This window comes from Amaranthus tricolor, chromosome 13 (assembly GCF_026212465.1).
Source record: "Amaranthus tricolor cultivar Red isolate AtriRed21 chromosome 13, ASM2621246v1, whole genome shotgun sequence".
In the NCBI taxonomy this organism is placed as follows: domain Eukaryota; kingdom Viridiplantae; phylum Streptophyta; class Magnoliopsida; order Caryophyllales; family Amaranthaceae; genus Amaranthus; species Amaranthus tricolor.
In genome coordinates this window covers 13,664,404-13,736,492 of record NC_080059.1, presented here as the reverse complement: position 1 = coordinate 13,736,492, position 72,089 = coordinate 13,664,404, and the positions used below count along the sequence as shown (strand labels likewise).

At 34.5% G+C, this 72,089-nt stretch overlaps 2 protein-coding genes and 1 long non-coding RNA gene across 5 annotated transcripts; 1 reads left to right on the top strand and 2 right to left on the bottom strand.

The window, feature by feature from the left end:
* Positions 1-13,128: 13,128 nt before the first annotated feature.
* Positions 13,129-23,412, bottom strand: LOC130798107 (uncharacterized). Its single transcript, XR_009039019.1, has 2 exons — positions 23,018-23,412; positions 13,129-15,787 (listed from the first exon to the last, which is right to left on the bottom strand). It is a non-coding gene; the product is annotated as an uncharacterized LOC130798107 (long non-coding RNA).
* Positions 23,413-37,603: 14,191 nt separating this feature from the next.
* On the top strand, positions 37,604-47,793 carry LOC130798105 (amino acid transporter AVT6A-like). Its single transcript, XM_057660972.1, has 5 exons — positions 37,604-38,107; positions 38,366-38,521; positions 43,837-44,040; positions 45,313-45,778; positions 46,974-47,793. The coding sequence occupies exons 1-5, from the start codon at positions 37,678-37,680 to the stop codon at positions 47,110-47,112; spliced, it is 1,395 nt and encodes a 464-aa protein (XP_057516955.1). The 5' UTR covers positions 37,604-37,677; the 3' UTR covers positions 47,113-47,793.
* An 8,742-nt stretch (positions 47,794-56,535) lies between these two features.
* LOC130798104 (GLABROUS1 enhancer-binding protein-like) lies at positions 56,536-60,450 on the bottom strand. Of its 3 annotated transcripts, XR_009039018.1 has the most exons (3): positions 59,185-60,450; positions 57,290-57,651; positions 56,536-56,953 (listed from the first exon to the last, which is right to left on the bottom strand). XR_009039018.1 is itself a non-coding variant. In XM_057660970.1 (2 exons), the coding sequence occupies exon 1, from the start codon at positions 60,269-60,271 to the stop codon at positions 59,216-59,218; it is 1,056 nt and encodes a 351-aa protein (XP_057516953.1). In that variant the 5' UTR covers positions 60,272-60,450; the 3' UTR covers positions 56,536-57,651; positions 59,185-59,215. The 3 variants fall into 3 exon arrangements, 2 of the variants coding, with proteins under 2 accessions (XP_057516953.1, XP_057516954.1); XM_057660970.1 differs by having other exon boundaries at positions 56,536-57,651; XM_057660971.1 differs by lacking the exon at positions 57,290-57,651.
* Positions 60,451-72,089: the final 11,639 nt, after the last annotated feature.

The window sequence follows — 72,089 nt, the reverse complement described above, 5'->3', positions numbered from 1 at the left end:
TAATTTCTCTATTAATCTATCAACATGGTCCAATAATCATATGATCATAGATCCTATGTTTTTTTCGAGACTTTGTTTAGTTCACATTAAAATATAAATAATCAATCAGTTACAATCTATTATAATTTGTTACATTTTATTTTTTACGGAATTAAATATATTGTTTTGATCAAGAGTATCTTAAATCATGAATAGGCGAATAGCTGTTGTGAATAATTTCCAATATTGATTATTTTTAAATAATTGAAATTTTGAATATTTTTTGTTAAAAACACCTCTTGCCACATTTTTACCAACTATTGTAAGTAACTACCACTAAAGAGAAGTATGAATAGACCAATGAAGAAGTGTGTTGGGGATTAAAAAATACCACATATTCGAAATACCCAAAATACCCTTGTTCAATGGATCAAGGGTCAAAAGTACAAGTCAATATCAATCCTAAAAGTCAATAACAGTCAAAGTCACATAATCAGGACATCATACAGCAGTTTCTCACTTTCACTTCAACTAAAGACACTTCCATGGATAACCGCCCACCATCTCAAGATAATCGCTATCACTACGTCACTTCTATGGTCATATTCTCCATGAGGCAGCACTATAGAAATAACCAATGGCAGTTACAACTTCTCTACATAGACTCTAATAAATATTTCATCCTTCTACAGAAATAGGGTTACACAATTCTACTCTCTCATACTCATACTTACACTTACTACTTACATTTCACGGTCTGACTTAGATATCGGAGGGCTTTTCGAGACATCAACCCTCGGTTTAGTCTTTCTTTGTGGTCGTAGGTGCATCATTCGCGGCGGTCAGATCATCTCACTTTCCTTAATTCAAAGGTACTTCTCTTAAAGTCTCCTTTACAAATTCGATCGTTTCTCAACAAAAACAAAGTATAAGAAGGAAGAATGAAAATAATAAATAAATTTATCAAAATGAATTAAATTACACTATAATAACCTAACTCCTTGATTTGATTGGTGAATGTTGATTAAATTTTTAGCTAATGCTTGTTTTTATTTTTTTTTAAATCTTCTTTAAAAAGTTAAATTATGTGTGATTAGTAGGGGTGTGCACTAGTCCGAATCGAGATCGATTTGGTTGGAACCTATTAGACCGGAAGGCCGGAATTTTAAATATGCTAAGATTGGAGACCAGACTGGTTACATCCGGTTCAGTCTCGGTCTTATCCGGTTTCCTCCCCATCCGGTCCGGGTTTAGAGTGGTTAGACCGGAAGCAATTTTTCATACCAGAATTAAATTTAAAAATAGAAGATATTAAAATAATTTAGCAAATTAATTATTATAAAATTAAAATATTTGAGTTAAAAAATTATTTTGTGTTAGAAATAAAAAATATAAAGCCTTTTAAATAAGTATATACATAAAAATCGCAAATATTATTCCTCTTCAAAATTACTTTTATACATATCTGGTCTATTCCGGTCTAACTTGGATTTTTCCGGGTTCAGACCAAACCGGATCGAAAACCCAAAATAAAGAATAAGTAAGACCCAGAAGCCCGAATCAGATGCAACCGGTTAGATCAGGTTTAGGTTTCGTCTCAACCAGTTTCGTTTTGAACCGCCGATCTGGTCTCATTTTGCACACCCTAGTGGTGAGTTGTAAATAAAAAATAACAGAGGATTTGTATTTTTGATCTAAGTTAGAGAAAGATATTAATGCAAAATTATTTCTTTGATTTTACCATAGTAAATTGCTTACACCATACTTTTAATATATCATCTTGATTGAAGATTAGGTGAAAATCACTTAGGTTTGTTGGGATGGTTAGTTTAGATCGACAAATTAAAGATGATGTTCACATTTTATAAGTTATTGGACCCCTTCTCCCCATTGCCATATGTTTTTGGAATAATATATATCTCTTTGGCTTATAGAGTGTGGACATCTCATGTTTCCTCAATTATTTGCTGACATTCACAATAAATCCAGCTTAATTTTATATGATATCAGAGCCAGGTTCAATCAAAAATTAAAAATGATAGGCTCGAAAAGAATGACGTTCCTACCCTAATTGAGTACTCCCACATGCGAACTTGATGGGGGCTTACATGTGAAGGGTGTTGGGAAGATTTATCCCACATTGACAAATTAAAGATGATGTTCATACTTTATAAGTAATTGGAACCCTTATTCCCAATGCCATATTGTTTTTGGATAATATATATCTTCTTGGCTTATAAAGTGTATGCATTTCATGATTTCCCAATTATTTGTTGACATTCACAATAAGTCTAGCTCAATTTAATACAATGGTAATATTGACTAGTTTAAAACTTCTTTACATCCAACTGTTAGGTATCATGTTTTTAGCTATATGATTTATAAATATGGGTGTTTTATATATTGTTTTTTTTTTCTATAATTTTGACTTTTGCTTTTTGATTGTCAAAAAAAAAAAAAAGTAAATAACTATTAAGTCAAAATAAAATTATTACATTTGGTTTTACACCGTTTTTCTCTAGTAAACAACCAACAATCAACAACTAGGGCTCGTAAGATTATTGGGAAATTATCAATGGTACCCCTGTGTTTTTGCACTTTGTTTTTGGTACCTCTGTCCTTTTTCGATTATTAATTTTACCCCTAGCATTTCATGCTAATTACAACCGTAACATTATTCAAGTTTTTGCCGTTAAATCCTTTTTAAAAACAAACCATGGTCAGTTTGTTATTTATTTACCGTTAAACTGACTATGGTTTTTTTTAAAGGATTTAACGGCAAGATAACGGCAAAAACTTGAATAATGTCACGGTTATAATTAGTATGAAATATTAAGGTACTATTGATAATCGAAAAAACACAAAGGTGTCAAAAATAAGTGTAAAAACACAGAAATACTATTGATAATTTCCCTTTATTATTTGTTATACTATACTAATTGATCATTGAATGGTTAATTTAACTTTTCAACCGTTGCTTTCAAAGTTAACGACTGTTGGCCTTTTCAAACTTGAAGCTGTGATTTCCATATATATGTTGTATCAAACATTGGATGACTGCTGAGGCAATACATTTTAATAACTTTTGAGATTCATGTAATCTTTCTAATATTGGCTACACATTAGAATCGTACTTTTATATATATTGGATTCACATTCTCCCACGATAAGTGTAAGAATTTGACTTTCTAATTAAAAAAATACTAAATATATTGATTTTGATGATAATGGTGATTAATTAGGTAGATTTAATATGAGATCATCATATTCATATATATGATTGGTTGAAGAAGACCTGTTAAGTTGATGAAAACACGTCCTTTTACATTATTTTTAGGAGTTGACGAGTTATTTGCCTTTTTCCTTGGGATTTGCTAAACACAATGCTTAATTTATTAGGATCTTGTGAATATTTGGGAGCTAATTTGAAATCGTGACCAAAGTTTCAAGATGTATCTTATAGAAAGCTCTTCTAATCTGATTTCTTTTTGTATGCAGCAACTCTCTGAGGTACCGTCCTTATAAGACAAGATTCTCTCAGATCCACTTTAATATTTGAATAAAAAGAGAAAAAACCTAAGAACTCACACATGCGTTTGCATATTTTTAAAGTTGGTATTATAACTTATTGAAGTTGGTATTTTAACCTATTGAAGTTGGTATTTTAACTTATCGAAGTTGGTATTTGAAGTTGACGTTATAACCTATTAAATTATTGTTTTAACCTTAAGTTGTTAACCTATTGAAGTTGGTATTATAACCTATTACAATTGGTATTTTAACCTATTAAAGTTGGTGTTTTAACCTGTTGTAGTTGGTTAAAATTAACGCCAACTTTAAAAATCAACTTCAACAGGTTAACATACCAACTTCAACAAGTTTAAACACCAACTTTATTAGGTTAAAGTGCCAACTTTAATAGATTATAATACCAACTTCAATAGGTTAACAACTTAAGGTTAAAACAATTTAATTGGCTAAAATGCCAACTCTAAATACCAACTTTAATAGGTTATAATACCAACTCTAATAACTCATAATACCAATTTCAATAAGAATAACACCAAATCTAAATAGGTTATAATACCAATTCTAAAACCAACTTTAATTGGTTATAACCCCAACTTCAAATACCAACTTTAATAGGTTATAATATCAACTTTAGTAGTTTATAATACAACCAATAAGTTATAACACCAACTCTAAATAAAATTAGGTTATACAACACGTGTTTTTTTGATAATTTTTTTAGTAATCATGAGTAGTCCATTTGAGACACGTCTTTTATAAATAAAGAGGGTTGTGTTTCATATGATCTTTTTTATAAATTAAATACTTTGACTTCGCAAATTTTGCGATCTGAATCGAAATTAAATAGTTTTGACACCTACCACGAAATTTACACACCCTAAAATTAAAGGAGAATTGGGTCTAAATGGACTGTAATATGAATTCCACCATTTCTAATTTTGTCAACTATTCATTTTCTTGTCATCTTTTTTCAGTCGATTCACTGTATTTATAGTCATTTTTTATTTCAGTCAATGTTTTTTTTGAAGCCTTAAAATTGATATGTTAATCATTTTCTATAAAAAAATATTATTATTAGGAGTATTTAGTTAAGTTGGATAATTATTATTTAGTGTGTAATTTAGAATTATTATTCAGTAATTAACATATTAAACTAAGTGAACAGGCAGTTCTGCGGGTAAGTTTTTGGTGTCGCTATCCACTCATTTATCTTGGTGGGAGGGTATTACCCATCTAAATTTTATCTTTTCTGAAAATTGTTCTTCAAGCTTGCCCGTTTTCTGAGCCGGGTGAATCGAGTCTGTCGAGTAGCCCCCTACGAACAGCTCTAATATATATATATATATATATATATATATATATATATATATATATATATATATATATATATATATATATATATATATATATATATATATATATATATATATATATATATATATCGTTGTCCTCCTCCCCCGGACCCTGAGTTGTGCGGGATACAAGATTAATGAGCCATACTCTCTCACTTTATATAAAATAAACATAATATTATTTTCAATATTATGTAGCTTAGAATAAATCCTTATTTTTTGTAGCTTAAATTTATATATATCAATTATTGTATGATATTAAAAAATTAAATTAACTTTAAATGTACCATAAATATAGAATGATTGTAACCTAAAACTTAAATAAAACCATAAATATAGAATGATTGTAACATAAAACTTAAATAAAATAACTAATATTTTTCGAGATTACTTAGATTTGACTTGAGATAATAATTTCCAAATATATGTATCTTAGAATTATTTTTGATTTTATGCAGTTTAAAATAAAATAAAAAAAATATATATTGAGATTACTTTGATTTGACTTGAGATAATTATTTTATGTAGCTTAGAATCATTCCAATTTTATTAGCTTAAAATAAACAAGGTTGTAGCATAAAATTTAGTATATATCTAATTTTATATCTAATATTAAAACAGATATCATTTAATGACAAATGTCAAGCTCTCAGAAGTTTATTTCCTGCTCAAATACTACTCTCAAGTGCATCTTTTTTAAAAACAATTCTTTCTTAATTAATTACTACTCTAACGTCTATTTTTTGGAAACAAATTTGACAAAAAAAAGTGAAATTCGCAAAGATATCATAATTAGTCCTATTATTATTGCTATTCTATTGTCATTAATAACCGCTTTTAAGTAATGCTTGAAAAAATAATTATGTGTTATACAATCCATTTATTCTTAATTATAATCAACTATTGTATATTTTTGTACCAATTATCCTAATTTACATATCGTACAATACAATATCATCAAATCACTGACTTATTCTTTCTATTAATCTAAGTCTCACATGTTTGCAGCTTGTGGAGAAAGATTACTTTTATCTTTCTCATAAAAAATTCCTATTTTTTTCTATCTTCATATCTAAAAATTAGGCAAATACTAAAGATTTTAATATGTGATGATGATAATGATATTTATACTTCAACATACAATGTTGTATACAATAAAAAAGACGGTTAAATATTTATAGTTGATAATTATACTTCCACCATGAAGCTCACTTTCTCCCCTAGATTTCCCCAAGTCTGGTTACAAGTTTTCTCTCAAAAACCATTTACAATAACATAAAACCCAAGGATAAGATAATTAACTTGCACAAAAAAACTTACCAAGTTAATTGGCAATGAAACATAATTTAAGTTCCCTTAAAATGCGTAACCCTCTTTACTCCTTAATCCTAAAATAAGGAGGAAAGGGTAAATGCTTTATCCAAAATAGGCTACGATTTCTTTTCATAAAAATAAGACATTTTGAATTCGTCAAATTAAAACCTATTAAAACTAGCCTTATTAAGTGGAGAGAAAACAGAAGAATTTTTCTCCACTACTTTAGTTGTGGCGGTCACACTAGGTCATGTAATTTTAAACTATTAACTACTAATTTAAGTATGCAACTTACTAAATATACCCATACAATCAACTAGAAAAACAAGAACTCTTCTATCTTCAGAATTTCTCAGTTGACGTAAAACTTCCAAACTTGATTCCTAGGAACAATGCACTATCTCTAACTTATCAACAAGAACCAGTAGACTATCAGCTAGGATCAGCAGACCTTCTGTCTACACTTTAACATCCTACAACAGACCTTCTGACTATATTTCAATTTTTTGGATATCACAGATTCTTACAAAGTTCTTGGTTATTTCAACTTCAGACCGGATATTGACATGCATCAATCTTTTAAATAAAACCTGTTTATATTAGTTAAGTTTAGTCATCATTAAAACATAAAGAGTCAACACTTCCCATTTCTTTTAGAGTTTGCCATGTTCTTTCTTTTAGGTTGCTTTTGCATTTCTTGGGTCCATATATCCTACTTGGAACACCCTTTGTTCACCTTCTTTATATATGCTTTTGACACTCAATTTTTGTAAGCATCCATTTTGAGTGCAAGCTTCTCCTTAACTTAACCTATTAGTTCCTAATCCAATAGTCGTGATTCCTCATTTTCCTCCATGTTCCAATGTGAGCTTTGACTCCAATTTCTACTAGGAGGAGGGCCTCTAAACCATAAACCGACTTATAAAAGGTTTGGCATGTGGCCTCCTTTGGAGTTGTTCTCAGACACCATTGAGTATCATATATCTCTTCGACCCGGGGCGGAACTAGAAACTTAAATAAGGGATGTCGATAATTTTTTAAAAATACAATCAATTGCTTTAAAAAAATTACATTGAACAACGATTGATAAATGTAATTGACCACGCCGAGTTTTCACATTCTAAAAATGGCGCATAATGTCATTATTTAGATTATATAAATTTAATATCGTAATAAATTGAGTTTATTTTCAGCTGATCGAGCAAATATTAATTTAATTTTGACAATTTACCCTTTTTATTCGTATAGTAAATTTTATTATATTTTTTTTAGTATGACTCACACAATATTTAATTTTTTATTTACATATTTAATTTTTTATTTTATTTATATCTTTTTTTCACTTATCCATAAATTATACATTTCATATTTTAATTTAAATTAGTAAAGTACACATTTCATACTTAAATTCAAATAAAAAATTAATCAATTAAAATATTAAATATCGACAAAAACAGAAAATTATGATTCTATTTAAAAGATTATATTTTTTCTAGTTCTCTTTTACTCCATGAAAATATTTTTTACATGACAAACTACAGCTTATCAACCTCATTTCTCCATTTATTTCGACACAATCAAATCCAAAAAAAAAAAAAAATCAAAACATTATATTAAGATGATTATCTCATCATCATCCTACCCAGTGTATTCCGCTCATAGAAAAACTATGGACAGGGGTCTGAGGAGGGAAGGACGGCGGCAACTCATACCCATAAAGGAGAGCATGACCAAAAGAGTCCCACGACTCGAGAAAGATAATAAGACGTAGCTAACCCGGAAAAGATAATGATTGACATGATTATCTAAAAAGACTTAAAAGAAAATAAATAATAAGAATTAGGAGTACTTCCTAGAAAATTGGACAAGAATTAAAGAACACCACAAGATCAAAATTTTTTTTCCATTTCACCTTCCCTTAACTGAAACTGCTAACTACTGATTGTTCGTGAAAATGGAAGGCAAAACGGAAGGGAACGAAGGCTACTGTTCGTAAAATAGGAAATGGGTGGAGAGATCACAGTTTGTGGAAATGGGGATTGGGATTAGGAATTAAGAAAAAAAATGGAATAAGAATCAGAATGGCTGGATGAGGTATGTAATATGTTCATTAAATCCACAAGAGATCATTGTTACTCTATAAGTGTATTGCAATCGAACTGGGTGTCATTATCTATCGTAAGAATTCTAAGAAGTCTAAACGTAGTTATAATGTTCTACTAGATGAATATTTCTACCTTTCTTTAAGTTATGGTGGCTAATGGTTCTAGTTCAATCCACTTATTACGGCCCGTTTGGTTGATGGTAACGAAGTAATGAGAATGAAATGTTGTAATGACAATAGTAATAAAGGAATGGATATGAGAATTCGTAATGAAGATTCTTTTATTTGGTGTGCATGACTAAAGAATGGTAATTGAAAATAATATTCCATTGATTGCATTTGGTTGTTAGTAATAAAAAATGGTAATGACTCTTAGTTTCATTATTGTATATTTGTATCTAAAAGCATTATTGTATCTAAATTATTCTATCTAATGATTCTTTTTTTAATAATAATATTTTTTTGGATAATTACATACATTATCCTTTTTTTCTTCAGCTCGAAACAACATTACCTTATTTTATTACTATAGTAATACTTCATTACCATTATAGCCTAATACCAGATTGCTTGATTGTAATAAAAATGGCCGTTTTTGGTAATTTCATTACCTTATTTTACTACCATCCATTATCATTGAAGGCATCCAAACAACCAAATTTTTTATTACTTAATTTTATTACCATTACTGCCCTCTAATACTATGTACCAAACGGGCCGTTAGTGAAATACTCCATTGCTATTATCAAGAAATTGTTACTTCTAGCTGCCTATTTAAATGGTCCTAATAAGTCTTGACCCCCATTGTGCTTATGCAACTAGATTAAGCATGTACTTCAAATTAAATGTTGGCAGAGTGATATTGGGTGTAAAGTTTTGACATCTATCTCATTTCTAGAGAAGTTTCTTGGCATCTTCGTAAGTGGTGGGCCAATAGTAGACTATCCTAATGGCTTAATGATCTTTCCCCTAGATGTTATCCGTAACATCCTTATGTACCTCCCTTAGGATATAATCGACTTTATTTAGGGGTTACACATTTTAGTAGGAGTCTTATCTTGGCGTCCTAATAATTCTCCTTGTACTAAGCAATACTAGATTGAATTGCTATTAACCCATTTAGCTTGGATCAGGGCATATGGTAAAACCCGTTCTTTGAATCATATGATGTTAATCATCCAGTTCGAATGATTATGCCTTTAAATTGTGAATATGGCGTGAATGTCACTTATTGGCTTTACCTCTATCAAGACTAATCTTTTTGTAGACTGTTTTAGAGATGAGAACGACAACAAGAGGGGGTGAATTGTTGTTTTAATAAGTTTAAGTATTTTTGCCCTATTTTTGCGGAATTAGATAGAAGAAATAAAACTTAAACTTAGAGCGAAATAATGAAAGAGACAACACAATTTTACGTGGAAACCTTCTAAGCCTAAATAGAAGAAAAAACTACGACCCCTCGGGATTTCAAAACTCTCCACTATGTTTTAGGCAACCCGTTACAATTACATAAAACACCTCGCTTCACTTGAAGCTTCTCTTACTAAGCCAACTTCTCCTTTCAATTGCTTCACTCAAAGCAACTCTCTTAGCTTTACTCCAAGCTAATCTCTTCTCTAGCTTCATTAGAAGCTATCTAATCCTCCCCTAGACTCGCCCAAGTTTAGTTACAATAATTCACTCAAAAAACCCTTTTACAAGGATAAAAATTCTTTAAAGATAAAATCAAAGAGTTACACAAGAAAATATTATAAGCTAATTGGCAATTTTTGAACAAAATATTTCTTGTTGATTTTCCAAAAATAACGTAAGAAATCAATTGTTCATACGAATACATTATTTGAGGAACAACCGAATCCTCTATTTATAGAGTTAAAATCCCTAATAAAAAGGAGGTAACTACCCACAATTCCCTTATCCCAAATAATAAGAAGAATAATATGGATCTCAATTAGCAAGGCCAAAACCCAGGGTTATTGCCTTAACAAAAGGTAAAATAGGTGCACATTTGATTAAATCAAAACCACGATTTCCTTAACGATAGCTACTGTTCCCTTTTACTAACAATAGGCAAATTAGTTATAGTTTCCCTATACTAATAATAGCTTACGGTTCCCTTTAACTAAAATTAGCTATGGTTCCCTTTTCCAATAATAGGTGCGGTTACCTTTAACTAATAATAGGTGCGATTCCTCTTTACTAATATTAGGGACGGTTACCTTTAACTAATAATAGCTAAGGATCCCTTTACTAGTATTAACAGCTGTTCCCTTCACTATATTTAGCCATTTTAGTCATTCACTAAATATAGATCCGAAACAAAAGCATAATATAAAGGATTTTAGAAAATCATACGTTAGGTAGTTATAAAAAATATTTTGTCAATTAACTTTAATAATTAAATAATGCAACTAATTAATTTTAACCAATACATCAGCTAAAAATCAGAAAATATATTAATCAAAATTTCAGCAGACGTATTTTCTTCAGACGCCAGTCTGGGAACACTGCACTGTTTCCAAATTTCAGTTTTGTTAGATTATCAAACTTAGAAACAATAGACCTCCTATCTACATTTGACATCTACGTGATATGCCTTTTCTAACTTCTTTGGATTTCTTTGACGAGTACATGTTTATAGACTAAGTCATAGGTACCTTCAACGATCTTAATCATGACCGGATATTGACCTGCACACAATCTCTAAAAATACATTTGTTTATATGAAGTGTAGTCATCATCAAAACCTAAGAGTCAACACTTTTTAGGCCTTAAATGTTTGCACTCCCTAATTTTGAAAGAGTATGAGTTTGCTTATTTGTGATCTAGGGTCCTAGGGAGCCTCTCAAGCTAGAAAGCCTTAAATTTAGAGATCAATTCATTGGTTTTTTTTCCAAGTAACTCTGCATTGTGACCTTTGTGGCCTCAAACCCCCTTAAAATTTTATTCACGATAAGTTGTGAATCATTAAGGCATACAACTTAATATTTGCCTCATTAGAAGTGGCTTTGAAAATTGAAATTTCAATGCATACTCAAAATTTTTTCCTTCTGGAGATATCGGGACCAAACCTACTTATCCCCTATGGCTCTAGATGAACCGTCGGTTACAAACTACTAGGTTAGGCCCTGCAAAATTAACCACCAAGGATTACCCTTTGATAGCTATCCTTGGTTGATACTTGATTCTCATGACATTTAGCTCCACAACTTATTTGGCCAATCTTCTAAATCTATAGATCTTGTCAAGGTTTTTTTCTAACCGAAGGTTTTTTGGAATCATCACTAGGTGAGCATCAAAGTATGGACGACTTTTTGAGCTGCGACCACTACTACATAAGTTGTGTTCTTGATCTTTGTGTATCGAGCTTCTGAATCTAGCAGAGTCTTGCGAACAAAGTAAATTGGTAGCTAGAATTTGTTTTCCTCTCTAATAAGTTTTCTCTTACCATAGGGCAAGCCAAGGTAGGTAAGTTGTGCAGATGTTGCTATAATTTTGTAAAAGCTTTATATTTTTTTGTCCCCAACTGAATTCCTTAATACCCCTCAGAACTTAAAAGAAATGGAAAGAATTTTCTCAACAAAGCGAGCAACAAACCTAAATAGTGCCGCCATCCTGCCAATTAGCTTTATCACGTCTTTTCTAAAGCGGGGGTTCTGTTAACACAACATGCACATTTTTAGGTTGGTGTCTATTTTTCTTTAACTCACCAAAAAAACTTTAAAACGTCTCTCATTTGATCCTAAAGACACATTTCTACCTCATTTGGGGAAGATTTCTCTTGAATCCCATTTATGAGAGATTTTATCTTTGATGGTACCCTTGTTACCCTAGTTTCTGACTGACTTTTCTAGGTCCTGCTTTTTTCTTACTCCCTTTCCTTAAAAATTACAATTACAAGCAACTAGGGCTGTTCGAAAAAATCCGACACGCTGACACGCCGACCCGCAATATAAGTGATGGGTCAATTTATAAAATAATTGTAAACTACGATTTAAATACCCGATCCGTTTTAATCGGGTTGGGTCATAGGCTGAAATTTAAATGAAGCGGGTACCCGGTGACCCCCTTAAAAAGGAAACAAATACGATGTGCAGTGTGATGTACTACTGCGTGTGAACTGTCCACCAGGTTTTATAAACTAAAAAACCCAAATACCCTTTTTAGGGTTTTCAATTTTCAAAGTTCCATTTCCAAGCTTTCCCTTCTCTATTTCTCATCTTCTGTGTTCTGTCTTTCCTTCATCTAATTCTCTCTTTCCCTTCTAACTATCTATTTTCTTTTCTTTTACATTGAAATTCATGTGAAATAGTAGGGTAATATGGTCAACTAAAAACAAAATAGTTGAGTGGGTTTATTTCTTTCCCTTCTAACTATCCCTTGATTTCATAATCCATATTCCCTCCTATTCTCTCTATTAGTCCCATTTTCAAATAGGATCAAATCACCCTATTAGTTCCATTTCCATTTTTAGTATATATTTTTTACTTTTTTTTTTACCTTTACTCATATTACTTTTTTATAATTATACCTTCATTAAACTCTATCAACTAACCCCTATTAATCCTAAATATTCTTAATAAAACACATTAATTACATTTACCTACCCAGCAAAAATTAACCCTTTCCTCTCTTTTTGTAAACCTAACCCTAGATATTCTTCATACATATTCTACTCTTATAATCATACGCCCCACTTTTATATCTTCATCATTTCAGTTCATTTGTTCTTCGATTACACTTTTATTATCTTCTTTCTATTCATTACACTTCTATTATCTTCTTTCTATTCATTACTCTTATAATCAATTTTGTGGGTACGTAATTTCTGATATTCTTGTTCGTATGTTCTTCGATTTTTTGGTTTGTTGTTGATGATTTGGTTTTTTTTTTTTTTTTTTTTCAAGGTCTGGGTTTTTTCTTGATTATTTTGTGCGTTTGTTTTTCGATTTTGGTGGGGTTGTTGTTCAAAATCTGAGGGTTTGTTTTTCAAAATCTGGGTTTGTTGTTGATTTTTTACCTTTTTTTTTCTTTGTTTGTTCAAGATCTGAGTTTGTTCTTGATTTTTTTTTTTCGTTTCAGGATCTGGGTTTGTTCTTGATGATTTTGTGGGTTTGATGAACACTGGTAAGATTCTTGATGATAGCCTTAAAAGGGTTGATCTTGATAACCCTAAAAGGGTTGATGATGATTACCCTAATTATCCTGATGAATCTGATGATTACTCTAATTATTCTGGATATTTTGGAATTTCATTTTTTTATTGTTCTCTCCCAAATTCTATTTTGCTTATTTTTGTTTATTCCCTCCAGAATTTTGTTTTTAGATTTGGATATTTTAGAATTTCATTTTTTGATTGTTTCCTCTCAAATTGTGTTTTGGAGTATTTTGTGTTATTGCCTCTCGAATTCTGTTTTTAGTTTTTGAAAATTTTGGACATTTGAATACTTGATGAAACAAAAAGATTTGACAAATGTGGTTGTTTGGTTTAATTTTGTGGCCTAATTTTAATGCATCACATGAGCAGCAAAGACTACGACTATTCCGATGCTGTTGAAGAGTTGAAAAAGCTTGGGGAAATTAAGTAGTCGATCTATGTAATTTTATTTTTCGTTGTTGGAACTGTTAATTTTAATGTATGGCGAACTACGTAATATATAAATTCATGAATGTATTAGTCACGACTTGTATCAGATTTTTAATGTTATGTTTAATTTTAAGAATTTTTTAATTCATTCATGAATTTTTAGATTTTTTTATCCATTTTCAGAAATTGGGAGGCAAAATTAAAATTTTGAGGGAATCATTAATCTAATAAGGAATCATTAACAATTTACTAATTCACTTTCTCTCTCCTATTTAAGTGGTCTCATTTGACCAACCTAAAAAATGGTGAAAAGTCAAATGGGACTAATGGGAGGAATAGAAGGGAGCATTTTATTGTCTAAGATTAAATGATAAATCTAAGAGTCTTGTTTTAGATTTCTTAAATACTTTAAGACAGATGCACTGTTCAGAATCATAATTACTGTTTACAGTAATTGTGAGATGAAGAGCACCAACTGTACTGGTGAGATAAGAGGTAAAATGACAGTGATGTGGATTTGCTTCTAATTTAGAAAATGCCTTTTTGGATATTTGTCCATGTAGTTTAGAACTCAATTGGAATCGAGATTTTACTGGTGAGATAAGAGGTAAAACGATAGTGATGTAGTTTTACAATTAAAACTTCTGTCCAAATTATACTACTTAATTTTCAAAATTTTGGCCGTCAAAATTCTGTATATATTTTGCCCAGATTTTACTCACTGAAATTGTCATATAATTAAATATGAAATCTGCCCAAAAAAATCACCCCACTTATTTGGGTACCTAAAATCCGGGTACCCCCATTAATTAGGCCGGGACATAAGTCGTTAAAAAAGTACCCGACTAACCAAATACTTGGCTTTTCAGGTACCTGAAATGGCGAGTACCCCCAAAGAACACCCCAACAAGCAACACTCTAGTTTCCCTTAACTCGTCCAATATGACCATCCTCCTCTATAAATAAAAGGGTTTGGTGATAAGTGGATAATATGCTACTTATTGCTATCATTAGTTTTCTAGGTGGAGAATATGCTAATTATTGCTACCATTAGTTTTCTAGCTAATATGAAATTATATATATTAGGTGAATAAATATCGTACAACTCTTGAAGGACAATTACTGTGACTTCTTCCTCATCAATGATTGTCTTTGTGAGGGTCATCCACCCTTCTGACTTAATTAATTCTCCAAAGAACCCAATGATGGGTTTGTAGCTTACTCAACCGCCTTGATTTTTACGAATTGATTGTTCATCAATTTCTAAAATAAATACTAGAGGATCAGAATGTTGATAAGAGATTACCGATATTTCTTCCCTGGTGAATGTCATATCAAGCATGTAAAGAGGTACTTTCTGCTCTTTAAGCTCTGATGATTCAGACATGGGTGCCATCACAACTCTACAGTGTGATGCATAATTAATTATTGCAATTGTTTTGTTAGAAGATTACATAAACCAGTTTCTTCTGTTTCTTAGTTGTCGGTTCTGCTTCTTGCCTGGATAAGGTGCTTAATGTTCTTCTGAAGGAGCTATAATGTTCTATACAATGAACATGACAAGCATGGAAATCGCAATTGATTATGATGTTCGTTCCTACATGCTTCTAGCGATCATGTCACTTTTAGGTTTCTTCTTTCTTATGCATTGCATGTATTTTTGCTCTGCTTTCATTCAACAGAGTATACTCTTCAAAGTTTAAGAAACCTGGGAGGCTGGGACATCTATATCTTGTCCACTTGAGTACTTAATTTTAAAGTCTTTTTGTTCTTTCTTTCTTTTTTTTTGTGGAAATTGATAGTCAATGCAACATTAACGTGCGATTGTGCATACTTCCACACAACTTTTATGTTTTTAAGGAACGACCAATGATTGTTGTGTTTCGAAATCTAACTTTCTGCCTTGCTTTTACCTAGCCCCTGCAAAAAAAAAAAAAAAAAAAAAAAAAAAAAAAAAAAAAAAAAAACCAAAAGTTAGGATATTCTTCTCTGTATGATCGTCACCATCTCAAGAGATTTCTTTGTTTTGGCAGCATTTGGTATGAAGTGGTTTTAAAACTATGTTGTCAAGTCATCAAAACTTTTGAGTGACCCAACTAGAAGGTTTTGCACCAAGATGTAGGTAGTTTTAGTGAATGTTAGTACGAAGTTCTTACACCAGCTACCCTCCGGGTGTTCTTTCATTAAAATATCATTTTCATAGGCATATAAATGGACATTAGGACAGATATTTCGTTTGTAACTCAAGTGGGCTGAAAATTTAATCTTCTTAGTCGAATATGAAGCTACTGTGTGGCTTATTGGAGTCTCTCAAGCCTGTCGGATGTTTTTGGGGGTAAATCCTTAGAATGACATGTTCCCTGTGTGTGAAAATACACTAGAAAGACTGAAAAAAGAGCTAAGATGTGATTGAGATTATATGCAATGAAACAGTAGCAAAGACTTCACCATTACTGCTTCCTAGAAGTTTTTACGCTCCTTAGCGTTTTTAGTATTTTATTACAGAAGAGAGAAATTTACAATCTATTTTTAGAAAAGAGGAAAAAACTAGATACAATTATCCATCTAAATGAGAAGCATACATCCTATATATATAGATGGCTGGCTAACAACTCATTACAAGAATCTGTTAAACAGAATTCAGTTATAATAGAATCAAAGAATTTGTTATATAAGATTGCTGAGGTGGCATATGAACAAGAACCCAAATACACTTATATACTAACATCCCCCCTCAAGCTAGAGAACATGAGTATCATGGATCCCTAGCTTGCTCAATAGATGGTTGTGTTGAGGAGAAGGAAGAGCTTTAGTTAGGAGATCAGCTAACTGTTCTTGAGAAGGGGTATACATGAGCTCAATAAGACCCTCCATTACCTTGTCTCTAGTGAAATGACAATCAAGTTCCACATGTTTGGTTTTTTCATGCAATATTAAATTCTTTCCAATTTGTATGGCTGACTGATTGTCACATATAAGTGCCACTGGTAACAAGTCTTTAATGCCTAGCTCTTGGAGTAACCTTACTAACCAAGTTATTTCAGAAGAAGCAGCTGCCATAGCTCTATATTCTGCTTCTGAGCTAGATCTAGACACTGTACTTTGCTTCTTAGACTTCCAAGAAATAGGTGACTGACTAAGGAGCATGACATAACCAGTAATAGATCTTCTGGTATTAGGGCAGGAAGCTCAATCGGAGTCTGAATAAGCATGAAGGGTGAGCTGAGGTTTTGCTTGCAGTAGAATACCTTGCCCTGAAGTATGATTAAGATACCTAAGTACATGTATAAGTGCATGAACATGAGGTAATCTGGGTTGTTGGAGAAACTGACTTAGGGCTTGTACAGAGAATGAAAGATCTGGTCTTGTGTGAGTAAGGAAATTTAGTTTCCCAACAAGACATCTGTAGTGACTAGGGTCTGAATACACCTCTCCTTCATTACTAAGCAGCTTGACATTAGCTGGTAAGGGAGTTTTGGCAGCCTTATTGGTGTCAAAACCACATTCTGCAAGTATTTTTCTTGTGAATTTCTGCTGAGTGAGAACTATGCCCTGTGTAACATAGGACACTTCTATTCCAACAAAATAATTGAGGTGTCCCAAGTCTTTAATGCTGAATATATGATGCAAATGAAGTTTGAGATCTTTTATAACATGCTCATTGTTGCCAGTGATGATGATATCATCAACATACACAACTAGAACTATGAAATTCTTTTTATAGTCTTTGATGAAAAGAGAGTAATCATTTTTAGATTGATGAAATTCTTTATGAAGAAGTTCCATGGTGAGTCTAACAAACCACTGCTGAGAAGCTTGTTTAAGTCCATATAAGGATTTATGTAGTTTTCATACTAAGTTATTGGGATTAAAAATTCCCTCTGGAGCCTTCATGTACACCTCTTCACGCAATTCTCCATGAAGAAAGGCATTATTGATGTCCAACTGATGTAATGCCCAATTTTTGCTAGCTGCAAGGGCTATGAGACATCTCACTGTTGTCATCTTTATAACTGGTGAGAAGGTTTCGAAGTAGTCTACACCATACTTTTGTGTGAACCTTTTTGCCACTAGTCTGGCCTTTAGTCTCTCAACACTTCCATCAGCTTTCAATTTAACCTTGTAAACCCATTTACTTCCTATAGGTTTTTTACCCTTAGAAAGTGGGACAAGACTCCATGTTTTATTGGCTTCTAATGCTTCAACTTCCTTGTGCATTGCAGCTATCCATCCAGGATCCTTGGCTGCTTGTTCATAGTTTACTGGTTCAGTAACCTTATCAAGAACCTGAATATGTTCCTGAGTTTTTGATGGTAGATGTGAGAACTCCACTAAATTGCACCAATGAGATATCTGAGAAGAAATAGAGCAAACATAATCATCTAGGTAAGAAGGTGGCTTATGTTGTCTTGCAGACTGTCTGAGATTTGAGGTTATGGTAGTTGGTTGAAGATGAGAAATAGGTGGGTCAGAATTTGGTGTAATGTCAAGATTGATGTCTGAATATGTGGTTTCTGTTTGATTGACATTTTTTGAGGAAGTGTCAAGTTTTGAATTTTCATAAGGAAGAATGAAAGGATCAAGAGTAGAAGGAAATAATGTAGGTTCAATTTCATTGTGAGCAGGAAGGAAAATAGGCAGTGGTTTATTTGGTGTGGAAGAATAATAAAAGGGCAAATGTTTCTCATGGAAAGTAACATCTCTGGATATTATGATTTTATGAGTCTGCAAGTCTAGAAGTTTGTAAGCCTTCTGGTTAGATGGATACCCTAAGAACACACAGTTTGTAGCTCTTTGATCAAATTTTCTTCTATGAGATCTTAGGGTAGAGACAAAACAAAGACAACCAAACACTCTTAAGTGCTCTAATGAAGGCTTCTTTCCAAATAGCTTCTCATAGGGTGAAATGAATGCAATGCTGCTAAGCCTTATTCTATTGATCAGATGACATGCACTCAACAAACATTCCCCCCAAAACTTTTCTGGAACATTGGATTGAAAGTACAAACTTCCGGCAGTTTCCAACAAGTGCCTATGCTTTATTTCAGCAACTCCATTTTGTTGGGGAGTTTCTACACAAGTTCTTTGGTGCAAAACACCATTTTTCAAGTAGAATTTTAACATATCACCTTCACATAGTTCCTTGGCATTATCTGATCTAATAGTTCCAATATGTACATTAAACTGATTCTATACAAGAGCAGCAAAGTTATTAACAACAACAACCACATCATTTTTGTGTTTCAGTAAAAATATCCAAGTGTGCCTTGAGTAATCATCTACAATAGTCAGAAACATATTGCATTTGTCATGGGTTAAGACCTTATATGGCCCCCATACATCAATATGAAGAAACTCAAAGCATCTAGTGGACTTTATGATATTGATTGAGAAAGGTTTTCTAGCCTGTCTTGCCTTAGGACATATATGACATATGACTTCTTCTTTCATAGAACCATTATTAAAACTACTATTTACGGACTGCATTTTTGAGAAAGGTACATGACCCAATCTCAAATGCCAAAGCTTGAACTCTTCAATTGAATCTGCTGTGCAGCTAACCACTCTTGTTTCCTTTGAATCATTTGAATTAACAACATATAAACCATGGTGTATCTTACCAAGAACTAGGGAATTCTTTTGAGAATGATCCTGTAGTAAACACTTATCATAAGTGAATACTACTCTGCATTTCATGTCTTTGCATAGCTTGTGTGTGGATATTAGATTATATTTAAAATCAGGTACATGCATCACATCTTTGAGCAGAATTCCATTATCCAATTTAACTTCTCCTATATGCTCAATTTTTACTTTCTTACCATTTGCAATATAAAAAGTATTAGGTATACTTCTGTATTCAACGAAGCATGTAAACTGATTCAGATTAGCACACATATGATCTGTTGCTCCAGAATCCACAATCCACTTCATATTAGAAGATGAGAGTAAGCAAGTACCTGCTTATTTGTCAGAAAGCGTAGGTGTTGCTATACTAGCATGAACAGCCACATGTGCATGATTATTTCAGTGAACTCCAGATGATGGTTCTGCCTTGCTAGCCTCTTGCTGTTCATTTAACCATTACATGTACTGTTGGTACTGATTATTTGAGATAGTGACTCCATCATCAATTGCATCATCAGTGAGTGCCACATGTGCTGCTCTCTTGCCCTTGAACTTTGGATGTCCAGGTGGAAATCCTTTCAACTCCCAGCAGTTTTCTTTGTTATGACCTCTTTTGTGACAGTAGGTGCATTGCACACCACCACTCATGAATCCAGTAGGCCTCCTTTGAGTGACACCTCCTTGATAAGATCTTGGAAAGCTTCCTGGATTGATTTGAGACTGAGAAGTATTCTGTTGAAAATGTGGTGGCCTGAACTCTGGTCTCCTGTTGAAATTTCCAACAAATGCCATTGGTTGAGCATTTTGTGAAGAAATTTCTGTTATATTCTGTTGCTTTTCTTCTTGAATAATCAATCTGTAGGCTAGAGCAATGTTAGGTAAAACACACTCCTTGAGATTGTTACATCTAGTGAAATAAGCAAGTAAGAGATGATGAGATTATTACATCTCTCCCATGCTTTGAAATCAGGATATGTAGTTTGAGGTTTTTCAAGATTTCCATCAACAAAACACAACTTATTCTTGGCTGCTAAAGCAATGACCATACTTCTTTTCCATTCACCATAATTTTCACCAGCAAACTTTTCATACACTAGAGATACACCAGAATTCTCACTAGGATGAATGAAGAACACACTACTAGGATCTTGTGTTGGATATAATGGCTGAATGAATGAAATGGAACAAATATTGAATTTCTATTGAGAATTATCAACTACGATTCTTAGATTACAGAACAACAACAACAATGATCAAAGATTCTACTTCAAACTGCTAACAAGAATCAACGATTTCACGAAATTGAACAAAGATCAAAACAGAAATTCTGCAAAGCCTTGCTCTGATACCATGTGAAAATACACTAGAAAGACTGAAAAAAGAGCTAAGATGTGATTGAGATTATATGCAATGAAACAGTAGCAAAGACTTCACCATTACTGCTTCCTAGAAGTTTTTACGCTCCTCCGTTTTTAGTATTTTATTGTAGAAGAGAGAGATTTACAATCTATTTTTAGAAAAGAGGAAAAAACTAGATACAATCATCCATCTAAATGAGAAGCGTACATCCTGTATATATAGATGGCTGGCTAAAAATTCATTACAAGAATCTTTTATAACAGAATTTAGTTATAACAGAATCAAAGAATTTGTTATATAAGATTGCTGAGGTGGCATATGGACAAGAACCCAAATACCCTTATATACTAACACTGTGTGTTTCCAACTTCATTTTTTATGTCATTTTGGTTCCTAACGATGGTGACCTTGATGGATTTAACTTCTCTAATAGTGACCATTTTACCTTATGAACCACTAGTTAAAGCTATGTCCTCACCTCCAAATCTTTGTGGACGGACGGCTTGCAATTTGAGGCCTTTCTAGCCTATTATGAATTGTGGACTGGATGAAGCTTTCCAAAACACTCCATGTTTCCTCTCTTTTTCTACATCGAATTAGGCCTTCCTAGCTTACTGTGAATTGTGGATTTTCCTACCAGTTGTGACAAACGAATAAGCTCTCGCTTGAACATCTAGGAGTTTGTCTTACAGTTTTGTGTTTCAGTCCATCCCTTCCTAAGATGGATCCTTCCCCAAAGGACAAGCCTTGGTGAAAAGGTGTCCTAAAACAGCAATATGTCCTGCATGACTATACATCTTGTGTCTCTTAATAAGGAGATCCTGGTCCATTACATGTCTCATTGTTGCCTTGGGAGAGCTTCCTGTTTTAGCACTGCCCAACGAGGTCTATTTTATAGTGTGTTCAGGAACGTATGACTCATCCTCTCTCTCTTCTTCAAAATTCTGGATAGGGATTGGGCTAAGTCTTCCTTGGATTCGCATTCCCTTAGATTCGTAATGACTTACTCTTCTTTAAATTATAACGTTGTCTAGTGCTTTTGTTATTGTGGCAACCTCATTACTAGTCAAACTGACGTGTTGTAGTTGTTCTGGCCCTTTAGTTATCACCTTTTGATATGGTAGATTTTCTCAGAAGAACTCAACAATCCTTTTTAACTAAGAGTATCTGGATTTCTCAGGCTTAGGAATGACAATGGATCTTGGACCCGACACAGATTTGTGAACTCGAACCCATTTTGGCAGGTAGGGTTTTAAAAATTTAGACCAGTCGAATCCGAGATCTTAAGGACCCGTTTTGTTTTTATACACTTTATTTATTTGTTGCTTCAACTATAATCAATCAATGAATAGTTAAGACTATATTTATAATATGATTTTAACTCATTATTAATGCAATTGCCCTAGAAATACTTCTTCATTAATCATTAATGTGTGTATACACATATACACGAGAGATCTAATACGAAGTTATTTAAAATAACAAGGAGAAGCATTCTACACCCATAGTTTCAATAGTATAAAAAAATCAAAGATTATGCTCTAGCCAAAAACAATTAACTGTAATATATATATATATATATATATGAATCCAAGCAACAATTAGATGAGAGCAGAGAAGTAGAAGATGAGATCAAGAAGAAGAACCAATAAAGCAGTTTCAAAAACGACATACCAAATCACTAACAAAAACCCTAATACGATTGTACAAACTGCAGACAAAATAAAACGGATATATGAAATATAGTGATAACAAACTATAAGTTTTAAAAGAGAGGAATTTTTGAAATCAGGTTCATGAGAAAATGAAACAAGAATTTACAATTTCTATAACCATAAATGCATAAAAATAGATAAGGGAGAAAACTAAGTCATGAAAGAGATTGAAACAAAGAAGAAACTCAATGGATAAAATCACTAAGCGATTTGTTTTGCTAAAACAAAGTTAGAGCAAGGTAACTCGATTGATAACCATCAGTAAACCATTACACTATAATCCTCAACTAGTAGTCTAAAACTAACAATTCTTTTATGTGAACTGATCACAAAATCCTCCACAAGAACAAAGGAACTCAGTATAAGTGTCACAAGAAGGTAAAATAACAGTTTGAGCAATAAAGAATGCAACCCATGATAAAAATTTTCTTAAACGAAAGCAAATTACCTGCACGAGAATAACAATAGAGAAATCTACGCTTTTACTAAAACAAATATGCAACAAAATTCAAAGAAGAGAAGGTTTCTTTTTAGAGAGAGAATAATTTTTAGAGAGCAAAGAGAACCCAAAACAATGGAGAATATGGATTGTTCTCCACATGATTCAGGACTTAATGACAACACAAAATAGTTGTTCAAAGAAGGCTCCAGAAGCACGATCAATGGCGCAGTTAGGAAGACCAAGAATCACGCTTTTTGAAACAGTTGGGTTCAATTCGGATGACCAAAAAAATTTCAATTAATAAACTAGTAAGGGAGAGAGATGGGTTATAATTATTGGGGTAAAATAATTTATTAATGGAGAGAAAATATGAGTGTAAAGAAATGTATTAATTTATGGAGGGAAACATTTAGGTGGTCAATTAGGTGAAATAACGACGGTTGAAAATATAAAATAATTCGTTGTTCTTTCACACCCAATTATCCGTTCTTTACGAGTTTCTCTTGAATCACTCAAGCTTTAGATATTTCTTAAAGATATTCTTCACACCCAATTAGCCACAAATAAATGGATTTTCTTCCTTAATCAAACTCATAAATAACTTTCGAAATGCTACATAAACATACCCTCAACCTACTCTGTAATTTTTACTTAGCCACAAATAATTGGCTTTTCTTCCATAATCTCTGTTAATCTTACACTATTTTTAAACAAGGTAATGACATTTTTTCAAAAATTTAACGTTATGACTACCCTAATTTACCACATATTTTGTAATCCAGTCGAAATAAATACTTAATTTAACTAAAAGTTTAACATTTTGTTAGCCATATGGAAAACTTACACTAGTGGAAAAAACCTCATTTGCTACGTGTCATTTGTTGCAGTTTTCCTTAGACGCAGCATTAAATAGGAAAAAAAAGAAAAAATTATATAGTATAAATGTTGCGGGCTACCTGATGCCCGCAGCAAATAAGTGCTTATTAAACAGAAAAAAAAATTATTATTTGCTGCGGGCTTTCTAAAACCGCAGCAAATAGTCATTTTTTTCGTTTAATAAGCACTTATTTGCTGCGGGCTTCTTAAAACCGCAGCAAATAATGCTTATTTGATGCGGTTTTTTAAGAAACCCGCAGAAAATAGTCAGTTCAAAAAATATAAAAAACGCGTTTTGACGTCCAATTGCTTAAAATCCTAAAATAACTTTCTTCAAAAACCCACAACGACGACTGTCTTCTTCTTCAAGCTCTTCAATTTCAAAAAATTTCTTCAAAAACCCACGAAAATCTCTTCAAGTTCTTCAAGTTTTTCAAATCATACGACTCTACTGTATTTTCTCTTCATTTCGTTCATCATCTTTCAAAACCCACGACTTTGTTTAAGTTCTTCAAGTTCCTGTGTTGTTGAAATTTGTGGCTTCAATAACCACCCATTGCACGAATTTCCTTCTCCATCTCTGTTTAAGTTCTTCAACCCACTATTGTTGCTTTTCCTTCAAAAGCCACGAAATTAGGGCTAGTCTTTTTCTTTTTCAAGTCATTGTGTTTTAATAAGGATTTAGTCTTTTTTTATACTAATTTTGATTTTGTTTTTCATTGTCGGTTACATAATCTTATTGTAGAAACAAAATTATCATATCTCATTACCAAAGTATGTATTTTATATTTGAATGTGAATAATTTACTTATGTATGTACTTGAATATTTGAATGTGAATAATTTTAATTAATTAGAATTTTTAGGGTAGATTGAATGTGAATAATTTACTTATGTATATATGTAGTTGTATATTTGAATGTGAATAATTACTTATGTATGTGGTATCAATGGTTCAATGGGTAGTTGTTCTTGTAAACGACATCATGTAAGATTATAATCATATAATTTAATTATCAATCATTATTTGGTGATAATAATTTTTGCTGGTATTAAACCTACTTTGCTTTATTATCTGTGTGAAGTAGAAATTTGGAAGTAGGATAGTGGCTTTTGCTTATCGAAAATCGGCTAAGAAACTGAAGAGATTTAAAGAACCTCAGAATGAAATGAGATTTATATACATTACTTATAAAATACAAGAAGATATCTTTTAGCTAATGAACAATTCTTTTAGCTTCAATTGGGTTCAAAATGTTTGTTTCTTTTGTATCATTATTTTTATGTTTATAAAGATTTAAGATTGAACGCGATGTTTGTGAATGATCAAGTTCCTTGGTGATTGATTGTTGATAATGTATTATTCATTTTCTAATTTTAGGATTAAGTTGGTATTCTAATGTACTTCTTGGATGTTAATTAATTATTTTTTGGATGAGTTTAATGCTTTTTTGTGTTTCGTTGGATTTGCAGATTGATAGTTTGCCATGTCGATATTTATTCGAAGGACAAAAATTCTCAACTCGAATCCACTATTCACTTTCGCAAGCTGCTTTCTATATGAAACATGTAGGATTGAATCTCAAAAACCGAGAGCTTTTGATGTGTGACACTCTTTTTGGAGTCAAGTATTCATTATTTTTATGACTAGAGTAAGTTTAAAAGTAATTGTGTCAAGTTTAAAAGCATGATTTATTAGAATTTTAATTTTTATATGTACATATTATTAAATTATATATACGATCAAGAGTTTACAACGAGATTATTGGTGATTATTGGTGCTAATTGGTAATTATCATTGGATTAATCATTGTTTATTACATTGTACATTATTGGATTATTTAATACTATTAAACGAAAAAAGCAAAAAAAAAGGCTATTATTTGCTGCGGTTAGCCTTTTGTTGCAGCGGTTTTAAACTGCGGCATTTAAAATAGGCCATTTGCTGCTATCACTATTGCCGCGGGCCAAAACCGCAGTATATTATGGCCAAAAAACCGCAGCAAATAAGGTTTTTTCCACTAATGTTAGAAGCTCAAGTCACCACGCAAATTTAAAAAACATTTGTGGAAAACCTAAAAATTCAGCATTACCATATGAAATTTTGTAAGTTTTTATTTTTATACTCCATTTTCCTAGAAATTTTGATCATTTTAAGTTTTAGATATTTCTAAATATTGCTTTTCTTTGGGAATCCTTTTATTTTATTTTCTATTTTCAGTTAGGTTTAGGGTTACATGTTTGGATGATACGGTAAACAAATTTGTTGATTTGAACTATCAATCATGTGACATCTCCTTTATCACTATATATCAACGGATTTACAGGAGCATATCAAAAGCGATGCTATTAGTATAAGGGTTATACTCCTATTATTTATATTGATGTTGTTTATCTTATACGTGATGATTATTGTTATAAGTATAATATTTTTATGTGTAATATGCGAATAACAGCCTTTAAGTTTAGGGCTTTTGTGAATTACAATTTTAAAGTTTGTTTTTTGCGAATAAGTGTCACCAAAGTATCAAAGTCTACAACTATTCAGGCCAAGTGACCATTGAGCAACCCAAACTGACCGTTAACCATTTACTAATCGCCTTTGACTTTTGTTAACCATTCGTAATCACCTTTGACTTTTCTAATCATCAATAGTAACCATGTGTTTTAACACTTTAACGTTGTTTTTACCCATTATAATAATTTTTTTCAAAACACGGACGTTGCAATTATTCTTATGGGGTAACTCTTTCGGAAATCCGGTCGAAACAAGTATTTATTCGCCTATTTCTAAACATGTAGACTGAAAAATATATTTAACATTGTTTTTACCCATAATAACGATATTTTTCAAAACAAGGACGTCGTGGTTACTCTTATGGGATAACTCTTGAAATTTAGTTGATACAAATACTTATTCGTCTATTTTTCGGCACGTAGACCAAAAAAGATATTTAACATCGTTTTTACCTATCATGACGATAATTTTTTTTTAAAAAAATGGCCGTCGCGATTACCCTTATGTATGTGGTAACTCTTTTGAAAATCCGATCGAAATAAAAACTTATTCGCCTATTTTCCAGCATATAGACTGAAAAAGATATTTAATATCGTTTTTACCCATCATAACGATATTTTTTTCAAAAAACGAACGTCGCGATCATCCCTATGGAATAACATTTTCGAAAATTCAGTCGAAACAAGTATTAATTATCCTATTTTCTGGCACGTAGACTGAAAAAGATATTTAACGTTGTTTCAAACAAATATCATTATGACGAGTAAAAAAGACATTAAATATCTTTCTCGTTCTATGTGTAGGGAAATAGGGTAATTCCGACGTTCGAGTTTTGGGAAAATATCATTATGATGTGTTAAAACGACGTTAAGGTGCTAAAACACTAGAGTACTATTGGTAATTAGGAAAGTTAAAGGTGATTAGGGATGGTCAATAAAAGTCAAAGATGATTTGTAATGGTCAACGGTCATTTAGGTTGGTCAACGATCACTTGGCCTGAATGATATAGACTTTGATACTTTGGTGGCAATTTATTTGCAAAAAACAAACTTTGAGGTTGTAATTCACAAAAACCCTAAATTTGAAGGTTGTTATTCGCAAATTACTCTATTTTTGTTATCACAAATTCTTAAATGAGATGGTCTCATGGTACACTATCTATATTAGGCTGACTCATATACATTTAGTATATTTAATTGATCACTAACAATTTCAAAGTGATCAATTTAAGTAATGAGCTAATTATATGAACACTAATATAGAAACACGTACAATGCACAAATTTATTAGTATGAAATATTTAAAAATTCAACTTCAACAAATAATGCAAGTATATATAATCATGATTAAATTTATCAAATACATGAATTTTTTTAAAGCAAAAATTAAGTACTGGTTTTTTAATTATTTATCGAATGTATCACCTTTTCATTTAATTAAACATATCTAATTATAGGTTAGTTATATAAAATTGCTATAATCAATTATATAAATAATTTACCTAATCGAGCTCCTATTTAAAAAACAGCAGATTCTAAATTAGGTAAATATTGTCATGTAATTAATTATCACGCATTAAAATAATTTGAATTGTCAAGGCTCTCTAAAGATGTAGTTTGTCATTTTCTAACATTTTTATTAATATGTATATGTATGATTTAAACAACATCAGATTCTAAGTTAGATAAATATTGTCATGCAATCACCCTCTAAAATAAGTCAATTTGTCAAGGCTCATTAAAGATGAAATATTTTTCATTTTCCAAATTTTTATACCAAAACTTGGATGAGACCGTCGCAAGTTGAGACCAACAGTAGGCCAGCCCAATTTCACGGCACGTGATTTGTACCACGTTCCTTCCTTCAAAGTTTTCGTTTTTTTAATTATTTAATCCAAATTCAAATTGATTGATTTGACGTTTCGTTTCAATATCGTCATTATTTCCTTAAGTTATTTCCTTCCTTTCATAACTTCCCTAATCAAAATTTTCCATATTTTCTCCTTCCTCCATTTTTGTTTTCTTCATCTCTCTCTTCTTCTTCCATTGCTGGTGAAGTGGTAATCTTCTTGTTGATTTTCTTTCTTTTTATGTTTTGCATGTCGAGATTGTGTTTTATATTATCGTCTTTGTTTTTTGTAGATGTTTTATTTGTTGATTTTTATCATTTTGTTATTTTTCGTGTTGATTTGACTTTTATTCTGGTTTTTTGTATGTTGATTTTGTTTTTTTCTTTTTGTTCGTGTTCATCTCTGTTTTAGATGTTTTTTAGGGTTCATGTCTTTGCGGATTTTTATAAGATCCTATTTTTTGAAACAATGGTGAAGTCTTCAAAAAAGAGTCATGAGGAGGTGTTGCCTCTAACTTTCGTTTCGAAAAAGAAAGGACTTTCGAAAAAATCAATCGCTAAGAAGTCTAAGAAGAACGATGATTCTATTAAAAAGTTGACTGTTGTTAAAGAGAAACCATCACGTAATAAATTGAAAGAACAAGTTGCTATGATTTGCACTCTAGAGGGATCGTATGTTTTTTGTTTATATTTTTTTAGGTTTTAGCATGAAATAGATGTGTTTAGATCTATAATTGATTCTCATAAGTTTGATATTTACATGCATGGTAATTGTGTTATGTTCTATAACTGACAGTGATAAGTTAGAAACATACTGTCATAAGTATTGACTTGTATGTTATTATTAGTTTATTTTTCTTGTTAATAATTGATACATTTAATATCAAAGCCAAAATGAAATAAGCTCAACATTTTTTTACTAACGCATGATAGTTTTTGTTTTTTTTTTTTCATAATTGTTATATTTGAGTCAATAATTGATGTATATTAGTTTAAAATTGAAGCCCTATCCTTTTTTGGTAATAATTGATAGTGATAAGTTTGAAACTTACAGTTATAAGTATTGTTTTCTACTGTGTTATAAGTTTCTTTTTTTAGTTTTAATAATTAATGCTCTTAATTTTTAAACTGAAATTGATAAGGTCAAACATTTTATTGGTAATTCTTTGTATTTGTGTAACTTCATTTATGTAAATGATGATGCATATACATTTTTTTCGTTTTATTTTTTTTTTGTTCAGGGTTGAGAAGGAAATAAAAACAAATTGTAAGGTTTGGGGTTTTTTGGAATTAAATGGTTCTAAAGTTACTCTATCTAAAGGTCAAATAGATTCCATCAGAGAGATTGATTTTTGTGGTATGTTAAATATTAAGATTACTAAATATCCCCTAGGGATTTTAGCATATCTTGTTTCAAATTTTGACCCTAATGGTAGATCTGAGAGGGAGTATTATATTACTGCTGTTGATGCTAATGATATTTTTGGCTTGCCTATTAATCCTCGCAAATTAATAAGGATGTCATTTAACAACAAGGAATTAGTAATGAAGTGGAGGAAAATTCTGGGGGCTGGTGACGATGATGAGTTGAAAACACATATGGTATTGGATAGGTTTAAGGACTATCCTAATGGGGGGGGGGGGGGTAAGTGTTTAAGCAATTGTTTGTGCTTTATGTAGGTTCCACAATCTTGGCTCCACTGCTTGAGCATAAGATTAGATATAATTTACTTCCTGTTGTGGAGGATGTAAATTCTATTCCTACATTTGATTGGTGTCATTACATCTTATCAATTCTTGCTTCTTTAATTACACACATTCTAAAACCTGGCTCAGCGCATTCTACAGTGAAAGGTTGTGCTCTTGTACTTCTGGTCACCTATTGTTATCGATTAGTATTCAAGGGGCATAGGTTTCCGAAGACACTGCCACTGGTTAAGAATATTTCTGATCAAATGCTCAAAATTAGGTTCAATGAGGAGAGGGAGGCTGGTTTTGTGAATGGTATGATTCGGTTAGATGGATTCCCTATTTGTGACGTATAGACAGAATTTGTGGCTGAGGAAATGTTTTATAGTGCTGATAAGGGTAATTGTGAAGCTGTTGGTGAAGATTTGCATGCGGATGCTGGTGAGGGCTGTATAAATGTAGATGGGAATGATTTTCCGAAGTTTAAAATTCTAGATGGTGTCAAGAAGGATGCTAACATCAAAATAATAGCCGAAGATGTGAGTTATTTTTTTCTTATTTGTTTTTTTTTTGTCATTTGACCAATTTAAGCATGTAACTGCTGGGTTTATAATTAAAATTGAAATTCAGTTTTTGTTCAATTGCATTACATTTTCAAAACTGAGTTTGTTAAGTTGTTAATTGTTAGCTTTTAATATATAAGTGATGGTTTTATGTTAAAAAATTTATATGTTTTTTATATTGATTGAATTAACTCACATATGTTCATATATTGTATGTCTTAATATCTGAAATGTCTCATATAAGATATTAATTGTTTCCTTTTTTTGTGAAGATCTTAAACGTTGATGTATTTGTTTTATTTTTAACAGTTAGTTCAAGAGGCTTGTTTGTTGTTGAAAAGAAACATTGATGTTGTGGTGCACACTTATATGAAGAGGTTGGGTAAAACTACAAAAAAGACTGTTGAGGATGAGGGTGTTGTGTTTGTTACACAACAAATATTTCAAGATAATGATTGGATGTGTTCAGTTGATGCACTTGTAGAACAATTAATTCAAAAAACAAATAGATTTAAAAATGTGGATGTTGATGCTGCTGCTGGGCAGTCTACTCCTATCCAATCTCAAGAAAAGCCTGATATAACAAACATTCCATCGGCTTTGAAAGAATGTTGTTCTATCAACCTGGGGCCATGCGGTTTTGACGTCCCATATGTGTCCCAATTCATAATCACAAACACAGAAATATTTCACTAGAGAAGGAGGTTATGGATTATTGTTTCCTAGAGGAAATAATGGATAAATTGTGAGTTCTCTAAACTATAATTTATTTTCGTGTTCTTCTCGTTTTCTTACATTCTTTTGTTTTATTTTTTTTTGTTTTGCTTTTTCAGTGAAGATATATTTGCATTTGGTGATTTTTATGCTTTATCACGCGATGAAGCATTCGGTCTGAAAAATAATGAAAAGATTTCATCGGTAGTTTTTGATTGTTAGGCAGTTTATTTGAACATGATTGAAAGAAATCAGGAGTTGGTTGTGCCTGATAAAGAATTAAAAGCATTTTTATTCACATCCCAACACTGTGTAAGTGTGTAATACCTTTTAGTAGCTTTGTCTATTTTTGTTGTACATAGTATTTATTTTTTTGTTTGTTTCATGTAATAGTATGCTTTGGGAATGTTAATGTCTGAAAAGGACGATGAGAAAGCGAATGACTTGAAAGTTGAGGTTGTTGATGCTTGGGAAAATCATGTTAATTTGATTGGAGCAAATGCTGACATAAAAAAGACAAACATGGTATGTTACATTTGATTTTTATTTGATATTGTTTGAATTAACTTGTATAATTGTAAAATAGTTAGATATAAGAGAATATTTGATTTTATTTTAGATTGTTTTTCTTAGAATTGACATATATAACTTGATTATTAAGGCATATTACAGAATAATTGTATTCATATATTTTTTTTCAATTTTTATCTTATATGCCTCAATAATCATATTGTATCAGTCAATTCTAAGAAAAACAATCTTATATAATTATTGACCAAGATATATATCCATAAATTTGATTGATTTAAATGTGTTACTGATGTGTGTAATTTTGTTTTTTTTCTAGTTTTTCGTTCCTGTCACTGTTTTTGAACAACATCACGTGCTGGTTGTTGTTGATACTCAACTCAAAATTATTCACTATTTAGACAATATAAAGTGGAGGAAGGATTACAAAGATGCTGCAATACTGCATAAGTTTGTTGTGGGATGTTTTTCTGATTTTCTTGATGCATTTGAGCATTCATGCGCTAATGAAGTACTGAATTACAATCTTAGCATTGTTAAATTGCCTTGGACTGTAAATGAATCTAATGATTGTGGTGTTTACGTTGCCTTTTTATGGAGAAATTTATGGGCGATAACAACTTTAGCCCTCTTTATTAGGAGTGTTCAAAAAAACCCGACCCTCTTGACTCGACCCACCGACCCGTAGCTTAAATAATGGCAGGTCAATTATCAATAATTCTCAACCGGGTCGGGCCATGGGCCACAAAATAAATTAAAACGGGTACCTGCCGACCCGCTATATTAGAGGATTTTTTTTGAAAAGCTGTTAGACTATCTGTCTAATTAAGTAATACTAAACTAATATGAAGTATTAAGAAAAAAAAATCATAACTCACAAGTGCTACCAACAACTAAAACCAAAGGTCAGTATCAACACTGTAAGATGGAACTTGAAAAAAAAAAGTCAGTAACTAATTGAAGGCAGTAACTAATACTAATATCATAGAGACTTGAAGGTAACAAGCAGATGAGTCGATGGTTATCAATAATCAACGCAAGAAAGCCAAGATTAAAAAGCTCGAGTGATCTAAAAAATAAAAAGTTGAAAAAACCGAAAATGAGGAACAAAAGGCAGTTAACAATTAAAAACGAAACAAGGGAAAAGCATTATTGGTGTTCTTTTTTGTTAAATTTTGCTTAGGAAAGAGACAATTAAAGATATGTAGACGATTGACAATATTAGAAGAATCAAAATCACCCACAAGTGCTTAATTTTTCCTTTTGTTCTTATAAATTAGTTTGTTAAAAATAAAATTGGGTACCCTGTGTCCCGACCCGATTTATCAATAAATACCCAACTAACCAGGTACCCGACTTTTCGGGTACCCGGTTATGAACACCCCTACTCTTTCATCCTAGGATAGGTTAAAGTATATGGGGTTGATTTGTAGCATATTAGTTTTATCTGATGTTAATAAGAATAGGGAAGAAGTATTGAAGAAACTCGATGCTTTTAACAAAGATAAGGAATCCAAATTTTCACTCATTATAGCGGAAAAGGAGTTGAAAGCAGCTGAGAAACAAAAGAAGGACGAAGAGGAAAATATCACGCGTATGACTGAGCTGAAGAAGAACTTAGATTAGGAAGATAAAACAAAGAAGACAAGCAGGAACAAATTGATTCCTGTGAAGAAGATAACAAAAAAGAAACAATTAATGATTTTTATGGTTTGTATGTTTCTGATTTGGTGTAGTTGTTGGTTCTACAAACAATTTATTTTGCTTTTCAATTAGCTGGTTAGATGATTTCTTGTTCTATAGTTTGATGCTCTTTTGGGTTTGTTAATAAGTTAGCATCATTCTATGACTTATTTTAAACAATTACATCTCATTGTGGGGCATTCCAACTGATATATACAACCTACTAAGGTTGATATTTTATGTCTAATTTTGATGTGGTTATTATTATGCAAGTGATTGAATTTTATACATTTAGGGTTAATATATAGGTTATTTGAGATTGATGGACTTTAGGTAATATTGATGCTATTAAACGGTACAGTTTTGATGATGTTATAACTTTTTGCTATCCGTAATTGACATGCCTTAGTTAAAAATTGTTGTGTGTTAAAGAGAAATAAATTGATGGTGTTATCGTCATGTTTATTCCAAATTGACATACATTAAGCAATGATTTATGCGTGTAAATGATAAACTGATCAGGTTTTTGTTATGATATTCTTGCTATGAAAATTGACACACTTTAGCGGAAAAATTGATGTGTTTAAATGTTAAACATAAACTTCTTTATTAATGATTTTTTGTAAGTATTAGTTCAAAGAATACGGTATACAAATTGTATATGATTCACGAAGCATAAAATGTATCAAATTACATGTTTGTTTCTTGTTTTTGTTGCTGAGTCTTTTTGAGTTGAATTCTTAGATCCTTTCTTTTGTGATGTCTCAAAATATCCTTTCAACCTCTTCTTTCTTCCCTTTGTGACCGTTCTTTCTGGGTCTCTTACCTATGTTGTTACTTGTAATGTATGCTGTGTTGTTGAATATGTTGTTTCCATTGCAACTTCGATTTCATTACGAGCCCTCTCAATGAGTTTACCTACTTCATCACTTGTTGTATTGTACAGTGCTTGTACCACTTTTCTTGCTTCTTCATTGCCTTGTGACTTTAAGACAAGATTGTAAAACTTACGCCCCATGCTTTGTCTCCACGTAAGTGTAGATATTATAGAGGGTTCCAAGCTTATAGGTGGACATTTATTACCATAAAGTGTATCCCAAATATCGTTTTTAGCATTCTTTGTTCATCTTGGAAGAATGTAGATAGTCGGTATTTTTTGCACATAATGCAAGTGTAGTACCCGTAAACAATGGTAACACAACCATCTATTCGATTCAAAGTTCTTACAAGTACAGTCAACATGTATAGTATCATTGTATTTGGTGTATTGAACTTCATGCGTGTTAATATCAATTAAAATCAATTTTAGATTAAAATTGAAGTTGTTAATATTGAAACTTATATATTTAAGCAATAAAGTATAAGTATTAACAGATATTTATTAAAGTAATAATAACATTGAATATTATAATAAATGAATTGAATAAGTTAACATTAATACTTTGTATAAAAAGATACATGTACATTTTTTTATCTCCCATGTCGATAACCTGTTCAATTGAAGATCAGATAGCCATCTTGAAATCTTGTTCAAAGTCTCTGAATAATGTTGCTGTGTACACCTCTGACGCACGTCGTAAAAAACCCGTAAGTCTGAATGCAGACGTTGGGGTTGTTGTTGCGCAGTAAATCTCTAATGCTATCTCTCTTTCTCTCCATCTTTCAATAGTTTTTTTGAAATATTTTGAAGAATTGATGTAGACTTGTGTTTTTCGTTGCTTCCAATCCAATTGCATTGTTTGTGGATTCACTTCGTTGCGAAGATAATATTCCAGCTGAAAAGAAATATTTGCTTATTGCAGTGCACCATTTGTCCCTTAGGTTGTACAGTCTATCAAACCATCTATAGTAAGCTTGATTCCTTTTTAGTTTGAATTTATCAACCATGTTTTCCCAACATTCCTGGAATTCAGTTGGATTGCTACACCCCATTAAGCATTTGTTAAAAGCATCTTTAACGTTTGCATCTGAATTCAATGCTCCATAGTGTAAAACTGCATTTTTCAATATGTGCCATAAGTATAGCCTATGCCTTGAGAAAGGATAGACCTACAAGTATCGAACTGTAAGTGTCAAAAGGTAAACTGCAATTGCTAATGTTTAAATTGAATATTGTAAGACAATAATTATATGTAAAAATACCTCTTCTATGCTCTTGCAATTGCTAAGTCTTCGTCTGTGAAAATGGATACAAGATTTTTTTCCTTCCATTGCTTCTTTAAATTGCTCAAGGACACAAACAAATGCTTCAACTTTCTCATCTGCTATAAAGTACATCCAAGCATTGTAGTGTTCAAATGGTTATTTATTCCAACCAGTGGTGCACATATCAAGTTGTATTTGTCTATACAATATGTTGTATCAAAAATGAAAACATTCCTATAAATTCTGAAATCTTCCTTCATTAAAAAATTGCACCAAAAGAGTGCCACAAGCTTTGCATTATCATCAAGTTTCATATTCCAAAAGAAACCATTGGCTATTTGTGCCAACATAATCAATTGCCTGATCACAGTTTGAGCATCCCCACCCTCAATTTCCTTCATTACATAATCAATTGCTTGCCAAATATTTGTACGCTGTAGAAGACCTTACTTGTGCATCTTCAAAACCTTCAATGGTTTTCATAGTTTCCTTTAAAGTTGTTTTCCTCTCAGATCTTTGCAAGTATTGTCATTTCACTCTTGCTAATGTATGGTTATGTGATACAACATGTTGTTTGACAAAGATGTCTCCACTGTATACATCAAGTTTAATCCTGATGTGTGCATCATATCCACAACTTTTAGTTGGAACTAGCTTTCTCTTGGTATTTTGTTGTTCATTTTCTTTGATTTTTGTCTATGTAGTTCCTTGTTTAGAACAAACGAAGTACCGTTCATGTATAAAACCATCTATTTTCCTTATTGTGGATTTTCGAACACTAAACTCAATTGCTCTAGCATGATCATGATACAATAATTCAAGGTCCTCCCAACTGCTTGCTCTCATGCCCTCCGATGAACGTCTTATGTCAAACTCCCTCTTTTCAGTCAAAGGCTCAATTTGCAAGCATTCTATTGCAGTTGTTGTAACTGAAATTTACAAAATTATTGAACTAATTGAATGCTTTATATTGACAATTGATGTTATGTAATGTAACTCAATTGTTTGCTTATAACATTCAATTATCAATATAAAAATAGATCTTCACACTGAACGGAGACATTGCATAACATCAATGTAAAATTGAACAATTTAGAAGTACAATTGAGATATATAAAATATCAATTTAATATGTTAGTTTTTAAACTGAGACATTTAAATTGACATTTGGATTCTATGAACCTATATTGTATAACAGAGAATTCATTAAACACTTTATACTTAAAATTAAATAATTTAGAAGTACAATTGATATATATATAAAATGTCAATTTAATATGTTAGTTTTTAAACTAAGACATTTTAAACTGGCATTTGTAATCTATGAATCTATATTGAATAATAGAGAATTTATTGAACACATTATTCTTAAAATTGAACACTTTAATAACAAAATTGATCATACCTGTATCAATCATATTAATCTGGACATTATCTTCTTCGTTTTCACCATAAACCACCATCATTTGTTCATTACCAATCGTCAAATCTGTAAACAACGAGTTATCAATTATATATCTTTGAATACTATCATTTTACATACGCTTTTCATAATATTACCTTCAATTTTGTCTACATATCTTCTGATGTTTGTAATGTTATTTTCATGTCGAATTCATTCATTAAATCTTCCATTATAGACATGTTTAATGTTTTCTAAAGTTAAAATGTTGATTTTCTTTGATTATTTTTGAAGAATTTTAGAGATTTTCGAAAGAATTGAAGAGAAAATCCGCTTTGATTTGTTTCCTAAATCGCATTTGTGTTTTGGAGGTTTTGAAAATGGGTTTCCTTCATTACCGTTGTTTAAATTTGGCAGTTTTTATATTATTCTGTTTTGTATTTTTTTAATTGATAATCAAACATGGGTTGAATTGTGTGGACTGGTCTCAATATGAGACGGTCTCGACCAAGACCGACTGAATTTTTATTAGTATCTACGATAGTTGTTTTATTATTTGAATGAAATCACCTACTAAATAATTGGATTCTTCCCTTAACCTACTAAATAATTTCCACTTGGCTACAATTAATTGGATTCTTCCCATAAATTAGGCATTTCTCAACCAAACATCCATTCCCGCTCATTCTTTCTCTCCAACAATGGCGATAATCTCATCGTCCGCCGGCGACAGAAAATCCCGACGAAGCCTTAAATCTTCTCTCCTCTCCCAAAATCACCACATTTACCACAAAAATCACCATAACCACGAATTCTCCGAAGGTTTTGCCGGCGCTTCGTTTTCCGGCGCCGTCTTCAATCTCTCGACAACCATTGTGGGCGCAGGAATTATGGCTCTTCCGGCTACATTTAAACAACTCGGCCTCATTCCCGGCATAACACTAATTATCGGTGCCGCTTTCTTGACGGAATTCTCGATCGATATGATTCTTAGATTCAGTAAAGCTTCTAAATCATCCACTTATTCTGCTGCTGCTGGTGATGCTTTTGGCATTTTTGGACGTGTAATTTTGCAGGTTTGCATCATCATCAACAATCTCGGAATGCTAGTCGTCTATTTGATCATTATCGGTACACTTTACAATCATTCATGATTTTTGAATATAATTTAGGGTTTATGAATTTTAATTTGAATGTATATTTCACTAATTTGCTGATAACGGCTGTGGTCTAATCGATCAATGTCGTAACCCTTACCACCATTTTTGAATTTAGTTTTCGGGTTTATGAATTCTAAATTAATTATTTTTTTCACTAATTTGTTGATTAATGGTAATTGTAATTGTATTCTTATTGAATAGTTAAAAGAAAATTATTGTTTCGGTGCAGGGGATGTGCTGGCGGGAACGTGGTCAAAGGGATCACACCATAAAGGTCTAATGGAGGAATGGTTTGGACAACAATGGTGGTGGACCTCACGCTCAACTTGGCTTCTTTTAACCACATTTTTTGTTATTTCCCCTCTCATTTCTCTTAAGCGTGTTGGTAAGAAAACTATTCTGCTTTTTGTTGATAATTTATTAATTGATTAATAGGCTTAGTTTCTTATGCAAATAGGAATTATGATTGTCAGATTTTTGTCTTCTTATAGATGTCCATATCGTAGCTAAAGTTAGTTTTCAGGGAAAAAAAAAAAAGAAATCTCCTTTGTTTTTGGGTTTAAGTTGATGAACGTTTAAGCTCAATTTTAATGGTTAACCCACTTCGTTTCTTCTTAGTTATTAGGTGTAAAATGTTGTTCACTGCCGTCCTGACAGGCATTGCACAAACTGTAGAGCGTAGGTCTTTATTTCTTTTTTTAATGTCATCCATCATGAGTCAACTAATACCTTTTCTTTCTGAGGGTTTTTTTCAAAATATAGCTAATTACTAATGGATATTTCCAACCAATGGAACTTTTAATTAACTAATATGATTTAATTATTTTGATTAAGGTAGTTTAGACTATTCATTGTTCTAAGATGATGCGTCAATAATTGAGATAAAGACTAATACCAAAGCCTTAATTCCAATAGAGAGCAAGATTAGCATAAGATTGAAGTTCACTTGGTGAATATTACGACCTCTATTAGCTCTAAATACTAATTATCATAGTTCTACTTTTAATATCAAATATTAACTCTCCCTGTAAGCTCTCCATGCTCTGCAAATGCAATCTTAGATAGAGAGCTTTGAATAATACCTAACTTAATTGAAAAATATCCTTCATTTTATTGTCGCTTTGCTTCAAAAGAGATGGAAAATCATTCTACTCAAGGTGCAAACGTTGCTACTTAAAAGACTCGCAATTGAAAATTCTATGACTCTTAGACTTCTTATTTTTCTCCCTTGACTGAGTCTGAATGTATTCTTACAAACATTTAGCACACTTTGTATGAACTTTCAACTCCTAGCTGCTTGTAAATATGTTCAATGCACATGTTTCTTCCGTTGAAAAATATTGTGCTCCTTCAAATCCTGACCCCATGAATTGTTCTAGAAAAACCCACACTATATCGCCTAGCTCTGTTTCCTTTCCTTCTCGAACTTTTGTACCATGCAAGTAGGTAGTTCTAGGGGTGAAAGTTCGGTCTACGGTTTGGACTTTCATCAAAACCAAATCGAACCATATTTTATTCGGTCTCCATATTTTCAGACCAACACCAAACCAAATTAGTTTCTTGACCGAACCGAACCGAACCGCATTTTATATGTTTAGACCGAATCCAAACCGCCATACCGAATTAGGCCGAATTAAATCGAACAAGCAAAAATGGAAGAACACGAAAAACAAAGATTAAACACAAAAGACCCTAAATCGAACCCTAAACGAACACATTAAACCCAGAAAATTAAACACAAAATCAAATCGAACAAAAAAAAAAATTGGAAGAAGACTAAACCCAGAAAAACAGTAAACAAGCAAAAATGGAAGAACACGAACCCTAAATCGAACAAAGATTAAACACAAAAAACAAAGATGAACAGATTTGATAGATATTAAACGAAAATCAATGAACTAAACTTGAAGAGTAGAAATACCTAAAACTCTAGGGTGAAGACGAACAAATTTGAAGAAGAAAGGGCTAGGGAGAGAATGGAGGCGAGGAGCTGGAACAAGAAAATGAAATGAAAGAGAAAGTAAGAAGATTAGGGTTAGCCATTAGGGAAGAAAGAAAGAACGGAAGATGAAAATGAACTGGGACGCCGTGTGGGTATGGGATTGAATTAGGGATTTAGGGTTAGCATGTTTTGGGCCTGGGCTACACTATAAAAATTCTAATTATTTCGGTGTTCGGTCTCATTATTCGGTTTTCGGTTTTGGAATTTCTCAAACCTAATTATTTCAGTTTTTTAATTTACAAACCTAATCCAAACCAAATTTAAAAAATCACCAAACCATATTTGTTATTCGGTTTGGTCTGGTTTGGTTTGCGGTTTTAATCCGAATAAGTTTCACCCCTAGGTAGTTCACATCTCACCTCAACAGCATTAGTTAAGGGAAAAGTGGTGTTTAATACTCTTCACCCTCCGGTTCTTGCTGAGAAAGGTTATACAGTGTAGAGCAGGAGAAATTCCATGCAGTCAATGAGCTAAGTATGCATTTGGTAATATATGATAACAAGCCAACCACAGAATAAACAACTCCCTCGATAAGCATACTTAAGTACCTTAATGATTATAATACGTTTTTATATATCAACATTCTGATTCGAAGCTCCCTCGATATTAGTAATAGTGTAATACTAGTAAAATTGACACATCTGTTGTCTAAATTAGCTGATAAAAAACATGAGTTTGAAGCTGAAGAAAATTCAAGAAAACATCAAATTATACGGTAGAAAAGAGATGTGATAAGTTCATGAAGAGAGACGCTAATGGTCACCATCGTGGTGACGGAATGGTGAAGCGGTAACAAGAGTGATGCAATTATCGTAACACGTAAATGTTAGTCAAAAGCATGAGATAACCCTTGATACGACCCAAAATATGGTTTTTTTAACACTTTTACAACGCTGGGAATATCAGTTCGTTTTTCTAGAAAACCTTTACAATGCGGCCAATATAATGCTATACAAACTTTTGTTTGCATTATGGAAAAATTATTAGCAAACATTAAATGAGGTACTTTAGCTTTTCACATCTTGTGTCATAATTGAAATCAACAATTAGATCAAGAGTGTCCATTTGTCTTGAAAAGTGCAGATAGGTATGAAGAGTTGGTAATTTAGTAACTTAGTCTTAAACAATTATCATTCAAAAACTCACAGACATTTAAACGATACTAGCTCTTTTCCCATGATATTGTCACACCACACGATTTTACAAATATCAAGAAAATGGTGGGGACATTAAATTGTGTAGATAGGATTAAAAGAGAGAGAGAGAGAAAATAATGGAAAATATGCAGATAAGAATTAAAGAAATTGGTGAGGATATCATCTAAAATGAAAATGTTGTAATGCAACAAGGACGAACTAAAATAAAAATATTGGCATACTAATGGGCAAAGCAGTAACTTTGATTGTTTTAGGAAAAAGGGCTAGCGCATTTGGTGCAAGGTAGTTCCAGAACAGCTAAGATCTATCATCATGATCATCATGAGTGTGAAAGTTAATTACAATTGAGCAATATCTGGAGAGCCTAGGAGACATGAAGTCGGCATGGTCTGCACACTTCCATCCAACAAAGATTGCCTAGCCTCCAAAGTATAAAAGTAGTTTAGTTAACTTCAAAAAGCTTAGCTTCATGAAGATAATGAGAAAATTATAAGTGCCCATAATGGTTTAAATAAAAAAAATTCCAATTACTCTATTTGATTTCTCGATATCACATCATAAATTGCTCAAATATAATCAAATGTATATTTAATAAACTTTCTTTCCTTTTATTTGTCTATATTAGTATTACTTATAAAACTTTGAAAAATGTTGCCATGCTCATGTAAAGGCCCATGTGGGTGTAGAGATAGCAGACAGAGTGCTAGTGATAATTTGTTAGTAAAGGACGATCCAATAATATTTGTTAGTAGTAGATAGGAATTGATTAATCTTTGTTAGTGATAATTTCCCATGATTTATGTGGTTCATGTGGCCGATCCCATCTCATTGGGATTAAGGCCTTGCATTCTTGTTGTTTTTGGGTATGTAAAGGTTGAATGGCGAGGCCAAAAGTATGAATAGTGGGGGTATGTTAGGGATAACTATGCGTCAAAAGGAAATAGATTAAAACGGAAAAGTGCTTAGTAAAAAAGAAATAAAAGGAATATTTCTGAGCTATGAGTAAAGACCAAGAAAGACCAATTTGACTTGGTGGCTTTGAAGGTATTGCTGAATCCCTTTTTATTCCAAGTACAAGCAACCATAATTACATGTATTGTCAACTAGAACATTATATTAATGGCTTATATAATTATTCCACAAACTATTTTTCAAATGTGTTTCCGGTTCTGCTTTGAATAACTTTTCTACCACCTTCATCTTTAGATTTAGCCTCAGACAGGCTTTCTTCTGGTGAGTCTATAGATATTGCAAATCCTTCAGACATATTGGAAGTTAAAATTCAGAAATAGACTGAACTGCTTTCAGAAATGAGGAATTCATTTAACAAATTAGAAGTTATGTCAGAAATGATTAGTTCATTTCAGAATTGATGAGCTCCGTTTGGAAATGAAAGAAGAAATATAAAGAAAAATATAAGATTTTAAGATATTGAAAAGTGGGACCCCTACTTGGCATTGGGATAGTGACATAATACTCGATACCACATTAGTTATGGCTTTTTAAGTTCTAACCACTTCTGGCTTATGTTGAGCACTTGAGGTGGCATAATACTCTAATAGTCTGGACTGGTGGAGTCCAAGCCTGATCACTATTAGCTTAGTTAAAATGAACTTAGAATTTTGTCTTTGTATGTTGTTTGTGTCATTGGATTTGGTAAACCAATTTGTGAATTAACTCCTATTTTCAATATACTTAAGTATAATAATGGGTTTGGAGTGATATTTTGCACTGAAAGGTGTAAAATATTTTCTAAATAAATGGACTTTGCACTGAAAGGAGTAAAATATTATCTAAATAAATGAATTTTGAAATAGAAAAAAGACTACTCACTCAAAATTTAACATGTAAGATCGGTCTCTGCCTCTTAGTTCCCTTTTGATTTTACATGATTCCTTATTACAAATAGTAAGGTTGTATACACAAGCCTAGCGACCTCCATATCCAGCTGCGGCAGCCACAGTAGTGGAACTGTGCAAATCTGATTTTGTTTCTTCCTTAGTTATGTAGACCATTTTCAAGATAATTATTCCAGCCTATTAGACATGTTACTGAAAATGTGCTCTTATAAAACTAGTGTTTTAATAGAGAGGCTTGGAAAACTAAGCATTCTTGGAACTAACAGACACTTGTTTTGGCTTTAATTATTAGGAGTCATGTCTTCCGGTGAATACTGGGTAGATTAACCTCTCTTGATAGATTGTTTCAAAATTATGGCTGTTTATAAGTTGGATGCTACATTTATTATGATTGGTTAATCTACCGAGTACGTTGATGAAGTTTATTCTTGTTGTTGATGTTGGTCAAAACTGCCATTTTTAACGGTATTTCCTTTTGGTTATCAAAACTTTGGTTTGGCTTAGGTTCAGTTTTCGTTTTCTGACAGTGAAGGAACTCTTAAATACATAAATTTATTGTGTCTATTGTGAGACTGCTCTAATGATGATAATGCTAAAATACTGATCTCAATGCACATTTGTTGCATTCTGCAACAATTATATTGCTTCTAACTGTCCTTTTTTATCATTTTTTATTGTGTAGATTCATTGAGGTATACTTCAGCCTTGTCAGTGGGTTTGGCTATTGTTTTTGTTGCAATAACAGCAGGAGTGACTATTGTAAAGTTGTTAGAAGGAACCACAAAAATACCTTCATTGTTTCCCGAACTAGTGGACCAAGCATCATTCTGGAAGCTCTTTACAACTATCCCAATTCTAGTTACTGCATATATTTGCCACCACAATGGTAAGTTTTTAGTCTCCAGTAACTCTCCACCTAAAATGTGTAAATGACTAAATGTATTAAATATTGAACTGTTGCTACTTTTTAATAACTTCTAATTAAACCACTTATGTTGTCTTAAGATTTAGTTTAACTCTCAGGTCCATTTGAGTACTTGACAGCTCTGTAGGGATAAGACACGGTAGCCAACAAACTTTATATACCAAGCTGGAGCTTCTATCATAATCACATATAATTTAGTATTTTATTTGTATGCTTCGAAAATGTATGTCCCTTCTTTATTGGAACTGTCTATACACATTGCGTGAATAGGGAATTAGGAAAGAGAGAGAAGCGATGGAGGAGGGAAGAAATGTGAGGAATATAAAAAATCAAATAGAAATCATAAATGGTGTTCATGGGAGACACAAAGAAAAAATTCATTTTCCTTTGTTTGGATAACTAAGCCTACAAAAAAGAAAGGAAAACTACTTGTTTGCCTCCCTTTACCAAAGATAAAATCCTCTATCACAATCATCATCCACCATTGAAAACCACTAGAGAACCAGTCCATAGTCCATAGTCCATAGATCATGTCTAGAGAGAAGTATTCACTTGTCAATCATTGCATGTGTAATTAATTTGCACTTCTGTTAATAAAGATATTGGAATAACAAGTAGGCTTGTGTAGATTATAATGCATGAGTACGTGACACCTGAACTGACCAGTATCACCAAGTAGCAGAAATGGGATAGATACCTTCCAAAGAGAATGGTATATAGAAGTATACAATGCGTACAACATTTCATTACCCCAAAACTATCAAGTGGTTCCCACCTAGTAACAATTTAGTGGGTCAGATATGCGCAAACTTACCCTTATAACTGAAAAATAGTTGCTTTCAATTTTTACCGTTAGCAAAAATCATATGTAATTACACGTAAATAAGGAGTGCACGTGTTTTAATGAGGCATTTTACTATATTATATTATATTATAATCCAATACCAAAGAAATATATTTTGCTCTCATCGAGAATGGACAAATGATGTAACAATTCATCTATCTTTTTTTTTTAACAATTTGTATACGTGAAGCATAAAATCAATTAGACGTAACTTGCTTGCTTTGTTGAACAGTTTCTAACCAATTTAAAAAGTCATGGAAAAATTCTGGCTTCTTTATTGATTTTAGTCAATTGTCACCGATAAATTCATGGAACAATACTGCTTGATATTTCTATTCTGCATTTGGAATGCAATCCTGGACTCATCTGTTTTGTCACTTGCTTTTCAGTTCATCCTATTGAGAACGAGCTTACAGACCAGTCCCAGATGAAGTCTATTGTTAAGACATCACTCACATTGTGCTCCTCTGTTTATGTTGCCACAAGCTTTTTTGGGTTCCTTTTGTTCGGCGAACAGACATTGGACGATGTACTTGCGAACTTTGATGGTGACCTTGGGGTTCCATATAGCTCATTACTGGATGATGTGGTTCGAGTTAGTTATGGTATCCACTTGATGCTTGTTTTTCCTATTGTTTTCTACTCCCTTCGCCTCAATGTGGATGGCCTGCTCTTTTCACATGCCATACCTTTAGCATATGATAACAAGAGATTCTACTCAGTGACTGCATTCCTTATGTGTTTAATATTTCTTGGGGCCAACTTTGTACCTAGCATTTGGGATGCATTTCAGTTCACTGGTGCTACTGCTACTATGTCTGTTGGATACATATTTCCGGCTGCAATTGCACTGAGGTAATACTCTTTTTTGTTGTAATGGGTAGATGAGTCTATACTGGAATGGATTTGAAGCCTTTATAAGGTTACGAGACTTTGTCTCACATCGTTTTTATGAGCAACTAATGTGGGGTTTATAGAGTAAATGGGCTCTCTCACCTACTAGACTAGTCTTTTGGATGAGTTTCTTGTTTATTCTGTAACAATAGTATCATAGCCGACTCAGAGTGGTGGTCTATGATTGTATGGAGTGGTGGTCTGGATTAAACCAATCGCAGCCAATGTAGCCGTGACCAACGTGGATCCCACAGAGTGGTAGTTTGGCTTAAGCCAATCGTGACCAAGGAGGACGTTGGAATTTATGTGGGTTTGAATGTGATGGAATGGATTTGAGGCCATTACAAGTTTATGGGACTTTGTCCCACGTCTGTAGTTTGGGAAATTAATGTAGGGTATATAGAATAAATGGGTTTTCTCACCTCTAGGCTAGTCTTTTGGGTGAATCTCTTGTTTATTCTATAACAAATTCGTTTGAAGTTTGCTATTCTCAGTACATCGGGAACATTGTTTTATAAACTTGACCTATGTGCAATGTGCTGTAACTTTGAGTTCTTATTAATGTTTTACCCTTTTTGGTCACTTGAATTGTGAAGGTTTTGGTTTTTAAAATCAGAACATGACACTTGGATGTTCCCCTGACACTAAGGTATCTTGATCCACATTTCTTTACATTGCATATCTAGTAATGAGATAGAGATGAGAGTTGTGTGAAATGTGCTAGACAATGGGCCCTAATATAAGAATTTCAATAAGCAAAAAAACCGATCCAATAATATGTGTATATGCTTCTCTACATTATACAGTGAAAATTGCTGACATGCTAGTCATTTATAATAAAGAATGTCTAGTGGCTCGTGTTCTTGCACCCATATTCCATGACGAGGTTTCCTTGTCGATAATTTGAACCTGACACTTGATATGTTGCTCATATTTCTAGTCTCAATGCCTAAGCCCTGTGAAATTTTAGTCACCTCAGCTCACTTTTCACTGCAAAAAATCAGCTTAACTTGGTGCTCCTAATGAAATAACTCTAATGATATACGGAAGAAGTATGTGAAGTTTGAGGATTAACTTAATTTAAGGAACCCTGCTTTTCTATTTTATTAATTTTTTGCGGTCGATGACCTCTTAATGAAAACATTAACTGTTGCAGGGACAAGCACTCCATTGCAACAAGAAAAGATCGACTAATATCTTGGATAATGATTCCATTAGCAGTGTTATCTAGTACAGTAGCTATTCTAAGTGACCTATATAGCTTTTACGCTACCGACAATGGACCTGAAATGTGAGTACTGCGGAGTCCTTTGTATCTAGGTGCACATCATACGCAGTTTGCACTGTGTCCTTAATCCATACACGAGTTTGGAAAGAAATCTTTCTTCTGTTAGATAATACCGACATTGGGAATATGGCGCCACCAATTAGTACAAGAGGAGGCTGTATATGTTGGTGAATGACGCGGTGGTGCCTATCTATTTATATGCAAAGTGGTTGGTTTAGTGCAGCTTATAGTGTACATACGCAACTGACATAAAAGGATTACTTACTGCCCCATTCCCTTATATAATGCCATTAAAATTTTTGTTTCAAAGGATTAGAAATTTAATCTTTGGAACTAGATTATTTAATTTGTTACTTGTTCTAATTATATTTCTCAGATATCTTATTGTGGCTTTTTTCTGCTGCCTTTTCCTCAATGTGATGGTGTATATGTAAATTGATATCGGCAATGTTGAAATAGTCTATCTAATTGCGCCAAAGGGCCAATGACATGTCCTATCTCTAAATAAGTAGAAGTACTCCTTCTTAGAATTATACTTCAACAATAATACCCAAAAATACATGTAAATCTAAGAAACAATGTATGTGAATATCTTAAAGAACATATCTTGTGCACCATCCTTGGTAGCGAAGTTTGTTGTTGGAAAACCTCTTGATCAGGGATGTAAGTTAGACCTTCAAAATGTAATTTATTGTATTATTTAAAATCAATTTTATTTTGATAGATCTGACATTAAAAATAGATTATTAGAATGATATCTACATTTTATACTATTTATGGAATTATTATCGATGTATCTTTAATAAACCACTTGGTATCAAGTCAATGGACACTTTAAAACAATAATAAGACTATATTCATCCTTAATTTAAATTCACAACGCTAGGTTCATCATATATATGCTTTAAGTTATCACATATATAGTAAAAGCCATCATGTTGTAATATTGTATAAAATAAATTTTAATAGCACTATTCAAAAAAAAAAAAAAAACAGACTCAAAGCGAATTAAAAACACTTATCTGAAACCGTCTCCTTCATTCTTCCCTTGCAATTAAACGCCACAATCACCGGCCGTAATCAACCCGGCCAACGGCGGCGCTGCTTCTCCATCAGCCGGCAACTCCCGCCACCGCTAATTGTCCTCCTAGCTTACCTTTTGGTGTTCTTGCCCTTTTGCTTATCTCGTTTTTTTTGTTATTAAGTTTTGTTTTTTTTGTTGGTTCTACTTATTTATTTTCTATATAGGCATGTATTTTATCTTTTCCGTATAGTTACATCTCTTTATCGTTCTCGAGCCGGGGGACTCCTTTGGCTGCGCTGTTCTTTATGGTTATGAGTTGTCGTCGTTCTTCTTTATTGACAATCAGCAATAGTATTGCACCCAGTCCTTGTCGCCATACCCAATTGGCGATACATGTTAGCTAGCGTCACTGCACCCCAAGCAATCTCATCCTGATCAGCAGTCACAGCAAGTATAAGGTGAGGCCGTATCCCGATTCTAGTCTTATCCACCAGCAGCGTGCAACCCACTATAGCCATGTAATATGCAGTAGTCTGAATCTCTAGAGACTGAGAACGGTGGCATAGCGGCAACATTTCACCAACGTTAATCCTCCCGCTGGTGAAGTACCCCTTCTTACGTAGCTCCGACTTTGGCTCCCCAAACAGACCGGCCAGGCCAAGCTTCCAGTCACCATCAGCAGGTTCAGCAGGAAGTGAACTGTCAATGCCAACTCCTAAAATGCATTGCACGTCGTGCAACATTATGTTCATCTCCCCCATGGCATGTGGAAGGTGTTGGTATCAGGCCGCCACCTCTCCACAAAGGCTGTAATAAGAGCAATATCAATGTGCTGGTGCATTATGTACGGCAGACGACCTAGAGGAATGGCAGGTAACACCCCGTACAGCTTATCAGATATGTCCTACAGTCTGATGATCGCCTCCAACGTCCTCTTCCTAGGGCGACAATCCAAAATCGGAGGCATGCGCTCCAATCCCTCAAATATAACCTTTGCTACGTGCCCACCACAGTTGGGTATTAAACTGGTGTCAACAGGGCCCCCGGGGCTGGGGTGATGTGATCAACCAGTCCATGTCCGCGGACTATGAGCGCCTCCTCCCCCGTGGAGCCGCATCCTCAACCTGGTTGACTCCTGCGTGATCAGAAGTGTTGGCCGTGCTATGCCCTCTAATCCTAAACTAACCGGCATGCCCTCTGACGAGCGTCCAATCAACAGGATGACCAACAGACTCATCCTGACCGACAGACTCTTCCCGACTGACAGACTCATCGTAATCAGTTTCATCATCACCTGAGCCGACCGTATTACTACGCAGGCTAGTCTAGCGCTCAAAGCGACTACGCACATGGTCTAGGGTACTCGAAAGTTGGGTCTGACTATGTCTGGCCGCCTGTTCCTGCCTGGCTCGCCTTGCAGAACCCATAACCCCCCTCTCATGGGGATCACCTCTTAGTAAACTTGGCCTAGAACTATTGCTGCTCAATAACTCTCTAAACAAGCCTTTTCCTTTTCCTTGATTTCCAGCCATTTACTACAATTTTCATAATTTAATAAACTATTAATAAAAATTAAAAGCATAAAAAAATACATTAAGTTATATTAATTTTAATTACACTTAAAATATTAATTTAATAAACATTTAATTAAATTTAATAAACACTTACAATCATATAAATTATTAACAACTAAAATAATTCACACATATAAACAAATAAACAATTATTATATTAATAAATAATTAAACAACTAAAATTTAATTAACAACTAAAATAAAATTTTATTAACAATTATTATATTAATAAATTATTAACAACTAAATTTTAATTAATATATTATTATTATATTAAAAAATAATTAAACATTTAAATAAATTATTTAAATTCAAAACTAATTATTATAAAAATATTATCATAATATAATAATATATTAAAATAAAATAATTTATTACAACATTTATTAAATAATAATAACTTAAAAAATAAATTAAATAAACAAAAGGAATTTCAAAATTCAAAAAAAAAAAACAATTACGAGTCGCACAAAAAGTGCGACTGAACCTAGGAGGAGTCGCACAAAAAGTGTGATTGGACCTAGGTTTAGTCATACTTTTTGTGCGAATGTTCCTAGGTCCAGTCGCACTTTTTGTGCGACTACTCCTAGGTTCAGTCGCACCTTTTGTGCAACTCGTAATGTTTTTTTTAATTTTGAATTACATTAAAATAGAAATTACCTCGAGTTTTTGTTAATGACTCCTCCTAGGTTCAGTCGCACTTTAGCTTCGATTAATTTTATGTGTAGACTTTGTATTTTTTGAAGTGATAAAAGTGTTTTTGAGTGAGTTTGAAGTGTTTTATAGAAGTTTTAAAATTTTTAAGTCCAAGGGCATTTTCGTCATTTTATTAAATTAATTTAAAATAGGGGTGACGATAAAATGAAAAAGGTGGCGAAAAATAAGGATTGAGTTTTCTTTAATTTTTGATATGCCGTCCTTTCAAAAAAGCCACAAAAAAGCTAGTAAATTGGCAAAATCATTAATAGGATCAAGCTCTAAACAAAAGGCTATTTCTTGGACATGATCAACAATACTATCAGTTAGTAACTATAAGTCAAATTAAAAGAAGAAAATGAGTAAGTGTTAGATGATTATGCAAATAAAGTGGAAGAAGCACTTAAAATTGATGAAAAAAAAGAAACAGAAAAAGAGTAATCATCAACCCCTACTAGGGTAATTGATGTATATGTGTTAGGTAGTAGTACGAAATATTTCGACAAACATTTGGCAAAAAGACATAGAATAACAAAGGAGACTCATGTAACAAATGCTAGTGGAACCGCAAGTGGAAGCTGACAAACATAACTAGGTAGGTGGACAATGCAAATACTCGACAAAGGTATGCCTAATAATTATAGGGTGTTATAATTCTTCGTCACCTTTTCATTTTATCGCTACACCCCCAAAAAAATAATGAAATTACGAGTTTGCCCCTAGATTTTTAAAAATTACAAAAATGCTACTGTACTTAAGACATGTTTAACAATTGTAAATCGCACTTAATAACATTATTATCACCTAATAACAATATTATCGGAACTCTATATATATTGAATTTTCAGAGACGTTCTTGTAGTATATACGAATTCAAATACGGTACTATCTCTCTAAAACTCTTTAAAAACACTACGTTAAGTTAAATAAGCTATAACTCTACATCGAACAACAATGGCATACCAAAACGAGCATGATAACGATTCGGTAAGTAATTAATCGATTCAAAATTAAAAAAAAAAAAATTTTTTGAACCAGTCGCACTTTTTGTGCAACTGGTTTAAATAATTATTTTCTTTTTTTTTTGAATTTCGAACTAGTGTTGAATAATTTTTAATTTATTATATTATGATAATGTTATTATAATAATTAGTGTAATAATGTTGAATATTAAAAATTCGAAAATAAAAAAAATTAATAATAATAATAATAATAATAATAATAATAATAATACCGGTCGCACTTTTTGTGCGACTGGTATTATTATTATTATTTTTTTTTTGAACTTCGAATTATTATTTTGTTTAATTAAATTATTTTTTAAGTTATTGTTATTTCATAAAAGTTGTAATATATTGTTTTATTTTAATGTATTATTATATTATGATAATGTTATTATAAAAATTAAATTTAAATTGGAGGGATTAATTTATTTAAATTTTTAACTATTTTTTTGAAAAATTATTTCTTCTTATTTGTTATAAGTATTTTTGAAGTTATTATTATTTATTAAATATTAAAGTAAATGATTTTATTTACTCATATACTTTAATATATTATTATATTACGATAATGTTATTATAATAACACCCTTATTATTTGTAGGACTTTGAAAACTTACGGGATGATGTAGATTATTCTGATAGATTTATTAACGATAGAGAATTTGATTCTGTAAATGATTTATTCATTTCATAATTAAGTTAGTCAATAAATGTGTAAATGAATCATACGCAACACGTAATAATAACAATTTTTCATCAATAAAGTTAAAAAAAATTGTTCATCAATAAAAAATTCCACAAATGTCTATTAAGGGTTGTGCCCTCTAAATGCTTGCCACTCCTCAAACAACTCTCTAAGCTCATCTAGATACATATCAGCAGCATGTCTTTCCCGAGGCGTCATTTGCACAATAGATGACATCCTGAGCAATGGCGCGAGTCTACTTGGAAATTCAGCTGCAAACTGTAAAAATAAAACAATTACATTGTCAAAAATTAGACAGTTAATTTCGGTAGTGACACATAAAATGTAATAGATAAACATAAACACTAACATATTCGACTCTATTGTCCGCAATACCGAACACAGCAGCAGGTCCTTCACTTGGGATGAGAAACGAGTGGGAAGACACTCTAAACCAGTCAATGTACTCAGGGGCAGCCTCTGATGGAACCGATGCCCAACGCAATGCCTGCTCAACTACGCGGGCACAATAGGGGAACCTAATCCACATCTCCGTGTACATAGACGAAGAAGCGAATGTCACTGAGTAGGAGCCCTGTGCCGGTCGCACAGCTTGGGTAGGACTCAGCGGAGGGGGGAATGGCCTGTGCAAACCCGAGCTGTCTGATTGTCCTCTCAGGCAAATAGACCTCCACGATATCAAAACAGGTGATACCACCGATATAGGCGGTGCGTGGGTGTTCGTTCAATAAAGCCCGAGTAGAACTCATGTACGGAGTCCACTCCACCTGCTTACAAAGAAAATAAACATAAACAACATAATATAAAATTAAAATATTTAGTATAACGATGTATGAGGTTATGTGCAAAACCTGTGTCTCTGTCAAGGCGTCCAGTATGCTCCTGCAGTCTCTCAATCTGCTCAGCTCACGGATTGGCTTCTAAGGCAACCACATCTCTGCCCTAGTCTTGTTCGGCATGTCAGCTTGACGTGGATGGGGGTGGAAGGCTGGGAAGTACTTGTATATCCATGTCTGCAACAGTGTCAGAAAACCAGCAATAGTCTTGCACCCAGTCCTTGTCGCCATACCCAGTTGGCGATACATGTGAACAAGCGTCAATGCACCCCAAGCAATGTCATGCTAATCAGCAGTGACAGCAACAACAGGGTGAGGCCGCATCCCGACTCTAGTCTTATCCACGAGCAGTGTGGAACCCACTATAGCCATGTAGTACGCAGTAGCCTAAGTCTCCATAGACTGAGAACGGTGGCATAGCTGCAACAGTGCACCAACGTTAATGCTACCGCTAGTGAAGTGCCCCTTCCCACGCAGCTCCGACAATGGCTCCCCAAACAGGCCGGCCAGGTCAAGCTGCCACTCACGATCAGACGGTTCAACGGGAAGTGAACTGTCAATGCCAATTCCGAAGATTCGTTGCACGTCGTGCAACATTATGGTCATCTCCCCCCACGCCATGTGGAAGGTGTTGGTATCAGGCTTCCACCTTTCTACAAATGCCATAACGAGAGCACTATCAATGTGCTGGTGCATTATATACGGTAGACGACCAAGAGGAGTGGCAGGTAACACCCTGTACAGTTCATCAGACATGTCCTGAAATCTGATGATTGCATCCAACGCCCTCTTTCTAGGACGACATTCCAAAATCGGAGGGGTGTGCTCCGATCCCTCAAATATAACCTTTGCTACGTGCCCACCGTAGCTGGGTATTAAAGTGGTGTCAACAGGGCCCCCGGGCTGGGGTGATGTGTCAACCATTCCATGTCCACGGACTGTGAGCGCCTCCTCCCCCGTGGAGCCGCATCCTCAACCTGGCTGGCTCTTGCGTGATCAGAAGTTCCAGCCGCGCTATGCCCTCTAATCCTATACTTACCGGCATGGCCTCTGACGATCGTCCAATCAACAGGATGACCGGAAGACTCATCCTGACCGACAGACTCTTCCCCACTAACAGAATCGTCGTAATCAATATCATCGTCACCTGAGCCGACCGTATGACTATGCAAGCTACTCTAGCGCTGAAAGCGACTACGCACGTGGTCTGAGGTTGTTGAACGTTAGGCCTGACTATGTCTAGCCGCCTGTTCTTGCCTTGGTCGTCTTGCAGATCCCATAACCCCTCTCTCATGGAGATCCCCTCTCAGTAAAGTCGGCCTAGAGCTATTGCCGCTCAATAACCCTCTAAAAACCCTTTACCTTTTCCTTGATTTCCAGCTATTTACTACAATGTTCATATTTTAATTACTATTAATAAACAATTAAAAGCATTATATTCATTTTAATTACACTTACAATATTAATTTAATAAATATTTAAGTTAATTTACTACAAACACTTACAATCATATAAATTATTAACAACCAAAATAACTCACAATTACAAACAAATCAACAATTATTATATTCATAAATATTTAAACAACTAAAATTTAATAAATTGATTAAACAAAATAAATAAATTCATTCGAAATTAAGAAATAAAAAATAAATAAAATTAAAAAAAAAATTATAAATCCAGTCACACAAAAAGTGCGACTGTACCTAGGTAGAGTCGCACTTTTTGTGCGACTGCATTTAAATTTTATTTTTTTTCCTTTTTCTCAAATTTAAATTAAAAAAAAACACTTACAATAACATTATCATAATGTAATGCATTACAACATTTATTAAACAACAATAACTTAAAAATTAAATTAATTAAACAAAACAAATTCATTCGAAATTAAAAAAAATAAAAAAAGAAAAAAAAATTCAAACCAGTCGCACTAAAAAAGTGCGACAGGTTTAATTTTTTTTTTCTTTTTTTTTTAATTTCGAATATAAATACAAAAATAATTCTTATAAAAATATTATCATAGTATAATATATTACAACATTTATTAAATAACAATAACTAAAAATATAAATTAATTAAACAAAACAAATTTATTCAAAATATAAAAATAAAAAAAATAAAAAAATTGTTCATACCAGCCGCACAACAAGTGCGACTCGACCTAGGTGTATATATATATATATATATGTGTGTGTGTGTGTGTGTGTGTGTGTATATATATATATATATATATATATTTTTCTTTTTTAAAAAAATTTCGAATGAGTTTGTTTAGAAATTACCTCGATTTTTTGTTAACGAATTCAATTCCAAAGCTTTAGCTCCGATTAATTTTATGTGAAGAATTTGAGTTTTTGAAAGTGATAAGAGTGTTATTGAGTGAATTTGAAATGTTTTATAGAGGTTTTAGGTGCAGTGGCAATTTCTTAATTTTTTAAAGTCCAGAGACAAATTCGTAATTTCATTAGGGGGTGGCGATAAAATGAAAAGGGTGGCGAAGAATAAGAATTGGATAATTATAATTTTAATGAAACGATTGATGAACTTTCTAAAAATGTAATCATTGACAAGATGTCATTTAACCATGGTGAAAGTCAAACTCATGAGTATTCGTTATTCCAATAGAAAAGCTTTGCAACCACAATATAGAGTGGTACATAGAAACGCTCTTAAGTGTCATATAATTAAATTATATGAACATAAACATTAGAATTAATAGAATTGTTTGAATCTTTCAATGGTACGATTCAGATTACGCAAATATTATGATCCATATATTGTTCTATGGACAACGATGGATACATTTGCATCATCAGGATAAGAGGTAGCGACAACATCAAACCAAGTAGATGATGATGACAAAGATGAAGATTAGGATTATGCAATTTGAACAACAATCAATAACTACAAAGGCTTTGATTCCTTCGAGATACTTGGAGAGCTTAATAAATCTTTATTGTTAATTTGTCAATTGTTATTGATTACTTAATTTCTTCTTTTCAAGAAGTCTTTTAATAACAATTGACGTGCAATGAATTTCGATAATACTCAACAAAGTTATTTCCATATTATTTTAATGCTTTATACTCCATCATTTTTCATATTTATATTTAAAGCAAAAAAAAAAGAATTGAATCGATGGTCAAACCCGCCCAACCCAAGATTAAACCGCTAGGAACCACCTCATGAACCACCATGGGACCGCCTGAAATCAGAACCGAAACCCTACAATTTGAAGCAAGTTTCACTTTTTTACAATCAGAACATAAACTTACCCAACTCGTACCGTAGTCATCACTATGTAAAGCTATGAATATTCCTATGTAACCAGCCACAGTAGTTTCCATTGATGAATTTCGCAAAACAGAACAATCTAGTTCGGAGAACAAGGATGCAAGTATTTTTATGTTCTGCCATGAAACTTATCAATCTCTCTGTCTCACCTTCGGAGTTTAATGACGGACATTAAGCAAGAAATTTTACTAAATCAAATCGAGATAGTTGGTAACTGAATACAAGTTCATATGCATTTGTCTTTGTAGTAAGAGATTAGACTTGAAGAGCCTTCTACTTCATCTGCTATCAAAATCAAAATCAAAATCATAAACTTCAATTTCAAGACAGCTGTTTCATACATTCATATGCATTTACCGTCAATTAGCTTTGTTAGCAGTGTTAAATTCCTGCCACTGACTTTAGCTCTACACCAGAACCTGGGTTTACACTAATCACTGATGCCAATAGAAAATTTGTGCATGAAATATGATTTAATTATGGCCTTGACATTGTGAATGTAATTAGCAGCTGCTGCAAATTGTGGAGGAACTCTATACACCAAAAGATTTAAACCAGGTTCCGAACCAACTGGAGGCTAGGGCAGATGCAATGCGAAACCGGTATAATTTTACCTGTCTATCATAGAGATCTCCATAAACAACTAAGCTACCTATTGCTGGGTGCTTGGTACATCTTTGTACAGAGTATTGCAACAAAGCAAATATTCTCAATCTGGAAAAAGAATACCACATAAATGACCCATATTAGAAAGTCACATGAAAAATACCGCTTAGTGAAACGAGTTTTAACCATTAAAACAATACTCAGCTGATTGAAATTTGATATGAATGAACTACCAATCTCACATTTCATGGTCTCATTGAAGAGCTCTAAAATATATATGGACTGAACGTTGTGCTTTTATTATGGCACATATAATTTCCCCATAAAAAGGTATAACATCATTCAGAGTGGCAGAAAAAATGAAACTACAAAACAGTGAAGTTAATGAAATCAAACTACAAAAACATTATGACCAACAATAACAATAAACTAAAAAAATCTCACCTTCATCTTTGAAATCCATCACGGACTCTTGCTCCTATTCAGCTCCCACTTAGACGAGAAGGTTTTAATGATCCTCAGCTCTATTATCACATCTTCAACACATGTTCGATTGAAGCTTACGATGTTTAGCAACCAAAAAGAGTCGCTACTTGAAGTGATTAGCATTCTAAAGTTTTATTCGGTATTTGCATGGATTTATATCTTACATAAAGTTTGGCATGAGATGGTTATGTCCATGAATGTCGGAGGATGTTAGGTGACATGATATGCATATTTGATGGCAGTGTTGAATACCCGAATCCCTAAATGTGACTATCTTCTTCAATTTCCCATTTCTATATGGTTTGCAGCTTTCCATGAACCTTTTACCAACAAAAAAAAAAAAAAAAAACGCTTCTCTATGTAACTGACTTTGGCCAAGGAAAAAGAAAGTAAAAAACTGTTTCATTAGCTTTCACTTCTCAACAATATAATTTGCTTCATCCACAACATAACACAATGTTGCTATTCAACCAATTATGCTGTGACAAAAGATGCAATTTTTCTAACAATTTAGATGTCAGAAACAGCCATAATTATCACATTATACAGCACTTACAGGTTGTGTTCAACTATCAAAAGTGATGATGCCACAATACCAATAGATGATCAAAATGATGAGAATAGGTCTGATAAATCAACTATGTGGTTAGGATCAAAGACATGAAAATTCATTGTTATCCAAAAAGAAATTCACAAAGAAATCTTTATCGACAAATCAACTTTTAACATGAAATTAGATCATAACTCCAAACTCTCAAAAGGAGAGGAAAAAAAAGCCAAATTCAAGCTTACAAATAATAAATCGATACAATAACTCTCATAAAAAAATATAAGTTTATTCTAAACATAAGAGAAAAGAGCATTAGAAAAAAGAAGTTGAGGGGTTTACAAGGACTCTCTCTATGTTGGTAGTGTCTCAAGCAAAACTTAAGTGTCATGAGTGAAAGCCTTAGATTGAGATGTATTGCCATCTATCAGAATTTGAGAATGTCCAAAAGAACAATTTAGTACAAATGTATATTGTTAAAAAGTTGACAAACACCTTAGATTGGACTGCACTGAAATCTTTATACCATATTTCATACTTTACTTCATTTTGTCAAATAAAAAGAATTGAAAACAGCAAACACCACATCAAAAACCTTCATCCACTTAACTCAAGATAATTTGAGCACAAAAGTTTGGAGGGATTTGAGTCATTTGAGTACTCCACGGCAACAAGGAAATTGATAGAAAAGGTTCTAAAATCTAAACACCAGAAGCAAGCTTATTCAAGAACCAAAGCCTAAATGGAGAATCGAGTTTTGTGTCAGTTGGAGCATTTACCGCTTTCCTTACTTCTGGGTTTGATCCTTGTTGGCCCTCCCTAGCGCTCCCCTTCTCTCCGCCTACACTAAACCCTAAAAAAAAGTTTGTAATGCACAACATTTTAAACCTAGAAAAAGCAGTTCAGCTTTTTGAGACTCATATTGAACAAGATTAAAGCTACCCCAGTTGTGCTCCTAGAATTCCATCACCATGGGTGTAGTAACAAGGGAAGGGAAACTACACAAATCAGAATAAGAGCATAATTACACTACAATAGACAACACTACATAACTACACATGCAAATTGCAACAGCCAACAGCACAAATCAATAAAACTCACGAAACAAAATAAACACAATTCCAAAAGGATGCATGATTTTTGAACAACCATCTAAAACCCATATATATTAATCACAGAAATCCTCTTAAAGGAATATAATTTACATCCTATATATTACTAAGGCTCAAAAGGGCAATCATAAGCAACAATGTGGGTCTTTAAACTTGATGGACAAAAGACAAAAAACCCAAAAAAATCATCTAACCTCCACAAAGTTCCATACTTTATAACTTCAACTAGCAATTCCCAATTCCCCATCCAAGAGCTTCCATGATCCTCTTAGTCTCTTCCATTTGCACTTCTTCACGCAGCATTCTCACTTTCCATTCCACTTTCGCCACCTTCTCCCACATCTCATCAATCTCAGCCCTCCCCTTTACACCCATCTTCCTCAAAGCTCTCTTCCTCACCTTTTCATTCACAATGTTTTCTCCAACACCCAAATCTTCTTCAATATCATCATGGCCCATCAAAACCATTCCATCTTCTTGTTTTTGACCATTGTCAATCTCCAAATTGTTGTCCTGATCATCTGTAATCTTCTCATCCTTACTTTCAGCCTCCAAATTGGTGTCCTGATCATCGGAAACAGCCACAATAGAAATATCTTTAACATTCTCAATAAATCTATCAGTATTCTTCTCATCCTTACTGTCAATACTATCATCATCAGTTTTATCCCAAATCTTCTTAGACAAATCAAATAAACGTTGATCATGTTCATTAGTAAACTTCATCTTTTTACTCTTAGCAATAGTAAACTTCTTCTTAAGTCTACGAATTTTATCCAGAATCTGCCCTTTCTTAACATCAACATGCAACAATTTCTTAATAAAAGCGTAAAAATCATCTGGGTCATCCATCAGATCAGAACCTTCCTTACCACTATACTCAATGATACCCTTAAGAATCATAATCTCATCTTCTTCACTAAAAACCCTTTGAAACAGCTTCTTTGACCCATCTTCTTGAGCCGTAGAAGCTTTATGATCTTTTGAGGGATTCTTCAAGGTAGTAGTACCACCCATTTCGTTGTCAGAAGACATCCTCAGCGCAGGAAGGCCTGCAATGATGATGGTAGATTTGGTAGGGGAAGCAACATTAATGATGGGAATTTTGGAATCGATAATGGGGTGTTTTTTGGTGGAGGGATTTGATAGGATTTCTTCTTCTCCATCACCATCATAATCTTGTTGATCGGTGAGGGATAAATCGACTTCAGCATCGGAGGAAGAAGATTGAGGTTCAGGAGAAGTTTCTTTCAAGGATTTTCGGTTTCTCTTGCGTGCCATTGATTGCTCAGAGAAAATCAGGAGGAAACTGGATTGATAAAGAGGATTTTGGATTATTATTACTCCTATAATCCTACTGTTAAAACTTATACGCGGGAGTCAGATGGACGTTACTACCTTGTTTCTAGTTCCTCGGTTCCAAAACAATCAGCAAAAAGTTTTTAGTTTTTAATTTCTCTTTGGGAAAGAAATGTGAGTGTCAGCAAATTTTTTTTGTTCAAGACCGTCGCAATTTGTCGTTTTAATTTTGATTATCACTTCATTACACTGAATATAAAATATATTCAGCTAGTCTCTTGAGACATATTTTAAACCCAAACCTTTAAAGATTAATACTTACTTATCATATTCTTAATGTTTACGTATATTATCCTTAATGCTTACTTATCGTATACTAAATGCCTACTTTTAATATTTTAAATGTCTACTTATATTATTTTTAATGTCTACTTATAATATTTTAAAAAATATATAATGGGTCTGCCAAATTAAAGATAGTCTCTCAAAAAAACCGTCTCTCACAAGAATTTGTGAAACATTTTCATGTAAAATCTTGTTAGATTCGTCTTGATGTAATGTGTTTTTGTGAGCTTTGTACCAATGAAACAGAAAATATACTTCATGTAATCAAAGATTGTGTGTTTGCTAAAAAGGCTTGGGCTCGTACAAATCTTACTTCACTTATAGATTGCCTTAATGCAAGTTCTTTTCGAGACTGGATACGTGCTATATTATATGCTTGTAACAATAGAAAAACTGCGTTGTATGTTTGTTTTGCTTGGCGCCTTTGGAATGCTAGAAATGGTAAAGTTTGGAATGATAATTCAGTGGATGTCCAGTATCTTTTTTTACAGGTACAAGCTTATGTTCAAGAATGATGGTTTTTCAATGATAAATACAACGTATCGAAGAAGTCACATGGTGCGAAAGTTAATTCTTGGAATGCTCCAGATCCAAACAAATGGAAGTTTAATGTATATGCTGCAACTTTTAAGGAAACTAACATGTTTGGTTGGGTGGTATCCTCAGAAATCATATGGATGAAGTGCAAGCAGCAATATCAGATGTTCATTTTGGAGGTGGAGATTTAAGCATTTTAGAAGTAAAAGCTTTGGAATTTGCAATGAGATGGGCTATTGATAATAGAGTGAAGTATATATGTTTGGAGCTAGATGCGCGAAGAGTTGTTCAAGTTATGAAAAATTCTAAAACTGATATTTCTGAGTTTGGAGTTATTATCAATCGTTGTAAAAATTTTAATGATTTTGTATCTTGTAAATTTTTTTTGTTTCCAGAGACTGTAACAAAGCAGCACATATGCTTGCTCGCAGGTCTATTGACTTTGGTTGTTATATGATATGGATGAAAGATTATCCTTCTTTCATCCAATCAATTATTTTGAATGAAATGAAAAAGTAATCTCTTTTAATATAAAAGAAAATTAAATTTTTTATGATGCGTACTTAGAGATATTAAAGCTAAGTTTGCTTTCAAAAGCTTGCAAAAAGTAAACTGGACAAACAAAAGGAACGCAGGGAGTATATAGATTCTCGTGTAAAATACGAATGTAATAAATATATACTTATATGAATATATTAATATTAATTTATAAATTAATTCATTTAAAATATAAACTTAATCATTAAATCTTTGTATTTATTAGGGAAATTTGCAAAGAAACACATTTAAAAACCCCTTTTTTGTAAAGAAACACCTTTTATAATTTCTTAATGTTAAAACGTATATTATATGATGAAAAAATAGACAAAAAATTACCATCAATCAATAAAATTTTATTAAATTGATTATCATTAAGCTATATTATATGATGAAATTACTCAAGTAAGTCAAGAAATATCTGTCAATAGTTTTCATTAAATTTTAATTACTACAAAATTAATATGCAATAGACTATATTTTTTCGGAAATTGGTTGGTTGGCATTTCTTGTTTTGGCTATCTTGTTTTGTTTTTCGCAATAGAATACTTGGTTTATTATAAAATCCCATCATTGAAATATTTTTTATTTTTCATCAATATATTATATTTTAATCTAATTTATAGATTTTGATCATGTATGATTATAAAATATTTTCAAAAGAATAATAAAATACTAAATGTAAAATATAATATAAATTTTAAGCTTAAGACTAAAGATTATGTATATGAAAATAAAAAATTAAATTATTTTATTTTTATCTTTTTATGGTTGGGTCACTTCTAAATGACGCAAACTTTCATTTTACTATGATTTGGGATAAAATAAATTATAGATTTAGAAAAGAAGATATATTTATAGTCAATTAAAAAATATAATATTTTTAATGAGTTAATTATTTCCTTAAATATCAAATCGATCATAAAAAGTTTTCATGTCAACAATATAAAAAAGGCGGAATTTTTTTTAATAAGAACCTAGAAAGAGATTGGTGAAAAATTTTTCTTTCTCACAAACATATACAAAATCAAAATGCATTTTCTTTTGAAATTGTGTACATAATGAGTTGCATCTATAATATCTAAAATCACCATGCATGAGGTTAAAGACAATTTTTGGTTAAACATGTAAAGTATGACATGTATATCACTTAGAAAATAATATATTTTCGTAATAACTTTTAAGATATTTAAACCTTAGAAAAATTACATAAAAATCAATGCTTTGAAAAATTAAAAATCGTTGAAATATTATAAGATTATCCGTGTTTAGCACAGAGTTGAAGCTAGTTATCGTTTAAATGGGTGTATTTATAGTTTTGAGTTGAGAAGGCAAGTTGAAAAAAAGTGGCTACAAAAGAAAAAAATGGTCACGTTTCAAAAGCGAGTTTACCAAATAAATACACTTATAAAATAGTTTATGTCATGGTACTGTTTTTTAATTAATTTATTTATTTATTAATTAAGCATCATATTACTAAAATACCCCTTGACCTTTCCGGATTGACTTTGACTTTTGGTCAATGGGCTTTCTGCTGGACTTCCCATCTTCCTTGGAAGGCTCATGGCATCTTACCTTCAGAATACTTAACTTCCCTGTCATCTATCTTCTTTGGCCATCCTCCTTTTTAGGTGAATAACTGCCCACCACCTTCCACTCTTCAGTCATGCTTGGCTCTCCTTGTTTCAAGGTGAATAACTGTCCACTCTTCCCATGACCAGTCCACCTCCCATTACTCCCACTACTCCCATGATCTTCCACCTTTCCTCTCTGAAGTAACTTCCTCCTTCAACATTATAAATAGGGACAACCATCAGAGGGGAAGGGACATCTAAAAAACAGCTTTCCTAGTATCCTTGCTTACACTACTTCCTCAAGCCTTCCCAACCACTAGCACTAGAACAAACAATCTCAATCCCGACCTTCCTTCTTGCATTCATTCGACAATCTGTCATTCATTAATTTCCGATTTACGTTCTAACTTGAGCGTCGGAGGGGTTTTCCGGGAGATCACCCCCCGGACAAGGCTAACGTGTTATGCTACAGGAATTCAGGTCATCTCCTATCATAAGTCGCTTCTCTTGATCACACTTCTACTTATCTCCAGGTATTTCAAGTGTATCCCACTTCCTCGTTTCATCACAGAAACAGTTTGGCGCCGTCTGTGGGGAGCTATACAAAAAGTCATGGCTCCCAAGAAGAACCCGACTCAAACCGCCACCGTGCATAGCACAGACACAGACACTTCAGCGGGTCACGCTAATAATCAAGCCGTGACTCGCCGTGATCTGGACATGCTAGCGCGAAATCTCACGGCCGCATTCTCTGAACAACTCCGCGCCGTCATAAACAATACCCCTACTCAACAACGGGTACTGGAAGACATGGCGAACCAAATAAAGAACTTAGAGGAACGAATCGAACCCCGTCAAGAGATACCAAAATCTCATGAATCTCAAGACGGGAACTCGAGGACTTCCCATTCCAGTAGACGCAATAAAAATAGGCGGGAAAGGTCCAAAACTTACCCGCACCATAGCAAGACAGATACACGAAATGGCGAATCCAAAACCGCCGCTCCAGATGCCCGAACCTTCATAGAGAGCAAAAAGCGAAAGACGTCTGAGAGCGTCCAATCCCTGGTAGATAAAAGAAGGGAGGAAAGGAAGAAGGCACAACTCGCCGGGTCTAGCCGTCCCCTCACTCCCACCTCCATACCGCGGAATGAGGACGACAAGAGTGTCCTTCCCGAAGATCCCATATCATTAGTCTCTCCCCTGGCCAGAGAGATACTGAATACTCCCAATCCCGGGAAAATAAAGGTACCAAACATGGCTGCTTTCGATGGCACGTCATGTCCGCAGGAGCATTTGACGGCGTATAAGAATCTTATGTTGTTGTACACCACCAACTCATCCTTATGGTGTAAGTTCTTTTCAACTACTCTTACAGGAGTAGCTTTGACATGGTACACCTCCCTTCCCGGAGGAAGCATCCACAACTTCGCCCAACTAGAGGGCAAGTTCTTGGGCCACTTTATAGCCTCAAGAAGGCAGGAGAAATCAAACTTCCACCTGCTTAGTGTCACTCAATTGGAAGGAGAGTCCATATCCTCATATCTTAAGAAGTTCTATGAGGCAGTGCTGGAAGTGACTGATTTGGAGGAGTCGGTTGCCCTGAACGCCCTAATCAACGGAATGAAGGCCCAACGGCTGAAGTTCCAGTTGGTTGAAAGTCAAGTAAAGACGTATGCAGAGGCCATGAAACAATGCCAAAGTTATGTCACGGCGTCAGAGATATGTCAAGCACATGATCCGAAAAGGCGAAAATTTGAGAAAAAAGATGTCGGGCCCCTCCATCAATCCTCACGAAGCAGGGAGGAGCATTCTTCGAGGAGAGAGAAGAATTACATGCCGCGTCGTCCTACGCCGCCGTCTGATATGGGACCTCCACGAGCTCGACCCGTATACGTTACAGAAGGAGAAACTAGGACGCGGAATCTGGGAGATGGAGGAAACGACCCCTTATTCAATCGAAACAGGAGGGACATTTTCTTCGCTGTTCGAGATCAATTGCCAGCTCCACCTCCAGTCACCACCCCCTCTGATAGGCGCAACTATAATCTGTGGTGTGATTATCACAAAGAGCACGGCCATACTCTGGCACAATGTCGCGAACTAAAGCGCATCTTGCATCAGTTGGCTAACGAGGGAAAACTGTCCAGGTTCCTCAACAGGAGAGATTATGATGCTGGAAGAGAAGGGGAAAGGAGGCCATGGCAACAGATTCGCCGATCCCCCAAGCCGAACGAAGCCAGACGCGAAAGTTCCGACACTCAAGGAACGATCAACATGATTTTTGGGGGATACACCGAGGAATATCCCACTATCCGCGCGGCAAAAAACAGCGTCCACACTTTGCTGAAAGGACCTCCCATGGCCGCATCTAAGGGACCGGTCATGAAATTCGATGCCACGACCTCCCAACCGCTGCAACAACCCCATACCGATCCCCTGGTGGTCTCTCTCAAAATTGGGCAAATGAAAGTCAGACGGGTGCTGGTAGATACGGGAAGCACGGCTGATCTTATTACAATGGAGTGCTTAAGAAAAATGAAGTTCGAGGAAAAGCACTTACAACCCCTAGACAAACCACTGATTGGGTTTGGAGGGAGTCAGGTCATTCCGTTGGGCACGATCATTCTCCCCGTACGGGTAGGGGAAAGAAGTGAAAGCCGGACCATGCCCATACGGTTCACAGTGGTAGATCTCAACTTCCCCTACAATGCTATCATGGGGCTCCCACTCATTAATAAGATCAAGGCTGCAATCTTTCCCCATCAACTCTTGCTGCAGTTCGAGACAGATAATGGAAAAGTTGGCATTCTCAAGGGAGACCAAGTGACGGCTCGCCAATGCCTCGTCAACACTTTGAAGCGTGGGTCCTCTGAGACACGAGCAAAAAGAAAAAGGGAAGAAAATGTCCCAGCTGTCATGAGCGTGTACATGGAAAATCTCAGCACGCATGAAAGGCCTCGCCCCATAGAACGATACGAGGAAGTAGACATGTTCGAGGGGAAACAGATCAAGGTAGGGAAAGATCTTCCAAGCACGGTCAAACAGGACATAGTGGCCACCATTGCTGAGTTCCGCGACGTCTTTGCTTTTTGCACGGAATAAATGCCTGGCATCCCTACCAGTGTCGCGTGTCATAAACTTGACATCAAACCAGGCTATAAACCCATAAAACAAAAGCTACGACATCAAGGAAGAGAGCGGACTGAGGCCGCCAAGGAGGAAGTCGAGAAGTTGTTGAGAGCCGGATTTATTAAAGAATGCAAGTATTCTGAGTGGCTATCCAACGTTGTCCTGGTGAAAAAACCGAATGGCAAGTGGAGGATGTGCGTCGACTTCACGGACCTGAATAAGGCGTGCCCTAAAGACGATTACCCACTTCCAAAGATAGATCGTCTGGTGGATTCTACAGCAGGCCATGCATTATTAAGCTTCATGGATGCCAATGCCGGCTATCATCAGATTCCGTTGGCAATTGAAGACCAACCTCACACGGCCTTCATTACCAGCATGGGAGTCTATTGCTACAAGGTTATGCCCTTCGGATTAAAAAACGCGGGGGCAACTTATCAAAGGATGGTCAACAAGGTCTTCCAATCCCAGATTGGACGGAATTTAGAAGTATATGTAGATGACATGATCACAAAGAGCAAACAAGCAAGTCAGCACGCCGCAGACTTACGAGAGACGTTCCTTACCCTTCGAAAGCACCAAATGAAACTCAATCCTGACAAGTGTGTGTTTGGAGTTACCGGAGGGAAATGCCTGGGCTTCCTGGTAGACGAGCGAGGCATTGAGGCAAATCCCGATAAAATCCGGGCTATACAAAACATAAGATCTCCCACCTCAGTAAAAGAAGTACAAAAGCTCACGGGGTGCCTGGCTGCTCTTGGAAGATTTCTTTCCAAGTCCGCGGATAAATGTTTACCCTTCTTTAAAACAATAAAACAACAGAAGTTCGAGTGGACAGCAGAAGCAGAAGAGTCCTTCCGCCAACTTAAAGAGCACCTGTCCACCTTGCCAAAACTAGTTTCGCCCATCAAAGGGGAGAAACTAGTCCTATATGTCTCTGTCTCCGAATATTCGTTATCCGGAGTACTAGTCGCGGAAAGAGAAAAGAAACAGCTTCCTATATACTACATAAGTCATGCATTCCGTGGCTCGGAGGGAAACTACGGTGAAGTCGAAAAAGTCATATTCGCAATCGTCATGGCAAGCCGGAAATTGAAGCCCTACTTTCAATCCCACCAGATCATCGTTCGGACTGATCAACCTTTGAAAAAGATTCTGGAAGGGAAAAACAAGTCAAGCCGCGTCACAGATTGGGCAAACCAGCTGGCGGATTTCGGCATCGAATATGAGCCTCGAACGGCAATCAAAGCCCAAGCTCTGGCTGACTTCATTGCTGAAAGCACTCTCCCCTATCATCCTGAACCCAATCAGGAATGGGAGTTGTATGTAGATGGGTCCTCTACCCAATCAGCAAGTGGGGCTGGACTCCTCATTGTGTCTTCCGCCGGGGTCCGTATGGAAAGGGCGGTCAGGTTCGAGTTCGCAGCATCCAACAACGAAGCCGAATATGAAGCATTATTGATGGGACTGAGAATTTGCTACGAAACGGGAGCCAAAAAATTGTCCGCCTTCTCCGACTCCCAATTGATTGTTGGACAAGTGAACGGGGAGTTCGAAGCTAAAGATGACAGCATGAAAATGTACCTGCAGCAAGTAAGGGAATTGGTTCAAAAATTCGACAAGTTCACGTTAGAGCACATTCCAAGATCCCAGAACGCCCAAGCTGATTCCTTGGCCAAGCTTGCCAGCTCAGCAGAAACATCCGCGGCTCGAGATATAATCTGGGAAGTGCTTCCTAACCCCAGCATCAACTTCATGGTCGATACCATCGACAGATCAGAAACATGGATGGAGCCATGCATCGAATATTTGCGGAGTCAGACGCTTCCCCAAGATGAATGTCAGGCCAAAATGCTCCGGAAGAAAGCCAGATGGTTCGAACTCCACGAAGGAACGCTCTACAAGAAGTCATATACACACCCCCTCCTGAAATGCGTATCCCCTGAAGAAGGAAACTATATCCTCCGCGAAATACACGAAAGGGGATGCGGTATACACCAAGGAGTACGGACTGTCATTGGGAAAGTCCTTAGAAGTGGATATTATTGGCCCTCACTCCGAGAAGGCGGAGTATTTGATCAAAAGATGTCCTGAATGTCAGTACCACTCAAAGGTAGGAAGGAAGCCATCTAATTACTTGACCGCCATGCAAGCCGTCCTGCCTTTCGACAAATGGGGCATGGACCTCCTTGGCCCCTTCCCTCCGGCAAAAGGGCAACGCAAATTCATCATTGTGGCCATTGATTATTTCACAAAATATGTGGAAGCGGAAGCCCTTAGTTCAATCACGGACAAACAAGTCTGTCAGTTTATATGGAGGAATATCATCACAAGGTACGGCATCCCCCGGGTGATCATAACAGATAATGGAAGGCAGTTCGTCAGCAAGAACACCATCGAGTACTGCAACAAGTTTAACATCCAAATCAGATTCAGTTCAGTGTCCAGGCCGCAAACTAATGGTCAAGTAGAATCCGCAAACAAAGAGATCCTGAATGGCATTAAGAAGAAGATAGAGGGGGTCAAAGGTAATTGGGATGAAGAACTACCAGGCGTCTTATGGGCAAGTCGAACGACCATCAAGGACGCAACGGGGCATACACCTTTCTCTTTAGTATACGGATATGAAGCCGTGCTCCCAGTCGAAATAGGCGTACCCTCTACAAGGGTCACCTACTACTCACACGACGAAAATGAGGAAGGAAAAAGAGTAAACTTAGATCTGCTGCCAGAGACAAGAGGAAACGCAATGCTGAGATCAATAGCACAAAAACAAAAGATGATCCGTAGCTTTAACCGTCATGTCAAAACCAGACGTATTCAAATTGGTGATTTAGTCCTCCGAAAAGTAGAAGCTACGGGAAAGATCGTGGAGAAAGGAAAGTTAGGGGCCAACTGGGACGGACCTTTCAGAGTCACCCACATCGTCAAACCAGGAACTTTCGAACTAGAAGACATGAAAGGGAAAAAACTACCCCGTCCATGGAATGGAGACCACTTAAAGAAATTCTTCATTTAATAAAATTTGCAAGGGGCAATCAGTTACTAGTATCAGTGTTAGCAACATCAATCCGCGACTACCTTCATTTCGCAACATAGTTGCGTTGTCATTCGAATTCACTTGTCATCGTCATTTGTATTCTTATCAATCCTTTATAACAGAAGTTTCATTTTCAGATTATCCGGCTCCTATGTTCGCATTTATTTGGTAAAAATCTATTGCAAATCTTATTAAATCAGTAATATCCATAAGTCGGACCCCTTGAGAGAGGTCCCATTATCAAATTATTCTAAGTCACTAACGAACTTGTGATATCTATAATTCGGACCCTTAGAATAGGGTTCCAAGACCAAAAATCAGTTGAAGCATTCACCATCTGTTCGTAGCATCGATAAGTCGGACCCCCAGTTTGGGGTCCCTAGAGTTCAAAACATTCTAAGTTTTTCAGTGATGTTTCCCAACCGGGACATCGATAAGTCGGACCCCCAGTTTGGGGTCCCTAGAGTTCAAAACATTCTAAGTTTTTCACAATGATGTTTCCCAACCGGGACATCGATAAGTCGGACCCCCAGTTTGGGGTCCCTAGAGTTCAAAATATTCTAAGTTTTTTACAATGATGCTACCCAACCGGGACATCGATGAGTCGGACCCCCAGTTTGGGGTCCCTAAAGTTCAAAATATTCCAAATGATTTTTCCCAACCGAGACATCGATAAGTCGGACCCCCAGTTTGGGGTCCCTGAGTTCAAAAGAAAATCCCAGGTCTCCCACTAAGGTAACCCGCAACCGGGACATCTACAAGTCGGACCCCCTTACTGGGGTCTAAAGGCTGAAAATATTCTAAGTACAAATTTCCTTGATGACGTCTGCGCGTGACATCGAAAAATCACGTCCTCTAAGTATTATTCCGCAGCCTCAGAAGAGAGAAGCCACGGCTCAACGAATAAAAGCATGGTTACCACGAATAAACTCCATAATCAGGGATATATACATCAAAATATTCAAAATACAGAGTTGAATGTTTGCAAAAATCAAAATTACAAAATTGCAAGATTATACATCCGCCAAAAAAGCCTCGACGTCTTGATCCGGCGGCAGAGGAGGCTCGATCCTTCCCTCTTCAAGACTGGGGGTGAAGCTTACATAATCTTCAACGTTAAACGGCTACACCCCGATCTCGGACAGCTCTCGCGACAAGCCCTGGAGGTTCCTACCTTCGTCAATAATAAGATTCGATAAATCAAGGCACAAAACCTCCAGGTTGGAGAGCGTCAAGTTTTCCGGGACATCTGACGCCGGAGGAGAAGAGAGAGCCAGCTGATCCAAGTCTAGGCATAGAGCCTCCCTCTCAGCCTCAGCATTCATCCTTTCGGACCAGGCTCTCCTTTCATCCGCATCCCAAGCAGCGTCGACCAGTACCGCCGACTCCCCGTCCAAGACAGGAGCAAGGTTGGACAAGGCTTCACTTCCCTTCTGATCAGCAGTTTGCTGAAGAGATGTAAAGTCCATGCCCAACTCTGCGGCAGCCAAACGATACTTTTCGTCGCTAATCAGGGTTCCGGCTCTCACCATCTCCGCCGTCAGATCTCCAAGGAACTTCGACGCTTCCGGCTCATCCGAAAGAAGCCAATCTCGAGCCATCCGGGCCTTCCTGGTTAAACACAATTTATACACCTTAGCCGCGGATAGAATCATCTTGAAGTGGGCTGAATCAGTCGATACTTGCTGCATAAGTTGCTGGTTCTGATGAACGAGCTTGGCATGGGTATCCATCAGCAAGCCGACTTCATGGCCGAGGCTCGCAGACCAGGTGGAAGCAGCATCTAAGTTCTCGATGGTCTGGTCCAGCTGCTTCCTTGCCCTTTCCCGCCATTGTTCGGTCCTGACCAAGCGCTCTTTCAGCTCAGAACACTTGGCCAGTTTCTCTTTTAGGCCCGGCAGGTCCTCCCGCAATTTTGATAACTCGTCATTCAGCTCCTCACAGCGGGAGGTAAGGGCGGCAATGGTTTCCTGGTCCGCGGCACTTTGACGGTTTGCGTCGAGCTCAAAAGCCAACCGTATGAACGCCTGCAAAGAAACGACAATCAATGAAATCCGGAAACCAAGTAATAACACTACTAAGCATAAAAAAGTCATTACCTCTGCCGCCGAAGCTTGTGCCTGACGCACCCTGTCACGGGGGGGCATGGATTCTAGTAGGTCGACGTCCACCTTGCTGATTAAGTTGGACGTCGCCCTGTTAAAACGAACAACTAAGCCCTTATGCCCCAACTCCGGAAAGGGTGTCTCGTGTCGAAAAGGGAAAACTTCCCGACGACGATAAACCTCCGCGAATTGTGATGAGGGAGCCGCGGAAGACTCCCCCACCTTCTCCTTCCCCTTGTTTGAAGCTGGCCGTAGAGAGTCCGAAGGGGGAGACGCCTCCTCCTCAACCGACCCTATGCGGAGAGGTACGGCCGTAGGGATCGTACCCACAGAGGGCTGCTTGGCCGAGCTCTCCTTGCGGGAAGAAGAATCCCGCTTCCTCTTCTTCTTCCCACTCTTTTTCACCCCCCTTGTCTGTGGAGGAATCACCCTCTCAGATTCATCGGGGATGTGAACTTGTTTTCTCTCTTCGAGAAGTCGGAGAGCCTCTTGCTCTGAGGGCACGTCCTCCAGACCCTTCTCTACAGTCG

Bases quoted from the DNA above. Each gene is read 5' to 3' on its own strand.
- LOC130798104 (XM_057660970.1), bottom strand. From the start codon at position 60,271: ATGGCACGCAAGAGAAACCGAAAATCCTTGAAAGAAACTTCTCCTGAA.
- LOC130798105 (XM_057660972.1), top strand. From the start codon at position 37,678: ATGGCGATAATCTCATCGTCCGCCGGCGACAGAAAATCCCGACGAAGC. The intron at 38,522-43,836 runs GTAAGAAAACTA...TTTATTGTGTAG, and splicing joins CATTTCTCTTAAGCGTGTTG to ATTCATTGAGGTATACTTCA. The intron at 45,779-46,973 runs GTAATACTCTTT...TAACTGTTGCAG, and splicing joins CCGGCTGCAATTGCACTGAG to GGACAAGCACTCCATTGCAA.